General features: G+C 44.6%; 2 protein-coding genes and 2 pseudogenes across 2 annotated transcripts; 3 read left to right on the forward strand and 1 right to left on the reverse strand.

Annotated features, from left to right (window-relative positions):
• Positions 1 to 22710: 22710 nt before the first annotated feature.
• Positions 22711 to 25656, forward strand: LOC136538648 (uncharacterized). Its single transcript, XM_066530616.1, has 3 exons — positions 22711 to 23206; positions 23889 to 24236; positions 24333 to 25656. Exons 1-3 carry the CDS (start codon positions 22781 to 22783, stop codon positions 24963 to 24965), a joined length of 1407 nt encoding a protein of 468 aa, XP_066386713.1. The 5' UTR covers positions 22711 to 22780; the 3' UTR covers positions 24966 to 25656.
• A 5801-nt stretch (positions 25657 to 31457) lies between these two features.
• Positions 31458 to 32402, forward strand: LOC136536435 (uncharacterized). Its single transcript, XM_066528737.1, has one exon. The coding sequence runs from the start codon at positions 31458 to 31460 to the stop codon at positions 32400 to 32402; it is 945 nt and encodes a 314-aa protein (XP_066384834.1).
• Positions 32403 to 44812: 12410 nt separating this feature from the next.
• LOC136522947 (subtilisin-like protease SBT1.7) lies at positions 44813 to 47960 on the reverse strand (annotated as a pseudogene).
• Positions 47961 to 70164: 22204 nt separating this feature from the next.
• The window catches only part of LOC136536436 (uncharacterized), a 4138-nt pseudogene continuing 2213 nt past the window's right edge, over positions 70165 to 72089 (forward strand).

Consider the following 72089-nt stretch of genomic DNA (forward strand, 5'->3'; position numbering starts at 1 on the left):
GATGATCAAGTGCAAGTGCTCTCTAACTCAAATGTGCAAGATGATACAAATCAAGCTAGTACAAGTGGATCTCATGATAATGAACAAGATCAAGTGGCTAGTGCATCATCTCAACCCAATGATCAAGCAAGTGCAAGCAATCAAGTTTCAATCCTCCAACCAACCAATGTTGCAAGGGATCATCCATTTGATACTATCATTAGTGATATTTCTAGAGGTGTACAAACAAGATCAAGATTGGCATCATTTTATGAACACTTCTCATTTGTGTCATCCATTGAACCAAAGAAGATAGATGAAGCATTGAAGGATGTTGATTGGGTGAATGCTATGCATGAAGAATTGAATAACTTCATAAGAAATCAAGTATGAGAATTAGTAGAGAGACCAAAGGGAAACAATGTGATTGGAACTAAATGGGTCTTTAGAAACAAGCAAGATCAAGATAGGATAGTAGTAAGGAACAAAGCAAGATTGGTAGCACAAGGCTATACACAAGTTGAAGGTCTTGACTTTGGAGAAACATATGCCCCGGTTGCTAGATTAGAAGCAATTAGAATCTTGCTAGCCTATGCTTGTGCCCACAACATCAAGCTCTATCAAATGGATGTTAAGAGTGCATTTCTCAATGGCTACATCAATAAAGAAGTATATGTTGAGCAACCTCCTAGTTTTGAAGATGACAAGAAGCCCAACCATGTGTACAAGTTGAAGAAGGCTTTGTATGGTTTGAAGCAAGCACCTAGAGCATGGTACGAGAGATTGAGGGATTTCCTACTCTCTAAAGGGTTCACAATGGGCAAGGTTGACACCACTCTTTTCATCAAGAAGATTGGAAAAGATCTATTTGTATTGCAAATCTATGTTGATGATATCATATTTGGATCAACAAATCAAGAATTTTGTGATGAGTTTGGAAAGATGATGGCTAATGAGTTTGAGATGTCCATGATTGGAGAATTGAGTTACTTCCTTGGTCTTTAAATCAAGCAATTGAAGAATGGTACTTTTGTGAGTCAAGGCAAGTACATCAAGGACATGATCAAGAAGTTTGGTATGATTGATAGCAAAGTCATTAGCACACCAATGGGAACCAATGGCAACTTGGATAGTGATGCAAGTGGAATATGGTGGATCAAAAATTGTATCGGTCTATGATTGGAAGCCTACTCTATATGACCGCATCAAGGCCGGATGTCATGTTTAGTGTATGCATGTGTGCAAGATTTCAAGCATCACCAAGAGAAAGTCATTTGAAGGCTACAAAGAGGATATTGAGGTACTTGAAGCATACACCAAATGTTAGTTTGTGGTATCCCAAAGGAGCAAAGTTTGAGCTAGTTGGTTACTCCGACTCGGATTATGCAGGATGCAAGGTTGAAAGCAAGAGCACCTCGGGCACATGTCAATTGTTGGGAAGATCACTTGTTTCATGGTCATCAAAGAAGCAAAATAGTGTTGCATTATCAACCGCCGAAGCTGAATACATATCCGCCGGTAGTTGTTGTGCACAAGTACTTTGGATGAAGGCCACTTTGAGTGACTTTGGAATGAAGTTCAAGAAAGTGCCATTGCTATGTGACAATGAGAGTGCAATCAAGTTGACCAATAATCCGATTCAACATGCAAGAACAACGCACATTGATGTCCGTCACCATTTCATAAGAGATCACCAACAAAAAGGGGACATTTGCATTGAAAGTGTAGGCACCGAAGATCAACTTGCTGACATATTCACCAAGCCATTGGATGAGAAAAGGTTTTGCAAGCTAAGGAATGAGTTGAACATATTGGATTTCTCAAATATGTGTTGATGCACCCCCCACTCATATGACATGCCTCTCCTTCGAGCAATCCAAGGTAAAAATTGATTGGCATGACATACATCTTTGCTAAGGACATGATTAGTGCATCTAGTCATATTTTCAATTTTATTAGGACCTTTCAAGTGGTTCTACTTTATTAGGCTCATTCATGAAAATCAAATGATTTTGATGTTTATATGATATCACTATTGCTTCTATGCTTGATTTGATCTAGTGATAGCATATGACATGTTTATGGGCTTGTAAACCTAGTGTTTGATCTAGAAAATGAGCTTTAAGTATTTAACTCAACATAGTACAAGATAACCCTTATTTGGAGGTGTGAAGAAGCTTGTCCTTGGATCAAACCGAGTTAAAAATCTTTGGCAAATGATCTAGACTAGACCAAATTTGGGAAAATGATCCTCACCCCATTGATTGACATTGATAATCTTGACCCTACAAGTAATACTATCTATATTTAGAACCTTTGTGGTCATTGATGACAAAGGGGGAGAGAAACAAAGATAGTAGCAAAGATAGTGAAAAAGGGGAAGAAATATCATAAAGGGAGAGAAACATAATGATATCTTGATATATGACATAGGGGGAGAGATATGACAAAGGAAAGGGATCAACTAAAATTTTGAGCACACAAGTAGGGGGAGCAAGCTCATGAACTTGTATGGTGCATTTGAGCATTTCATATGTTTGCTTGCATAGCATAAGTTCCAAATTTAAAATATCCATGCTTGTGTGATGTATGCTAGTTGTTAGATTGAATGATGATATGAAATCACTAGATAACTTTCATTTCCAAGTGTTTCCAAGTGGTATTGAGCTAACCATGGTGCTAAGGATGGTATATTGGTGCACTCCGATTGGTATCACGCTTCAAAGGTCCATCTTTTATACCTTAGCATCATTTGGTAGACATTGTCTCCTATATTTCCTATCTAAGCATATGTGCAAGCTACAATCCAAACTCTTAGCACATATGTAGGGGGAGCAATTGCTACCATTTGGAGTTCATGAAACTTGTCCATAGCCTTTTACACATGGTAAATATGCTTGGGCAAGCAACATGGATTCAATTGAATTTTATTTCATATCTTTGTATAAGGGTTGTCATCAATTACCAAAAAGGGGGAGATTGAAAGCTCTAGTTTGGTTTTGGTGAATTGATGAAACCCTAAGTGCTAACCTAGTTTATCAAGTGATCATGAGATAGGTAGCACACTCCAAGTGATGAAGCAAATGAAGATCATAGCATGATGATGATGATACCATGATGATGATCAAGTGCTTGGACCTGGAAAGAAGAAAGAGAAAAACAAAAAGCTCAAGGCAAAGGTATAAACCATATGAGCTATTTTGTTTTGGTGATCAAGACACTTAGAGAGTGTGATCACATTTAGGTTTGATAGCCGTACTATTAAGAGTGGTGAATCTCATATCGAAATGCGGTTATCAAAGTGCCACTAGATGCTCTAACTCATTGCATATGCATTTAGGATCTAGTGGAGTGCTAACACCCTTGAAAATGTTTATGAAAATATGCTAACACATGTGCACAAGGTGATACACTTGGTGGTTGGCATATTTGATCAAGGGCGGTGAAGTTTGGGTGCAAGGGTAAGTAACTCCACCGGCGGAGTGTCCGCCCGTAGAGTGCGGACAGTCCGATGGTGCCACCAGCGCCCTAGATAGAAAAGAAGGAGGTCACTGGAAGTGACCGGACGTTGGCCTCGGTTGGACCGGCGCGTCTGGTCAGGTGTAGCAGCGAAGACGCTGGCATCGATCAAACGACCGGACGCTGGGTCGCTTTGCGACCGAACGCTGAAGGGCTGCGTCCGGTCGTGTTGTCGGTCAGTACAGTAAGAAGTCATAGTGTGACCAGATGCTGGCAGGGTCCGGTCAAGCATGACCGGACGCATCCGGTCGGCAAAAATCGGTTTTGGAACCTTACTGTAAATGACCGGACGCTGGGTGTTCAGCGTCCAATCAACTCAGGAGCAGTGTCCGATCAAGGCAGATGACCGTTGAAGTCAGGACATGTGGCTGACTACGAGCGACCGGACGCTGGTGGCTCAGCGTCCGGTCAACTGACCGGAGCATCCGGTCAGCCCGCGTTATGCCTAGTGTAGGGGTATAACGGCTCTATTTCATGGGTGCTTCTATTTAAGCCCCATAGCCGGCTCAAGCTCAGAACCTTTGGCTATTTTCATTGACATAGCAACCTTGTGAGCTTAGCCAAAGCCCTCCTACTCATCTCCATCATTGATTCATCATCATAGTGAGATTGGGAGTGAATCCAAGTGCATTGCTTGAGTGATTGCATCTAGAGGCACTTGGTGTTCGTGTTTTGCTGTGGATTTCGCTTGTTACTCTTGGTGGTTGCTGCCACCTAGATGGCTTGGAGGAGCGAGGATCGTTGAGCGGAGGTTGGTGATTGTCTCCGGCTCCGATCGTGGTGATTGTGAGGGGTTCTTGATCTTTCCCCGGCGGAGCGCCAAAAGGTACTCTAGTGGATTGCTCGTGGCTTGTGTGATCCTCATCTTGTGTTGGTTGTGCGGCACCCTATTGAGGGTTTGGCATGTGAAGCCAATTAGCGCGTGAACCTCCAAGTGAGTGAATCACCACAACGAGGAGTAGCTTGCCGGCAAGCAAGTGAACCTCGTTAAAAAAATCATTGTGTTCATCCTTTGATTCTGAGGTGATGGGTCTTCATTGATATTGATCCTTGTCATTGATTGGTTCCTTCATCTACACAGCGGTATAATCTTCTCTATCACTCTCTTTACATTACCGCAAACTAGTTGTCAAGCTCTTTAGTGTAGCTAGTTGTGAGAGCTTGCTTGGTTGGTTGGTGTGGCTCTTTAGTTAGCCTTTGAGAGCACACTAACATAGAGTAGTATCATAGCTATTGTGTGAATAGATACTATCTAAACTAGAATTGTGGTAGGCGGTGTAACACCTCGGGTGTTTAAAATATTAAAACCTGACATGTCATCATCTGCATTGCAACTCATTTGGCATTTGATGAAAACTTTGAGATGCATACACTAAAACAAGTTTATATTCATGTGGTATGTGTTGAATTGTATTGTTTGACTCAAATTCAAAGTTTGTTGGATTTTGAATTATTTTTCGAGAAAACCCCGCTTTTCAGCATTTAAATCTTACCCTGAAAATCCATTTCAAAATCTAAGCATAATTTGGGGTTGATCCCAAAAGCAAAAGTGTAGAGCTTGGCAAGTTATACAAAGTTTGTTTTTGGAGTTTTCAAAGTTGTTTAGAAAAATTTGAAGTAATTTGAAAAGGCGTGATTCTTTAAATGTCCACTATTTGAATTCAAAGTTGCATTTCAAAATGTAGAAAGAATTTGGGTATGGTTATAAAAGCAAAGTTGTAGAACTTTTGATTTTGAACAACTTTTATTTTTGGAGAATTTTGAGTTGTTATACAAATTTGGGAGTAATTTGTGAATTTTGGCGAATGGCATTTCTGTAATTTGGATGAACAGTGTCCACCGCCGAAGCTACATGGCCGGCGACCGTCTTCGACGTTCCAGGCGCGCGCGTGGCGGCCTTGGCTTCGCACTGGCACGGGAAAGGCGTCGCCGTGGCTTCTCCTTGCTTCCTTGGCCGCCCTATAAAGCTCCGACGCCGCCGTCGTCGTCGTTTCTCTTCCTTCTCTGTTTTTCCCGTCACCACCGCCGCAGCTCCGTCGAGCTCTCGCCGTCGATTTAGCGCCGTTGCCGCCTCGGCAAAGCGTGCTCCAGCTCCGCCGTAACCTTGCGCATCCAGCTAACCCACCAATTCAGCTAGTCTAAGTCGGGAACTCGAGTTGCATCGTCTTCTTCCTCGCGGCCGGCAACTCCTCCGCCGAGCGCGATTCGCCGCGGCCAGAGCTCCACGGTGCATCTCCGTCCCTGGTTTTGGCTGATTCTGTTTCGTCTCGATGATGTAGTACTTAATCCATAGCTGGTTGCTCATTTTGACCACTGCAGTCGCTGGTACACCATCACCGACGACGTTTTGCTCCGCCGTGATCACCGCGATCGTCGTCACGCCTCTCCGTTGCTTCTCAGGCCCGGCCAGTGACTCCAGTGTGTTCGGGGTGAGCTCCTGGTTCTACCCAAGTTGTTTGTTTCATCGTTACCGAGCTCCTATCGCCGGCGTAGCGCAGCCGCGCTGCCGTGTCCGCCATGGCCGTCGTCATGCTCATGCGCCGCTGTAATTGGTCCCGATTGTGCCACCAATCGACGCGTAGGGGTGTAGGGATCATTTCAGTACCTTAGTCGTCGCCGTTGAGCTCGCCGTCGGCGAGTTTTCGCCGGTCAGCGCGCGTGTCGCCGTGGTCAACGACGGAGGTTGAAGATGACATGTGGGGTCCGATGTCAGTGACTCAGCGTTCTGAATGGATTTTTCTATTTTCAGATTTGAATGAATAGTGCTGTAATTTGTTATTTTTGTGTAGAATTATTTAGAGCTCCAAAAATTATGAAAAGTTTTGTGTGAATTCTCTATGATGTTTATTATATGACAAAAATTTGAAATATTGATTTTCAATATTTTTGGGGTATGATAAAAATTGCTCAATTAATTAATAAATGACTTTCCATGATTTTTCTAGGCTTATTTACTTGTCCAAAAATTATGAAATTTGTTTTGCCACTTAGTTATCATGTAATGATCATTTACTAAAATTTTGAGCTCAATTAGAATAAGTTGATTTATTTCATAATTTTAATTAAATAATTAATTCATAAAAACAAATAGTAACCTTTAATGATTTAGGTTTTTGTTTGGACTTTTGGATTGAGTGATGACCTTGGGTCATTTGTTGATAATGATCCTTGGCAGTTGATGTATGTGTTACGAAAAAGATTTAGTTTGTTTGACTTGCAACTGTACCGCGAAGGAAAGTTGTATTCAAATTGGTAATTTTTGTATCCATCATCGAGCATCATATTTCGTATTCCGCATCATGTTAAACATGGCATTGTTATTACGTGTAGTAAACGAAGGTGAACACGTGGTAGTTAATCAAGCTGTTGAGGAGGTTAATCCGTCTGTTGAGATCGGATCGAATATTTGTGTGACATCGCAGGAATCAGACTTTTCCATCAACGAAGGCAAGCCCCGGATGCATACAACCCTACCTTGTGTTTTACAAATTAATTTCGCTTTTGCTTTCCGTTACTGCATTAAGTGATTAGGAGTTAAGTAAAAGCCTAATTGGTGCATTACCATCCTTGTTATTCCATATTTACCATATTACCAGTTTTAAACTCGTATATGACTAGTTTTGCTTAGCTATGCGTAGAACGATGAATGTCGGGTGATTACCTGCCACCTGCAAGTTTTAAATAGAACATTGGTTACTTATGTTATCATATGATATGGGAATTTGGAGTAATAAATCTAGACAGGGCGGACTCGGTGTGTGTGAGCCACAAGACCTGGTAATGTCTTGTGAGCGGGTTCTTTCCGCCTGTGTCGATTAAGGCCCGTACCGTTGTTGAATTGCATGAGGTGAGAATTTGTAGTACTAACCACATACTCCGGTAAGCCTTAACTTGGCGATTCTATTACGAGAATGGCTACTCGCGCACTGGGAGTGGAGAGATGGCGGGAATAGCGTGTACCCTCGTGGCTGGAATGTGGCCGGATTTGAGGTGTGCTGTATTCTCGGGTGGCGCGGACCCGTTCTTGTTTTAGAGGATCCGAGGGTAGGTTGGTATATGTAGGTCAGGGACCTGCATATGTCGTGTGGTCTGGAATTCCCAGCTGGGTTTTTAATCGGTTCGAATCGTCGTTGCTCCTCGGTTATGGAGACTCAACTCACTGTTCATCATCGTAGTATTAATAACTGGAACTTGAGAATGGTTGATGAAGGTGTTGGATATGAAGTTTCATGATCTCATTACGGATCGTGTCATCTTTGTATATGATTTTATGAAGTTTAAATTGTTGAAATAAAGAATTTTGTTAAAGAGCTTTTACGCAAAATAACTTTGATTATTGTTAAAGCCATACCTTGAATCCCTGAGCCTGCATTCCTGAGTTCTATCAGTTTTATTTCGGTTAAGTCTTGTTGAGTACTTTTGTACTCAGGGTTCGTTGACCCTTGTTGCAGGTGAGCCTCATGAGCAGATCTGTTTTGGATCGTGCTGCATGACTATCGTTCGTTCTGACGATGAGAAGTAAATATGTGGCCCTTGGGCAGGGCAATCTCCTTGTGTGTTTTGTATTATATTATAATGCCACTCCACTATTTCGTTTTGTAATAAACATCGAACTTAGTTTGTAAGGTTTGAAACAACAGGTTTGTAAACTATGTTATCGTAAGACTTCCGCTGTTTTTACTCTGGTTTTGATATTTGAATAAATGTTGTAATACTGCAATGACTCTGTAACGTGATCCTGCTCGGAAATCGTGGATGATTCGGGGTTCCCCGAGGACACCCGACAGTCTTTTTAAGTTCATGGAAACATATGCATAGATGTCAAAGGTCGTCGGACAGTGACAGGTGCATGTGGGCCCTATAACTTAGGAGGTTCTGCCACAGGCGGCTTGCATTTTGAGTAGGCTAGCGCAACACTTGCTTCGCCTCATAATTGTCTAACTATTTTGTTAAGTGTTGTTGTAGAAATTTTTATTAGGCTATTCACCCCCCCTCTAGCCATTAGGACCTTTCATCGGTGCTCGGATGTCGCCGCCTACGCCGGGGACTCCTCGGTGCTCAGACCTCACCGCCTACGTCGGGGACTCCTCGCTCCTCGGTGCTCGGACATCGCCAGCGATGCTGGGGACTCCTCGCTCCTCAGTGCTCGGTCATCGCCAGCGACGCCGGGGACTCCTCGCTCCTCGGTGCTCAGACATCACCAGCGACGCCGGGGACTCCTTGCTCCTCGGTGCTCGGTCATCGCTAGTGACATCGAGGACTCCTCGCTCCTCGGTGCTCGGACATCGCCAGTGACGCCGGGGACTCCTCGGTCCTCGGTGCTCAGTCATTGCCAGCGACATCGGGGACTCCTCGTTCCTCGGTGCTCGGACATCGCCAGCGACGTCGGGGACTCCTCGCTCCTCGGTGCTCGGTCATCACCAGCGACGTCGGGGACTCCTCGCTCCTCGATGCTCGGACATCCCCAACGACGTCGGAGACTCCTCGCTCCTCGGTGCTTGGTCATCACCAGCGACGCCGGGGACTCCTCGCTCCTTGGTGCTTGGACATCACCAGCAATGCCGGGAACTCCTCACTCCTCGGTGCTCGGTCATTGCCAGCGACGCCGGGGACTCCTCGCTTCTCGGTGCTCGGATATCGCCAGCGATGCCAGGGACTCCTCGCTCCTTAGTGCTCGGTCATCGCCAACGATGCCAGGGACTCCCTTGCTGCTCGGATCTTGCTACGTCTCATCGGTGTGCTATCAAGCTGCTCCATGCTATTTGTATCAGGGTGCTGATCTTGGGCAGCACGTCTAGGGTCTTGATACGCGCATGTCGGACGACGTCGGCAAAGCTTTCAGACTTCTTTTTCTTTGACCCTGCTACTAGATTCATTCTTCATCTTCCAGCAGGCTTAGGGACTAAGTGGGCACACTTCACCTTGCGGTGAATGTGCTTGTTCTCATCTCGAGGCTACGCCCGGGGACTGGCTGCCTGCTCGGTTGGTCTTCTACTTTCTAACCTTGGCACCACACGACTACGTCACCTACTGTCAGGCTAGGGGACTAGCTGTGGGGGTATGGCCCTCGGTATCTATAAGATGAGACATGGGCCGCACCATCAGAGGTGGCTCGGCCCACAAGATCAAGGCGTGCACGGAACTGCTCGGCGTGCATGGTAGGCTATTGTATAGTACCAAATATGATACTTACCTTATAACCCTACCTCCTCTAGAGTATATAAGGAGAGGTAGGGGTCCCCTAGTAGGGAGAATCCATCAAGATCTATCACATCTCATTGACATACAGCAATACAATCAGACGTAGGACGTAGGTATTACGCCTTCATGGCGGCCAAACCTAGATAAAACCTCGTGTCTGTCTTGCATCACCATCTCATTCATAGCTTGCGCACCTATCTGCCGATAATCTACTACCTTGGGCATACCCCTAGGTAGACTGCCGATCGTATTTCGTCGACACCGTGCTATTACAAAGAAAGCAAATAAAGCTCTCAAGAAAAAATATTGTGACTTGGATGAAAAGCACAAAGAACTTGAGATGCAATATGGTATTCTTTGGGATAGCAACTCACATCTCCCTAAGGCAAAGGAAACCTCTACTCCCTCCACTAGTCAAGGTTGTGGAAAATGTTTTAATCTTGATTTGAATGCCTATTCCACTAACCTTGCAAATATGTAGGCTATGAGAAAGGAAATTGCTAGGCTCAATGAAGTCATTGGAAAAGGGTGGATAGGTAAGACCCAATCCAATGACAAGAAGAATGATGAATCAAAAGAGCCATAATTCAAGCAAGGAAGGCATCCTTCAATCAAGCATGGGCTTGGACACACAAAAGGAGCCAAGACAAATGGAAGAAGGATAGTGAATGGCTATGAGTGTGTGCAGTTTGAAAGGAAGGGCAAAATTGGTACAGATCAGCCTACACAGACCGCGGCAGTGCAGCGTCCCCGAGCGGCAGTGCCACAGTGAAGGATGATAGTGTCGTGCCCTGCAAAATAGGAAAGGCTACCAATTCTGATCCTAATCAAACTAAGCCCAAGAAGAAGGTGTACTAGGAGAAACAAATTTTTTAGAAGCCTATGGAATCAGTGTGGGCCACCAAAAATAAGTATGCCTATCAACCGAAGACCTATGCACCTCGACAAAGCTTGACATCATGCTTTGTTTTGAGGAACAACAATAGTGGGATAGTGATTGCAAAATATGTTGGAAAGGAAACCAATATATATAGGAATACTTCTATTTGGGTTCCTAAGATTTTTGTGACTAACATGCAAGGCCCCAAGTCAAATTGGGGACCTAAATCTAGCAACTAAACTTGTTTTGTAGGCATACTCCTCTGGTGGATCAAGTTGGGTGCTTGATAGTGGATGTACAAATCATATGACTAGTGAAAGGAGTATGTTCTCATCATATTCCCCGATGACGCACTCAAATGAAAATATTGTCTTTAGAGACAATTCAAAAGGGGATGTGATTGGTCTCGGTAAAGTTGCTATAACCCTTGAGCATTCAATTACAAATGTATTACATGTTGATTCGTTGAGTTATAATTTGTTGTCCTTTTCTCAATTGTGTGAGATGGGCTACAGTTGTCTCTTTTTGGATAAGGGTGTGGAAGTCTTTAGAAGGGAGGATTCCTCTATTGTTTTTATGGGTCAATTAAAGAACAAGCTTTACTTAGTTGATTTCAACAAAAGTAAAACTAAGCTTGAGACTTGTTTAGTGGCAAAATCTAGCATGGGTTGGCTTTGGCATCGCCGACTAGCCCATGTTGGGATGAGGAACTTGGCCAAACTTCTAAAAGATGAACACATTCTTAGACTAACAAATGTTCACTTTGAGAAAGATAGGATTTGTAGCGCTTGTCAAGCCAGAAAGCAAGTTGAAGCACCTCACTCACCAAAGAACATCATGACCATCAAGCAACCATTGGAGCTAATACATATGGGTCTCTTTAGACCGGTCACCTATCCAAGTATCGGGGGTAACAAATATGGTCTTGTTATTGTTGATGACTATTTCCGTTTCACTTGGGTATTTTTCTTGCATGACAAGTGCCAAGTTCAAGAGAAGGTGAAGATATTTGTTAGAAGAGCTCAAAAGGAGTTCGGTCTTCCCATCAAGAAAGTAAGAAGTGACAATTGGACTAAATTTAAGAATACTCTAGTTGAGGAGTTTCTTGATGAAGAGGGCATCAAGCATGAGTTTTCAACTCCATACACCCCTCAACAAAATGGTGTAGTGGAGAGGAAGAACCATACACTCATTGATATGGCAAGGACAATGCTAGATGAGTACAAGATGTCAGACATCTTTTGGTGTGACACCGTCAAAACCGTGTGCCATGCCATCAACCGTCTCTACCTACACAAGAAGTTGAAGAAAACTTATTATGAGCTTCTAACCGGTAACAAGCCTAAGGTGTCTTACTTTATAGTGTTTGGGTGCAAGTGTTTCATACTTAATAAGAAACCCAAAATCTCTAAGTTTGCACCTAAAGTCGATGAAGGTTTTCTTCTTGGTTATAGATCAAATGAGCATGCCTACCGTGTTTGCAACAAAACCTTCAGGAGAGTTGAGGTTGCCGTAGATGTGACATTTGATGAATCTAACGGCTTTCAAGTGGAGCAAGTTGATTCAAGTGTTGTAGGAAAGGAGGATCCACCATGTGAAGCAATCAAGCAATTGGCTATTGGTGATATTAGACCATAAGAAGAAGAAGTCACTAAAGTGGAGGTTCCTCAAGTTGCTGCTGCACCTATTTTTGTTGATGTACCTAATGCTACACTGCAGCAAGCATCTGTTGCAACTCTAGAGTGTAGTAGTGCCACACTTGAGGGCGGCAGTGCCGCACCTACACAGTCAGCAGCAGCTGATTCGACTCTAGCTCAAGGACAAAACCTACAACCCATATTTGAGCAAGATGATGATGAAGATCTAGAAGATGAACAAGAGGCCATTAAGCATCCAAGGCTAAGGCAAACAATTCAATGAGATCATCTCGTTGACAACATCCTTGGGAGTCTTCGAAAGGGGGTAACAACTCATTCATATTTAGCAAACTTTTGCCAATTTTACTCGTTTGTTTTCTCTTTGGAGCCTCTTAAGGTAGAACAAGCACTTGGAAACCCGGATTGGGTGATGGCCATGCAATAAGAGCTAAACAACTTCGAAAGAAACCAAGTGTGGACTTTGGTGGAACAACCCAATACCAATGTCATTAGCACCAAGTGGGTCTTCCATAACAAGCAAGATGAGAATGGAGTTGTGACAAGGAACAAGGCAAGGTTGGTTGCTCAAGGTTTCACTCAAGTAGAGGGCTTAGACTTTGAAGAAACATATGCACCAGTGGCAAGACTTGAAGCAATTCAAATGCTTCTAGCATATGCCGCTCATCACAACTTCAAGCTACATCAAATGAATGTAAAGAGTGCATTCTCAACGACCCTATTCAAGAACTTGTCTATGTTGAGCAACCACCGGGCTTTGAAGATCATAAGTTTCCCAACCATGTCTACAAACTCCAATAGGCGCTCTATGGGCTTAAGCAAGCACCAAGAGCATGGTATGAATGCCTTAAGGAATTCTTGCTTAAACAAGGCTTTGAAATAGGCAAAGCCGATCCTACCCTTTTCACTGACAAAGTTGGCAAAGATATATTTGTGTGCCAAATATATGTCGATGACATAATATTTGGTAGTACTAATCATTATTTTTGTGTGGAATTTAGTAGGATCATGACCAAGAGATTTGAGATGTCCATGATAGGTGAATTGAAGTTCTTCCTTGGATTTCAAATCAAGCAAGGAAGGATGGAACTTTTATTAGCCAAATGAAGTACACCCATGCTATGCTCAAGAAGTTTGACATGGTAAATGCCAAGCCTATCAAAACTCCCATACCAACCAATGGACATCTTGATCTCAATGATGAAGGGAAAGCCATGGATACTAAGGTATATCGCTCCATGATCGGCACTCTACTTTATTTGTGCGCTTATATGCCCGATATTATGCTTAATGTGTGCATGTGTGCTAGATTTCAAGCTAATCCAAAAGAGTATCACTTAGTGTCCATTAAGAGAATCTTGAGATATTTAGTACACACTCCTAACCTTGGCTTATGGTATCCTAAGGGCTCTAGGTTTGATCTACTTGGGTATTCGAATTCCGATTACGCCAGTTGCAAAGTAGATCGAAAAAGCACTTTGGGAACATGTTAATTCCTTGGATGGTCCCTAGTATCTTGGAGTTCTAAAAAGCAAAATTGTGTATCCCTTTCCACCGCTAAGGCCGAGTATGTTGCAGGCAGTGAATGTTGTGCTCAACTACTTTGGATAAGGCAAACCCATCAAGATTTCGAATGTCACTTCACAAAAATTCCACTCTTGTGTGATAACGAAAGTGCCATAAAGTTAGCCAACAATCCCATAAGCCACTCAAGAACTAAGCACATAGACATCCGACATCATTTCTTGAGAGACCGTGAAGCCAAAGGAGATATCGAAATTCGCTATGTGAGCACCAAAAAGCAACTAGCCGATATCTTAACTAAGCCTCTTGACGAATCAAGGTTTTGTGCTTTGCGTAGTGAGCTAAATATACTTGATTCTTGTAACATGGTTTGAAATTTAGCATGCCTCTGATTGATCAACTAGTATCTAGACAAAAGAGTTGCGAAATTTTATATTGTGCTTCAAAATGGTTTAGAAAATGCAACCTATATATCATGATCATGGTCTGTATTGTTTATCTATTGCTGGTCATGATATATAAGTGATATGTGTCCATATCCTATGTAGAGTGAGTCTCTTAGATAGTAGCTAACTCCCACTATTTTGGAGAGTGTGGCAGTGCCGTGCCTTGCGTGCGGCAGTGCCTATCTGCGGCAGTGTCACACTTTGAATCTTGATTAAGATTCAGCCCACAATGGTTTTACTATGGGGCCCATATACCTTATCTTTTTACCCAGGCCCACAGTAACTCCCTCTCTCCCTCATTCTCACCTGACACCGACGCCCGCACCTTCTCTTCCTCTTGTGCCCGTGCGTCGTCGTCGCTTGGCAGCGTGCTACTGGTCTCCGGCAGTGCCGTGGTGGTTGCCGGCCATCTTCCAATGCCGTCGGTGACTGCTGCTGCTCTTGGCCTGAGCAGTTGTTCTTTTTCCCTCCCCAATCCTCGTTTGAGAAGGTATAACCCTAATCCAACCCGATCTATGCAATATGAGGTTATTTGTGATGGATTTAGGTTCTTAGTGGTAGTATGAACGAGTCGGAGGGAGATTTGATGGACAAATTGAATCAATATGGCGATTCATTGGTGGGGGGCACACATCACATGTGGTAGTGCCACACCCTGCAGCTTGAATCTACACCTAGCTGTGACTTTCCACAAGATGACTCGATGTATTGATTGGATTTGCTCACCACATGCTCTCTCCCACTCAAATTGCTGCTACTCCCATTCATTGCATGACCTCATGTGTTTTATCTTGAACTGTGAGCTATGATATCGTGTGGTGATGTGGGAAAACATTTGAAGAATGGATTTGGTAAGAAAGAAGGAGGTCATGAGCTTGTGGAGATGCTGAGTGCGGCAGTGCCGCTCTCAGGGTGCAGCAGTGCCGCACTACCTGAGCAGCGCTACCCAAGTGGTCTCCTAAGTTCATGATCTAAATCCTTTTTCTTATCAAGACTGTTCTACATGTGTTTTTCTACCTCCCATTCATACAGTTTCTTATCTAGTTTCATTACAATGCATAGATGGAGCACGAAGATGATGACCATAGAGGAAAGAGGAAGATGGTTGAGTCAAGAGACAAGGATCCCCCTCGCCGTGGTCAAGGAAGATCAACAGCAGCTAGCAGTGGTGCAGCTCTGAGGGGTCGTGGTGACAGGGGAGGCGTGAGCAGTACATCAAAGATGAGGAAAGGTTGGAGATGACTGGCCACACCATGGATGCCTGTCCAAACACTCCCCTTCAATTGACTAAGTTCGACAGATCCTACATCAGAGAGGTTGATGGGGAGATGCTTATGAGAGTACCAGATGACTCTCATCAGCATCCAGTCATCGACTATTCCAAGAGTTGGAAGTTGGTCAAAGAGGCGAGACAGATAAATCCCTATGCAGTGCGCAAGGATTTAGGCATAGACTGCATGTTTTGGAATGAGTTTCATTCCAACTTCTATGCCACTGCTATCCTTGGTGCGAGGAAGACCAAGATAAGGACGATGCAGTATATTGACTGGCATGAGATACAGAAAAAGGAGGAGCCTGAGTTTGACAAGGTGATCAAGGTCTGTGACCGCTTTGAGCTCTCCGATATCATGGGTTTCTAGTATAACTGGAATGAAGAGGTACTTGCATAGTTCCACGCCACCTACTTCTATGATCTGTTAGAAAAAGGAGGAGCCTGAGTTTGACAAGGTGATCAAGGTCTATGACCGCTTTGAGCTCTCCGATATCATGGGTTTCTAGTATAACTAGAATGAAGAGGTACTTGCACAGTTCCACGCCACCTACTTCTATGATCTATCCACTAATGAGATACATTGGATGATGGATGGTCAACACTACCATGTTGATTTTATCACCTTTAGTCGGATTCTAGGTTTTGGGGAAGAGCATCAGACTTACACTCACATTCATGATGAGCCCAGAGCATAGATCTATAACATCAGATACATGTGGAGAGACAGTAGGGATGCTGATGGCAAAAGGAGTGGGCTGCATAGTTACTATTACATCCTAAACAACCTCATTAGGAACACTATCGATCCTAAGGATGGAGCAGCCTTAGACATAAATGGATATGTGAGGAACGTGTTAGCTCGCTTTGCTCTAGGAGGGGATAAATTCAATATCCCTTAGTTTATTTGGCATGAGCTGAGGCTTGTTATGGAGGATGGGAGGAAGGGGCTACCCTATGCTCCTTACCTCATGTTCTTGATTGAGAGGGTCACAGGGATTAGCTTTCCAAAAGATAGGATGCACACCGTCTACAAGATTGAGAAGACCCAGCGTACAACAGCTAGCCAGGCAGCGGGAGGCTCCCATGCTCATGAGGACATTCCTGAGTCATCTTGCTCTAGGTCTCGCAACGACAACAAGATGAAGAAATTTGGAAAGTGGCTCAAGGCAATATTTAGCAAGTGCACCTATGCAGCTGAGTGAGCCTATGAGGCACAGCTAGAGCAGCGAAAGCAGCGTGGAGATCACCTTCCACCACCTCCTCCACAATACGACCTTCCTAGTCTTTCAGACACAGACTCAGATGATGACAATGATGATGAGGAGCAATAGGGACGTGACGCGGGCTGACAGGAGACCCTTGCTGAGTACTCTCAGAGACAGGGGGTGAGACATTCTAGCCACTTCACCGCCACCACTCACCGATAGGGTCGTGCATGTATTGACTTTGACGACGAGGATGATGATGATGGCAATGTCGGGACTGCTGCAGGAGGTAGTAGGGCTGCTGGAGGTGATGATGTTGATTGGGAGGGCATCCAAGAAGAGGAGTGAGTTTGTTGGTCTTTCTTCTCTTTTTGGTGCTTTATGCCAAAGGGGGAGAAAATTAGAGGGATCAACAACTTTTTGATGCCATGTGTTCACAGCTGGAGCTTCATGTCATATCCGTTGAGAGTAGTCTTCGTTAGGTGGAGAGTTTGAGAGTCGCTCAAAACTCTAATTTGTGTAATAATGCTATCTATTTGACTCTATTTGTATCAGATATGGACATGTATCTTTTGTGTGCTTAGCTGCCATCATAATTGTGCTAGGTTGTTTATCTTTTCAATCATTATCTGTTGTGTGGTGCTTTGTTAACTTGTGCTGTTGTAGTAAGTGTGGCAGTGCCGCACTCCCATTGCGATAGTGCCGCACCTTGCTGCTGTAGCAAACTTTGCTATGCATGAAATATCATTTGCATCACGATTATATCTGTGACACAGTGTGTAGCACCCCACAGGTGGTATGGAAGTAGGGGGAGCCCCCAACACCTTAACTAAAAATGTGAATTTTGGCCTCTAAATGCCAAAATGGGAATTCAAATCCTCATTCACATATTTAGAGGGAGGCTCTACACCTATGGCTCAAAAATCTCAGTATTTATTTTATATCTTTTGTAAGCTCTAATTGGGTTATCATCAATCACCAAAAAGGAGAGATTGAAAGTGCATTCAAGCCCTAATTATGGGTTTTGGTGATAATGAACAAGCAATTAGAGAACTAATGAGATTTATTAAGATGACAAGAAGGGAATTCATATTCGATGATGCTATATGAAACGGAGGAGCCCCCAATTACAAATGTAGATGACTTTAAACTCAAAGGATGTTTAAATTCTTTTATATTTTGAATTTGAGTATAGAAAAAACTATACCATAAAGGAGAACACAATGCTTAAGCTAATATGTGCTACCAAGTGCTCAAACATACACATGCATCCTCAGATTCATAGCCAAGACAGTCTACACTTCACTCTTACCCTTGCTGTCTTGTGTGGTGCAGCACTGCCGCACTTGAAGAGAGGCATTGTCGCAGTGCGGCACTACCGCGACTTAAGTGACCGTTGGAGCTGAGGGGTATTTATACCCATCATCTTCCTCCCCAACGTCTCTCTTCTGCCTCGTGCTCATTGCAGCTCGTCCAAAACAGAAAAGGAGCTCTCTCTCCATTCATTGTTGACCTCAAGCCTTGGTGGCGAGCCGAACCACGCGATAAATCATTGTGTCACTTGGAATTTCTTTTTTGTTTTTCTTTAGATTAGTGAATCTTTTTTGTGTTTGATTTACATTACTTGCATGACATATTGTGGTTGAGGTGATTTCTAGGGTTTCTAGTTGATCTACTTGTGTCTAGTGTTCCTATTATTTCTAGTTCTTGATTTGTGATTATCATACCTACAGTAAGCTAGGAATTTTCTCTGATCTAAGTTTTCGTTCATGGATTTTGAACTGTGACTCGAAATTGTATGCAGGTGCGGCAGTGCCGTTGTTCTGGCCCGGCAGTGCCGCCCTCTAGAGCGACAGTGCCGCAGGGTGAATTTGATAAAAGTTTGAGTGTTTGTTTTGACAGGCCTATTCACCCCCCCTTTAGACCAACCAGAGATCCTACACCTATTAATATTTTCGAGATCCAAACAATCACTAAAATTTTGATCTTATTGGTTACTACCATTTTTTTTTATCTCTATGTTATATTAGAACTCTTGTTTTTATTATAACTTTTATTAGAAACACTCCATACATTTTATTAAAACCAAGAGTTTAAGGTCAATATGTCATAGACTACTCCTTTAATAATTACTAAGATGGCACAAAGGGTCATTTAATTTAATAAACATACACCGCCATGCTATACTTAAGATTTGCAGTGGAGCTTGAAGTGAGCTATAGGACTGGCCAACGATGCTAACTTAAAAGAAATAACAACATTTTAGCACCAAAAACACTGTTTGCTGCAAATGAATTACAAAAACCTGGTGCATAGCCACTTTTGGTCTGCACTAATATAATATCCTCCACTACCCAAGATATTGAATTTTCTACATCAAAGAATTATATGTATTGTATTTATTTTTTTTAAATGAACCTAACAATTATAAAGAAAAAGGAAAGAAGGATGGGCCATGGCCTACAGACAAACAGAGAAGAGCACGATGGACCGATTAAACATTTGGGCCACAGGCAGGTTTTCAACTGGCGTGGTCCTCTTATAAAACGAAAAACAAAACTGGCATTGTGTCCCCGGCGGAGTGGCGGAGTGGCACGCAGCCTACACGCTACACTGCACGAGCTGCGATCGGCACAGGTCCTGTGCGCACAACTTGCCTTTTGATGATTGACTCACAAGGAAGCCCCAAAGAGACCTATAACAACAACTGCATCCTTATTAAAAGAAAACAGCAACCGAATCGTTATCGGCAATGGATGAGGTTCAGTAAAATTATTTGGCTAACAGCGACCGATGGCAAATAAAGGAAACATACAATTTTCGATAGTTAATTATCCATTTTTTACCACTAAAAAATATGCGCGTGCGACACGCACGTGTTTACTGTTTCAAATACCATGAGAATATTCATTATTGAATTCTCGGTATGTCGTCGATTCATATATATCATCACAATTTATTTAAATATAAAAATAGGACAATGAATTGTTGATTGGAATTATAAAATGTTAAAAAAATCTACAAAATTATATGAATGAGTGCCACCAACCTAGTGGAGTTGGATGTCGCTTGTTCACATGTGCAAAAAAAAATCTAAAGTGGGGATTACGGACCGGGCGCCGCTCTACATGGTGATTTTTTTTTACCTTAAAAAACCCATGGTGATTTTTTTTACCTTAAAAAAAACCCTGACGACTAGGCAATGATGTAGACGTGACGGAATATGATTTCAATGATGTAAGATTGTACAAACAACGTGAGAGGTTAGGACTATATTGATGATGTACAAATAATGTGAGGGATTAGGACTATTAATCATGAGATGTTAAATAATGTGACTTAAACAAACAAAAATCAATAGATGTAAACTAACGTGACTTGAAAAAACAAAAAGGTAACTTCCCGAGTGTCAAAATCTTACATCCTCCGGACGATGAAAGGCTTAGATATGAAGATGTCTAGATCGAATAGTATTACAGAGGAGAGCCTTATTGAAAATTTCGCTCTTTACCACTAAAATAATACTTCGTGTAGCAGGACCATATAGTCCAAAGCAACAGTAGTCATCTGCTACGACCACTTGCTTGTAGCCTTCTACTCTCTACCACTACGTACACTGACTAGGCATGCAACATGCCTGTGCAAGAGACGTACTCCCTCTTTTCTCTTTTACAAGGTTCATGTACAAATCAAGAGGTCAAACTTTAAAATCTTTGACCAATAATTTAGCTAATTAGTCTATACTGTAAACTTGATATGCGCGCGCGCAGCTCGCCACGTCGTAGTCGATCGTGCCAAGGCTCGTCACTGGACACTGGAGCCGGTGCTGTCGCGCGAGCACGCCTGTCGTGTCCGGGGGCCTTTGTCCATAGAGATAGCGGTAGCAGCAGCTCTTGGGTCAGCGCGCTAGCCGTAGCGATAAATGTGAGTCGGGGCCAACCCACGCAACGGAGGGTCTCGGGCTGCCGTCGGGCCGGCCGAGGCAGCACGTTCCGCCGTGCCCGAACCTTCGCTTCAGGGCGCCGTTTTCGGGGCTCGTGAGACCAGGGGTGTGGGCTGGGCGGTTTACGCTCACCACCCCGGTGATGGATGGTGGATTCAGTCTGTATAATATATCTGTGGGTACCCTGTGATTCACCGCCTATGATTTTCTTACCGTCACAAAATAGCTAAGATATAAACAGAAAAATAGCCTAGTGAAGCCCAAAACCAATAACAGATCAAATCCATCTTCTTCCTCCACGGGCATGGCGCGACATGTCTACTTTGATGGGAAGGGTACGGCCTACATTTCTCATCTCATATCGGCCGCTATAGAGGCTGGCGGCCATGGTTGTCAACTATTCACCAGCTGGCTCGAAGGTGAAGGGCCAGGGGCTTGACCGTGACTCCAAGGCACAGAGAGCCCTCCAAGCATTGCTACGCACCCGACATGTCATATCCGCACACGCGATATGTGTGGCATGAAATGAAACTAGTAGTGCACTGCCAACTTTTTAGGTTCATCGTCATGTTGTATGGATACTATTTCAATACACAAATCATTTCTCAATGTACTGGTTGTCAATAGCTGTTTCATTTGTCTGCGTGAATACTATATATTATGCAGCTAATAGCATCGTAACTCTCAGATTTGTCATGGAGCATAGATGTCGATTTTACCCACCAATCATCTTCTCTACACATTAACTGTCGATGTAAGTTACTTTTGTGGCATCTGAATCAGCAACCTTGGATACTCACACGCATTGAAAGCGTTGTGTTGCTGCCTTTGATAGAAACGCCATGCAACAAGTAACGCATTGCCAGCTTTTTTTCAATGTATCCTGGTTGTATGGGTACCGTTTCTATCCAACAATAATCATTGCCATGCATACAATAACGCATTGCAAGGTTTTTCAGTTTATCCTAGATGTATGGATACCGTTTCTGTCCAACAATCATCATCTTACGCATCCATTGGCATTGTGGCTTTCAAGTTTTATTGTGGAGCGTAGATGTTGATTATGTCCACCAATTCATCCTCTCAATACATTGTTTAGTTGAGAAAGCAATGTCATCGTGCAGCCTTTGAATAGCTCACCTTGGATATGTGCACCATTCAAAGTGTTGTCACCTTAGATAGACACGCTATGAGACTCGTAGGGCATCGCCGACTTCTTGGGTCCATTGTGATGTATGGAGACCGTTTCCAACCTTGAATCATCGTCTCATTGCATTTGTTTTCAGGAGTTGTTCATCCATTAACCATCTATCTTATGCAACCAATGTGATCTTGGATTCCAGCCTTCCTCGCGGAGCATGGACGCTGATTTTCTATCCACCGGTCACCCCCCTGTTCGCTTGAGCTTATTCAGAACTACTTTTCAGCCATGGAACAGTGTTTTTCTCTCACAACATTTCAGCATAAGCCAAATTTCAGCATTAGCGACGCACTGCTCGGCGACAATTGTTATCCTTGTCGTGTTCGTAAAATCCATCGATGACACACCATCCAACTAATAGCACCGTCGGTTTCCGTGTTTACAATCCATCAATTATCGTCTCACACCAAAGGCGCACTAAACTTTCCACCTGAACTTTTGTTGTTACGTACGTAAAGGCGTAAAGCTTTGTACTCCACATGTTGCTATAACATGACTATGGCTTCTCTCATTTTTTGAACTCTTACATATTTCTAACCAAGGGGTAAAAGATAAGTTATGGTAAATAACCATATTATTGGCCCAAAAGAAAAGGTAAATAAGTAACCATATCACAAGGAGAAAAGAAGAAACGTGCGCAGCCCAAGCCCCCAAAACCGGCGGCTACAGCAGCGACACTGACACCAAGGGAGCGGTGAGCACACCTGGGGATGGTGACGGGAATCCGCAGCCGACTTGCGGCCGTATACTTCCCAGCCTGCAAACCCCGCGTCCAGCTCGCCTTCCAGCGCCTGCCCCACCTTTTTCTCCTCTGCAGCCCACGCCTCCGTATAAATTCGCAACCAGTCCCCCCCCCCATCCCCGTCGCTGTCATTCCTCGGCCACAGCGCGGTCACCAGACGCCCACCAAAGTTTCCGCTATTCGCCAAAAGGTCCCCGCTGCCCGCCCTGTCCATGACCATGGAAAGGCGGCACGGCTTCTTCGCGGCGCTGCGGGAGGAGGTGGCGCGCGGGCTGTCGCCGGCGCGGGCGCGCCGCAAGTCGGAGGCCGCGGACCTGGCCACCGCCGCGCTCAGGTTCGCCGGAGTGGTCGGCGGCGGCGAGATGCTGGCGCCGCTCATGGAGGGGCCCGATCCGGAGCCCAGCGACGGGGACAGCGGCGGTTGCCGAGGCGCCGCGCGCGGGAGGAAGGAAGGCTGGGGCCACTGGGTGCGCGGCCAGTTCGCGCGGGCCCCGTCCTCCGCCGTCGCCGGCGCCGGCGCCGGCGCGCTGCGCAACGACCTCAGGATGCTCCTCGGCGTCCTGGGAGCGCCGCTCGCGCCGGTCCACGTCTGCGCCTCCGAGCCGCTCCCGCACCTCAGCGTCAAGGACACTCCCATCGTAAGCGCTTCTCTTGTCACGCTGCTCCTCCGTATTTTTTTCCCTGTTTCTGCGGTTCTGCCCCCTTGTTTGCTTGCTCCACGTTCCGTTCCAATCTGTTCGACGAAATGCTGGTGTCAAGATTTTCATGGATGTCTGTATCCGAGTTTGCTTGAATTCATGGTCCTGTAGACTGTAAAAAGTTCGTTACCACTTAGCAGTGATTACAGTGATGTAAAAGAGTTGCTTTTGACTCTTAATGCCTGCATGTTTGGTCTTGGGATCTTTGACCGCTCTTTAGGACTGATGTGTATGACTGATTGTGTTTTTTTTTCACCGCTGTTGCCTGTTATGTGTTTAATAATTCAGAGATGTTTCTATTTACTGTTATATGCCTGATCTTTAACTAAATTGCGAGTTTCCTTGAATACATGGTCCTGTAGACTGTAAAAAGTTCGTTACCACTTAGCAGTGATTACAGTGCTGTAAAAGAGTTTCTTTTGATTCTTAATGTCTGCATGTTTGGTCTTGGGATCTTTGACTGCTCTTTAGGACTGGTATACATGACTCTTTTTTTTTTCACCGCTGTTGCCTGTTATGTGTTTAATTCAGAGATGTTTCTGTTTACTGTTATATGCCTGATCTTTAACAAAATTGCGATTTTATTTTTATTTATTTATTTATTTATTTTGCTTCTCCACAGGAGACCTCATCGGCGCAGTACATCCTGCAGCAATACCTTGCGGCCTCCGGAGGGCACAAGCTTTTGGCCTCCCTGCGCAACTCCTACGCCATGGGTAAGGTGCGCATGGTGGCCACTGAGTTCGAGACCGCCGGCCGCCTCACCAAGAACCGCAATGCTGGACGCGGCGGCGAGCCTGGCCGCTTCGTGCTGTGGCAGATGGCCCCTGAGATGTGGTACATCGAGCTGGTTGTCGGTGGGAGCAAGGTGCACGCAGGGTGCAATGGCAAGCTCGTGTGGCGCCACACACCATGGCTTGGTGCCCATTCTGCCAAGGGCCCTGTTCGCCCGCTTCGCCGTTCCCTTCAGGTATGTCTGTTGCTGCCCATGTCCCTGTTTGTGGTTTTCACTGCTAATTCAGCCAAGTCCCATAGAAGATGGTTCCTGAGTTATGTTCTTTTGCAGGGCTTGGATCCATTGATGACGGCAAGCATGTTTGCTCGTGCGCGGTGCATTGGTGAGAGGAAGGTGAATGGGGAGGATTGCTTCATCCTGAAGCTGAGCACAGACACTGAGACCCTCAAGGCACGCAGCGAGGGCCATGCAGAGATTATCAGGCATGTCACGTTTGGGTACTTCAGCCAGAGGACTGGTCTTCTTGTCCACATTGAGGATTCACATCTGACCCGAATTCAGTCAGCCGCCGGAGGGGACGCGGTCTACTGGGAGACTACCATCAGCTCGTTCATGGAGGACTACCGTCCAGTGGATGGTGTAATGATCGCGCATTCTGGGCGCTCAGCTGTGACCCTGTTCAGGTTTGGTGAGGTAGCCATGAGCCACACCAAGACTCGGATGGAGGAGGTGTGGAGCATTGAAGAGGTTGCATTCAACGTTCCTGGGCTGTCCATGGACTGCTTCATCCCGCCCACTGATATCAAGTCAGGATCTGTTGGTGAGACCATGGAGCTTACTCATGGCGAGAGGAGCCGGGCCGGTCCTCCCCCAGGCTACCGCGCTAAAGTTGCTGCGCTGGAGAAAGCAGAAGAAGATAAAGTGGCATGGGGCGGTGGAACCATACTCGAGAGTCACAACTGATCTGCAGTCTGTTCATACTTGGTTCTCACAGTGCAGCTGCTGACCCTGTTGAATCTAGTGTAGGAGAGAAACAAGTGAAACTGAGAGGATTTGGAGGTTTGGTAAATCCAAATGCCTCCTCTGTATAGGAAGAAGCATGAGGCATTCACATGGTCTTGCATATGATTGAAGCGGATCTGTGTGAATCATCCTTTCTGATCCCATCCAGAGACATGGTAGTAGGTAGCCTTGTTTCCTGCTTCAGGCTTTTCTTTTTTTGTCTGTTCCTAGTGAAAGGACTGCTTAGGGTATGTTCTCCATTCCAACCGCATGTGAAGGCCATTTTGGTTGGTTCTCTTTTAGCTTATACTAATTGGTCGCTGCCATCAATGGGGAAGAAAGGTTTCCTCGCCAGCAACCGGCAGTGTTTTGGCCGTCATGGCATCCGATTGGCGGTGGTTCAGTGTGTTTTGCTTGCCGATGGATTGAGCTGAAGCTAACCTCTCAGGGAAAAAAAAAGAGAGAGTAGAACATCTGAATGGTTTTTACTTGTGTTTTAGTACTGGGTAGAACCAGTTAGATGTTTGTTACTTAGCAGTGTTTTATTTAGTAAGTTATTTTGTTCCTGAACCTCCCCCCTTTGCATCTCTCTATATTTAATCATGAGATGAAAGATGTACTAGTGTTATCCCAAACATCTTTTTGAGTGTCATGGATTGAACTGTGTTTGTGATTGCTCTTGTAAGGAAGAAATGGAATGATTCCAGGCTTTTTTCCAGCGTTGATGTGCAAACAGTGTGGCACTGGCACCATCAATGTGGTTCTCTCCAGGCCTGCTTGCGTTTTACTACTACCTTGTTCTGCAGTATGCTGGGGGGAAGTAATGATCCCATCCCAGCCCATCACTGCGATGGCACGGCTCCCATGTGGCGCTTCCATTGCAGTCGTTTGAGCTTGTTTGGCTTATAAGCCATGGTTGAAAGTACTGTTGACTGGTTTGGTGTGAGAGAAAAATATTGTTCGTTGGCTGATAAACCATGACTTATAAGTCAAATACGACCAAGTGAACAGGCTGTAGAGTGACACTGAGATACATCACCTGTTTATTGTAATCTGTAATAATGAGTAATGGCCCTTGCTTTGCAACCATGATGGTGTGCAGTGAGCTCCATTCCCTGTTCCCTCACTGAGGGAATTGTTTGAAAGGAAGCCATGGCATGGCGCTGGCGCTGGCGCTGGCACCTTGCCCATTGGCATTGATGGTGTTGCACGCCCAGCCTTGGTGCCAGGAGTAGTTTTATTCGTAGGGCCGCGTGTTCTTCCTGGGAAGAAGGGACCAATGTCTACGCTACGCAGGAGAAATTGGGCTGTAAAATGATCGTGGATTATTTACTGCTGGCTGGTTTGGTGTGAGAGAAAAATATTGTTTCAGCTTATAATCCACGATCGTATACGAGCAAGCGAACATGAGTGCAGTAGAGTAGTGCTTCCTTCCTAATATATTGGGGCACTCCTACTTGGGAACTCACAAACCAATCCTCTGCAAGGTCAAAATGCTTGTCTGAAGCTTTGCTTAGCAGCTGCTGCAGCAGCACGCACTAGTGTTACTGTCCAAGAGTAGTAAAAGCTGATTTCATCCATGGATGCGTTTCTCTGCTTGTTTTTTCATCCCATCTTTCATGAGCATCCGTCCACAGCTAGCATCTCAGTAGTAGTAATGGACTACTCCCAGTGGTTAATTTAATCCTGGAGCTGTATTGTATTGTAGTATTTGTATTTTGAAGGTGTCCCCCCAGGCCTATCTATGTTCAGCTGGCACTGCCTTACCGATACGGCTATACTATAGTGGCCACAGATCGCGTGACTGAGAAAAAAATGCTTTCTGGAAATCCAAGAATCCGCTAAACATTAAAGTTTTCCTATGGTACTTGAAAAAAAAGAGTAATCTTAACAAAGGATGACCTAGAAAAAAGATATTGGAATGGAAATATTGGTGGTTGTTTCTGTCACTCTAATGAGAACATTCATCTTTTTTTTTCGAGTGCCATGTGGCTAGGTCAGTTTTGAATTCGGTTTCTATTTGTTTTGGTATGCAACCACATACGAGTGTTTCCAACATGTTTGGTTCTTGGCTCAAAAGCTTTTCTTGGAGGCTTAGAAAGCAAATTAATTCTAGTTGGGATAGTGGCTCTTTGCTGGGCTATCCAAAATGATAGTTTTCAACAGAACCAAACTATGCTCATTTTTACAGGTTCTTTTTAAGGGGACTTCTTGGATCAAGCTCTGGTCTGAGCTATCTGAAGAGGAAGAGGAAGGAATATTGAAGGATGCATGCCGGAAGATGGAGAAAAGTAATGTTGGAATTGTTCAACAAGTTTGGATGGAAGATAGTATTCAGGATTGAGAATTAAGCCTCTCTCTATTTTTATTGTAATTTTCAATCTTTGTAAGACCTTGAGGTACTATTGGTCACTTTTAAAATAGGCTATATTCATTCAATTGCGAATGGTGGAGGCCGGAATTATGTAGTTCCGTTATCTAAAAAAGAAAAAATGTGAGCCGCATGCAGATCAGAATTCAGAACAGAACATGCACATACGGTACGGACGGACCAAGTTCAGTGCTGAGAGTTTCAGGTTATTATGCAGGCTCAACAAGTTGTGCCTGGTTCCACGGATGGCAACGGGATGGAGGTAGCGAAATGACGCCTGAATCCTCATGCAGTGCTATGCTACCGCAGCTGAGGTGGTTTGACATGACAGTGCAATATTAATGCAGCCTGAGATAGCTAGGCTGCACCAAATTAAAGGCTAACAGGATTACAGCACGCAAAGCTACAAAGGGGGTTGGTGATATCCATTAAGATACTATCTACTCCTACTTAAGCATCAGCCGTCAGGAGGGGAGGTCGCCATGCTCCTATGTTCAAATCCAAATCATTGCTGTACGCCTCGTCGCCTCCACACGGCCACGGTCTAACAGCAATCTGCAGCTTTCTGACGTGTTCCTGAGGCTGAGGATCACACACACAGCCCATGATGGTGTGCGGGCGTGTTGTGCAGTCACGCGTCGTGTCGTATCATGTTGGAGCCGCGCTTACAAGGAAGCTAAACCAGCGTACATTTCCATTTCCGGAAGCCGGCCCTGGCTGGCCGGCCGGCTGGTGTGTCAACGTGTCATGTGTGAAAGTGAAGCTGAAAATCCATGCTATGGAGAAAAGAAGGTTGAACCCTGGAATGTGGAACCGAAAACTCTCTGGCAGCACGTGCAATACAGAACAAGGTTGGAGTCGAAGCTAAGGAGCTCTCAATGCAAGGAGGAAGGAGAAGGATCCTGGAAGCAGAAGCCAGCCTTGGCCCGGCCGTGTGTCTGTAGCTGCAACTGGCAAGAGGCAAGGGCCAAGGGAAACACAGCTGCTGCTGACTCGCTTCGTGCCTTGTCTGCCAAGCAGAGGCAGTGGCCGGCCGGCGCAGTGAGCTACAGAGTACTAGCTGAAAGCCTGGAGAATTGTGTTGGTTTTCAGGGCCGTACTACGTGCGTGCGTTTGACAGTGTTGAGTGCTGTCTGCCGCTCCAGGCGCTCATGGAAGATGGAAGAACGGAGGGGGTGATGTAATGGACTGGACTGATGGTTATCTCACGCTTGTTTGTAACTTGTTCGCCGAACAAGTTAGAAAAGGAAATCGGCCCAACACTCATTTGAACAACGTAGGCTTTACTGAGGTGTCCGATAGTTTTTTTCAGTCCATCGGAATAATGTTGAGCAAAACGCAACTCAAGAACAAATGAGACAAGTTGAGAAGGGATTTCACTGCATGGCGAAAATTAATGAGGAAGCAAACGGGAGTTGGTTTCAATTGGGACACAGGAACGATCAACATGGACAACGAATGGTGGAAGAAGATAGTGAAGGTGAGTTTTTTATTATAATGTTGTTTACATTTGTTGATTTGGAGTTTAGAAAGAAATTCTTATTTCCATTCTTGTCACATGTTTTAGGAAATTCCCAATGTTGGCAAGTTCAAGAAGAAGTCTCTCAAAAATGAAGATGACTTGAAGGTGATGTTTGGCAACATCGTTAATGAGGAACAAGATCATTGGAATCCTATGAGTTCCAACCCCATCAAACCCCTTGATGATGAGACTCCAGTTGATGGCATAGAGGCTGAGGAGCAACCCAGTGAGTATCCCACGGGTGACAACAATTATGTTGATGGAGATGAGGTTAAGAAGGTGGCCCCAACTCCTATCACAAACAATGCTAAGAGAAGGAACCCGTCTCAGAAACCCCATGTGATTCTTGACAAGCCCACAAAGAAACCTAAGTCAAGCACAACACTTGTTATTCAAGAACACATCTCAAAGATTTCTGAGACGGCTTCCTCTTTTGTGTCTAGTCGGCATGGTGGGATCACCATCGATCATGTCATGGAACATGTTGTGGCATGTGGTGCTCGACCAAAGACCGATGAGCACTTTGTGGCAGCCGAGTTGTTTATCAAGAATGAGCAAAGAGAAATGTTCATGACCACCCGCCCCCGATGACAGGTTTGATTGGCTTATGAGGAAGTACAATGTGATGTATGGAGGAAAGTGAAGGATGAGTCATATAGAGATGTTTGTTACTAGCATGTAATGGAAGAGTAGCCTTTATTTAATCTTTAGTTATTTTTATGTATGGACAATTGTAATATTGTCGAGACGTTGTCATGGACATGTATTAATTAATTATCTATCTTGTGTGTTAACGTTGAATGCTCTTTGTGTCAAGATATTTTATTGGGGAAATTGTGTTTGTGCCCGCGTTTTCACCTTCAACTGCACGGTTGCCCCTCTTTTCTTTAGTTTGCAGATTTACCCTCCTTCTGTTACATGCAGCCTTTTGTTTGGCCCGCTCGTCACACGGACCAGTTGTGGGCTAATATTACTCTAGTATCCCTTCCTTATCTCTTCCCATCTCTTCGTTTATCCACCGTACCAGCTGCACAAAAGCCACACAGACGCATCCTTCGTGCGGGCGGAAGAGCAGGGCGACCGCGCAGGCGGATGACCTGGGCCGGCGGCGCGAGGGCCTGCGCGTGTGGCCGGCCAGCACAAGGGCGAGCAGGGCTGCCGCGCGGGGGCGTCGCGGGTGGACTGCCGGCACGGGCGGATGGGCGGCACGGGGAACAAAGCAGACGGGCGGCTGGCGGTCTACTCCAGCGATGGTGGAATTGCTTCCTCGAGAGATTGTGTAAGCTCTTCAGCCTCTGCAGTTACCTGGCTGTGCAATTTCGCTTTCTTTGTAATTTAGGGTTTTCAGCTTACTATAATCATACGATGTGATGTGTAGGCGTTCGTTAGAGGATGCTTCTATTGAGACTAGAACTGATGACGAGCTTTTAGAATGGTTTGGAAATTACCAAGAGAACGGAACAATGCACATTGATGCGCAGATCAATGAGTTTGGCGGTACACTGCAGTTCTCACCCACGAAAGGGAAGAAGCCCAATAGGAAAGACACACATGTCGATGAAGAGGCAGTTGGAGTTGATGAGGAGGGAAAATACTCTGACACTGAATCACTTGTTGCACTTAGTGACAGTAGCTATGACAGTGGCTTGGCTGTATCTTCTGACTCTAATTTCTCTTATCTTGAGTTACCTGATGATGAAATAGTTGAAGAGGATGACGAAGATGATATTCCTGTCTTCTCTTTTGATGTTGATGCTCCATGTGTCGATATAGGTGTGGTATTTCCTGATGTGAATCAGTGCAAATTAGCGTTAACCCAGCATGCAATCTTGAATGATTATGCTTTTCATACTGTGAAGAAAGACAAGAAGCGATTTCGAGCCAAGTGCTTGAGAGCGCATAAGGGCTGCAAGTGGATTTTTTGCATCTACCAGCAAGAAATCCCCTGGATGCAAGGTACTAGCGGCTCAAGTGGATTATATTTTTTTTCTTTTCTAGGCATAAATGTCCAGTAGTGAATAAAACAGTCCATGTCTTTTTGTGCAGGTTAAGATGAATGGGCCAATTCACAAGTGTGGTTCAGTCAACACCTGTGGTGACACAATGGCCACAAGTAATTGGGTAGCTGAAAGGGTGGTTGACTGGTTGACGGATGACCCAACAATGGGACCAATGGATTTACAAAAAAAGTTGAATAAGAAGTACAAAATGGAAATTCCTTATGATATTTTTTTTCTTTTCTAGGCATTGATGGGTTTCTCCAAGAATGCAGACCATACATTTCCATTGATGCCACCCACCTAACAGGAAGGTCCAGAGGTCAGTTGGCGGCTGCTGTTGCATTAGATGGGCATAATGGGCTATTTCCAGTTGCTTATGGTGTTATTGAAGCTTGCTATTGGCATGCCTACTGGTTTGGTTATCAGCACAGATGCAGGTAAAGGACTTGGTGTAGCTGTAAAAGATGTATATCCAGGAGTGGAACATAGAGAATGTATGAGGCATTTGTGGAAAAATTTCAAGAAGCATTATATATTATGGTGATTTATTTAATTATAACATGTGGCCGGCCGCCAAGGCTTGCACCATTGAGAAGTTCAATTATCACATGGGCAGGATACAGGAGAAGTGCCCTGAAGCAATAGCATACTTAAATTTGAATCATCCCTACTTGTGGAGTAGAAGTAAATTTTCTGATCATTCCAAGGTAGACTACATCAACAATAACCTCTCAGAATCTTTCAACAATTGGGTGAAGAATGTCAAGGACCTGCAGATTGTTGAGATGCATGACAAGATAAGGCAAATGATAATAACCAAGTTTGAATTGAGAAAAAAGATAGCTATATCGATGAAGGGCACAATTATCCTAGCTGTTACCAAGGCTCTTACTGCTCAAAGCAAAGCTATCAAGGACTGCGAAGTTCTAAAATGTGCAAATGGCACTGCTGAAGTAACTGCACCTACTAAATCAGGAGCATCTTTTAGGTATGCAGTGAACTTGGTGCTAAAGACATGTAGCTGTAGGGCATGGCAAGTGAGTGGAAAGCCTTGTAGACATGCTTTAGCATTTATTGCAAAACTTACTAGAGAGGTACAAATGGAGGACTTTGTCGATGAATACTTCTCTGTTGACAAGTTTAGGAAGACATATTCAGGTGTGTTTAATCCAATGACTTTCAAACATTTCTGGCCACGTGTGAATCTAGGATACAAAATCAAGAAGCCAAAGTTGAGGAGAAAGCCTGGAAGGCCAAGGAAATCTAGGATCAAAGCATCAGATGAGCCTGGTGCTAACAATAGGAGGAGGTGTCCTGAATGTCATGAGCTAGGCCATACAACCAAAAAGTGTCAAGGAGGTCTAACTGCTAGAGAGAAAAAGAGGCTTTTATCTACTGAGAATGCATTTGGGGAAGGAAGTGATGAGCCGAGGACTGCACGTGCATCACAAACAAGGCGCAGGGGTACAACTAGGACTGCACATGCATCACAAACAAGGTGCTGATCTGTATTTATTCAGTTTGTAATATTTTTGGCAGTGCAAACATTCAGTTTATAGTTATCTCACTACTGGTGCAATTTTTCTCTCTTTTTGAAGTGCTACTGAAAGTCAGATGGTAGAAGAAACACCACCAACTAGGACAGGCAGAGGAAGAGGAAGAGGTGTTTCAAGGCTTGCTGCTTTCTTCAATGCTTAAACATGATCATTTGACTGGATATGTAATGACTCGTCACCTGGACATGACATCTTGGCAATTAGTGCCATTATTTTGATCTTAAGATGTGATCTAGACATGTCATATTGGCATATAACGCTGTTATTTTGGTCTTGATATGTGATCTGACATGTCATTTAGGCATATAGTGCCATTATTTTGGTCTGATGTGATCTGGACATGTAAACAATTTTAGATGTGATTTGGGCAAGTCAACCATTCAGAGTATATGGTGCTTAAATATGATCTGGACCTCTAGTCTATTGCTTACTATCTAATGCAAAATAGATGATGCTTACTAATGGATTGAAGTGCTTTTTATACCAAGTGCAAATATGTATTTATGTACTCATGCACACACCGTTAGTCCTGGTTAACAGAACAGGGGCAATGCAACCATTCAAACTCAAAAAATAGGGGCAAGCATGCAGTAAGAGGTCAAAAGGAGGGCAGATATGCAATTGCCCCTATTTTATTTGTGTGATATGAACAACACATGTCCTATATATATATATATATATATATACCCTAAGGGCAAAACAGGTCGTTCAAATAAAAATCTCAGTTTTGTGGATCTGGAGCTGCGGTTAGCCAAACAGTTCCCTGGTAGATCCATAGTGGATCCCAGATTCACTGGTGGAGTTGCTCTTGGTGAATCCTGGATCCAGATTCACTTTTTCAGTGAAAAAGTTGTCCCAAACAAGCCCTTAAACTTTGACTAGCAATAACTATAAAAATATATTATACTACTCGAAAACAATTACTACACCATTTTAAAGTTTAGAGACCTAGATGACACACCCGCCAAGTTTAGGGGCTGGTCTGGCATTGCTGGCTCCAGCGTGGACTGCCGTGTCAGCAAACGGGTCTAGTCTAGCCCCATTTGAACCTGTGACGTACCATCTGCCAAGTTCAAGGATGAGCATTTTTTAAGTTTAGGGACCTAGATAACACACTCTGTCAAGTTGAGTCTGCCAAGTTTAGTGGCAGGTTTGGCATCGCTTGTATCAACGTGGACCACCAATCTAGATGTGCATTTTAGGAGTTTGGGGACCTAGGTGACACACTCTGCCACGTTTAAGAGCCACCGGTGCATTTATAATCCCAGATATATATAGGTTTCATGCATATTTTGAAATGGATGTAGTGTATATATTACAAAAAGTCGTTTTCACCATGAATTTAATAATATTACTTTTGAATATATCAGCGGTTAAAGTTAATGATGAACCACGTGAGGAACTACTTGGGTATACATGCTGGTCTGTGGTCTTGAAATTCGAGAGTCGACAAGGGAGTACCGGGGCTACATCGGCCACAGAGAGGAGAGAGAGAGCACGGCTGCACGGGCTCCTAATAATGCTGTCAGGCCCACATTTGAGCGAAGACGAGCAAGGACGAGGGTGTGTTTAGTTGGGAGTGAATTTTTTTTTTTTGTCACATAGGATGTGTTGGAAGGATATTGGGAGGGTTTTTTTGATACTAATAAAAAAACAAATTACAGAACCTATTAGAAAACTACGAGACGAATTTAATGATACTAATTAATCGGTCATTGGCCCTGTTTGGATACTCTAGCACAGCTAGAGGCTAGAGTTAACTAACTCTAGCCTAAGAGATGTTTGGATACAAGGGTTAAAATGATAATAAATGTGCTTTCCAAATCATTGGTGCGGGTGAAAGTAGAGAGAAAACAGTGAACCCCACCTCAAATAGCCCTAACTAGCCCAAATAATCACCTCTTTGGGGGATAGTTTTTTAGGGTGGGCTAGTTGTAAATAACCCACTCTAACCATCCTGTTTGATTACTTTAGGGCTAGTTGAGCTCCAACTAGCCCAAACTAGCTCTAACCCATGGATCCAAACAGGGCCATTAGCACATGTGGGTTACTGTAGCACTTAAGGCTTTTCATGGACTAATTAGACTTAAAAGATTCGTCTCGCGATTTTGCTGAGAACTGTGCAATTAGTTTTTTTTCGTCTATATTTAGTACTCCATGCATGTGTCCAAACATGCTCTTTTACTGTAGGAGCAAAATTTTTTAAAAACTAAACCGGGCCTCAGTTTGGAGTGCGAGAGAGGCCCTACCCAACTAAGCCCAAAGATGCGCACGTAGAGGCCCATCTCCCTTGTCGTGGAACCCACGTCCACCTAGCCTTTGCTTACAAACAGCCCAAAGATGAGGATTCGAGTAGCCCAACCGAAACTAACGCGGGCTCCAATCCCGATCTTAGATTGGACGAGGGTACGAAATTAATCTGCTGTTTTGTGTGATAATGAAGACCACGAATTGACTGACCCCGGCCCCTAACTGATAGAGGCATCAAATGTCGTCTTCGTCTCCCGGTAGCAGCAGGTACGGCTGCTTCACTCAACCCTGTTCGGGTTTACACTAGGGCATTCCTAATGCAATAATGGCATGACCAGGATAGTTTCCATACTACTCTCGTCCTAAACATAATACAAATCTCGCTTTTTAAGAAATCAAATAATTTTAACTTTGAACAAATATATACAGAAAAATATTATGATACTGAATAAGTAATTATCCTCAGAAAAGTTAGTCGGCGTGCTCGATGCAGATTTTTGCAGCTACTGGCTACTGCAAACAACGAACAGATTTGTGTATTTTTTCTATAACAGCATGCAGCCGAAAAATCACAACCGATCAGGCTGAGTAATTGTTGGATTAGTTATAACTGTTTGTGATAATAAACTTATTCGAATATATAAATGTTTATACTATTTTTTTTTATAAATTTTGACAAACTTACGAAAGCCTGATATGTTTCAAATCTAAAATTGTATTCATTTTTTGGATGGAAGGAGTTTTTTAGTGCCATATAGGATATTTTGCTGATGTGGCAACAACATTAAAAAGGAGAGATGAAATCTACAGGAAACCGGGTCTTGTACAAGAAACTAGGTCTTGCCAAAACAAAGCTTAAGAAACTACATGAAATCTATTGTAATGTGCATCGCAAAAAATACCAACCTGGAATAAGGGATTCAGAAGGAAGCACTAACACACAACACACTATTATTGTAAGTTAGTGACAGTACAACTAGTAGTGATAGGTGGATCATCAATGGCGGTTCGTGGTTTGAACTTTGAACCGCTAGTACTGATAAACGGTTTTGAACAAAAAAAAATCATAACTTTTTCATATAGGTCAGATCAACATAAACTTTATATCAGAATTGTAGAGTTCAAAGAGTTCTAAAAGTTTATAGTTGACAACTTTTTAATTTGAGATGGTTTTATTCAAATATTCAATATAAGTTGGCGGATCGGACTTGAAATGGTTAACAATAGCGAACGGAGACAAAATCAAAATATACAATATAAGATTTGGAACTATGCAGTTAAAAGAATAGCATTAGTTGCATAGTCACAAGTCACGAAGCTTAGCTGGTATGGACGCTTGAGAGAAAATGAACATTGAGGTCTTGAGTTCGAATCTTGAAAACGCATAGTTTATTTTGTAGCCACTAATCTGTAGTAGTGAAGATGATCAGGGAGAGAGGAGAAAGATGATTGAAGGAGTTTGTTTTGTAGCCACAGTTAGACATTGTGCATTGTGAAAGTTTTTTAAGTGGTGCTTGTATAAAATAGCATGTCATACAAACTACTAAATAGTTTCTTCATCGGGACCACCCTAGTAATCTATATCTATATCTCTTATAATGATAAACCCCACTAGCAATTTATCTTGCCATGCAAAGTGTCCACATCAGCATCCACTAGAACATCCCACTAGCACATTCAACTATCTCGCCATGCAAAGTGTCTACATCAGCATCCACTAACACATCCAACTAACACATGTCATTATCTTCATTCAAGCTATTCAACATTAGCAAACCACATCATTTACTAACATATATTTAGTTGTCCACATCAGAATGCTGAAAATCATCCACTAACATGTATTATGATATTTATTCAATCATATTAGTAAATATAAGTAGTATAATTTCACCAGCGATTCCCGTAGCAACGCGCGGGGCGTTCTTCTAGTTCTTGCAATCACATATACATATAGTCCATCTAGATTTATCCTAAGTCAACATTTGAATTTTGACTAGCAACAACTATAAAAAATTACTATATTAATTGAGAACAATCACTACACCATTTCTATATATAGGATGTACTAGGATTTGGGAAGAAGTATATTTTTTTACCATGAATTACTCGTACAAGATCTTATCAATTGCTACGAAATCACTCTCTGTGTGGAATGTGAATCTATTGATACAACATTTATTTACTATAGTAAGCATGAATATATCTATGAAGTTTAAATTTGTCCGAATTATTTTCTCCTTTTTTGAAATAGGAAAGAGCTTTATATTCAATAAGTAGCAATGTTTATACCCAGAGTAAGTCTGCCGACACCTACATTCAGGGAACAAGAAGAAAACTCTCTTCTTCAGTTTTGCTTATCTTCCCTAGAACGAGGCACTACATTTGCACTCTTGTTATATTTGAGACTTTGAAGTCCTAGAATAAATCGAGTTCTTTCCAATGAACTCTTCTCCTCGGCTAGATTATAGATAGTGATGATGCAGGGTGTAACCCGATAGTGATGCACTTTTTTTGTGGTAGTGCTTATTGGTCAACAAAACCATCCATTTTACATGCTATCAACCTGTGTTAAAATAGCCATTATTTCACGTGGCATTACTTGTTGGTCTACAAAATCATTCATTTTACATGTTGTCATGCTAATTGATCTACAAAATCATTCGTTTTACATGTTGTCATGCTACTGGACAACCTGTGTAAAGTTTTATCAGCTCATTCAAGAAGAGACTATGAGTCGATGAGCATCAATAAGAATACCGGTGGTATGGCAGATAGTTCACGCTCTTTGGCAAGCGAATGCAAACACACCATATATATTTGCTTTAGGTGAGAGTTTGTGCAAAGTGCATGCTAGTAAAGTAGATGATTCATGTGTTAGTATGCACTTGGTTATGAGTAGGTTGATCATGCAAGGTTGTCTACACCACATAGGGGTTGTTATAAGTTGTGGTTGGCTCATATATAATAGGAGTGAAGCATAGTTATGCACAGGAATCCGTAGATGGTCATGTTCTTAGCTTCTTCCTCCAATTAATTATTAGTGTGTTTTATGTATTTTACTATCATTCGTTATCAGCAACTAGCGGTTTCGGATTAGATAGGAAGGTGTTGGAGGAATACAAAGGTTCCCTCTAGCAATATCTTTGAGGATCATCTTAAAAGGAAAATATAAACTATTATTGTCATGATTTGTGAGGCAGCACGTTTGAAGCCGATTAGAAATAGGATATTTAACATTTGGCACCCAGTCAAAGTTGATGTAAAATTTGCAAAATATATGGTGTTATGGTGTAGCCTTTCCATGTTTATACTGTGTAAATACCACCGTTGAAGAAGCAACTGGCACCGAACATTATCTTATGGTCATCGGTTTTCAAGACGAACAACCTGGCCCACTCTCGCACATTGGCATGCCCTTCGTGATAATGCGCATGAAGATTAATCCAATTAATTGTATGTTCTTCTTAGGGCCCCTTTGGATGGTAGAATTGGTAAAGGAATTTTGTAGGATTTGGATTCCTTTGGATTTTTTCCTACACTTGTCTTTGGTTCACAAGAAATACAAAGGAAATATTCCATAGGATTGGATTCCTATGGTTTAGTTTCACAGGAAAGTAAACAAGAGCTTGGACTTCATGGAAAGTTTCCTGGCGTGAAACGAAACCACTCACGCGCTCTTCCGCGTCTGTTCGTGCAATTTTTTTTGGCCTTGCGCTGCTTCTGGAGAACCAAAACAACAAGAACAGAGGGAGAGGGGTCCCTGCCATCCTCGCGGAGGGAGACAGGGTCACCCCCATCGCTAGCCAAGCGACGCCCTACCGCCGATCGCATGACATCCACCCACCGGTGAGACGACGCGAGCCTCCTCAATGTCGGCGACCCTCCCTACGCTGGCCACGCGACATCGGCTCCATCCCAGCGGCGGTACCCTCCCGAATCCACATCGTCAATCACGGATCCACATCTTGCAAGTTATCTGTAAGCTTCTTCTGTATCTTCCGCACACTTTCTTTTTCCCATCTGAGCCATGCAATTTCCTTTTTTTCCAATCTGAGAATGTATATTCTATCTTTGATTTGCGAAACGATGCCATGGTACTACTCAACTGCATATGCTTGATGATGCTGACGATGACTGAGCAGATTTGGGGAGGAGCTAGCTGTATGTCAAGAAGGTTTTGTTGCAATGCTTTGTGACTGAGCTGAGCAGATTTGGGGATGAGCTAGTTGTTGGTCTCTTCAGGATGCAAATGAGAAGGTTGTGTTTGTATGCTGCTGCATATATGTATAAGCACATGTAACGGCAAGTTTTCTGCTGTGAATGCAATGGCTAGCCAAAGAGCTTCTCAAACGTGTATAGTCTAGCTTCTCAAACCTATTCAGAATTCCAGAGTTTTTTCCTTTGGTGCTGCCAAAGAGCTCCTTATTTGCTTTCCTGTGTTTTTGAACCCTATAGGATTGGAGGAACCTAGCAAATCAATTCCTATGTTTTTCCTATCCCTGCATGTTTCCTATCCTATGATCCAAAGGGGGCCTTAGTTGTAAACGCGATCATGGATTAATCCAATTGTTGTGTACTTCTTAACTGTAATGTGATTATGTTCTTTCAGTAACTTATATTATTTATTACATTTATCTCATCAATTACTTCAGATGTCTTGCATTGAATTGTTCCATTATGTTAGGTTGCGATGCTAAACTAAACTATAAAGAATCTAAGTTTGTCCTAGACTAAAGCATGTAAAATTTGACTAAAGATCTAGATGGGTAGAGATCTGGATTCTAGAGAGATCTAGATTCTAGAATCTAGATTACAGAATCCCTTAGGATTCGAACACTACCTCAACCTTCCTACAATAATTTTGAAACCTTACAAAAAATGAAGTAGCATATGAGAGAATAATTGGCTTTGATTAAGACAGGTGTGCTACAGAAGCCATATAGTAAAGCTTTACAAAGGAAGTGGAAGATGAACCTAGGCTTTACAAATTGCATGAAACACTCGTCAACATAAGTTCACTTATGCTGAAAGTTCTCGCTACTTTATCCATCACAAGCAAAGTGAATGGCACGACACAAAGGAGAGTAGCACCTTGAACACAAACATACTCCCTGGAAGTGAAAGCACTACTTTAGGAAGCCATGTTAACACACTAAGTTGAGAACAAGGAGTACAAGGATCCTCCCATGGATTCCTACTAATCGGATCGCTTTAGTACAGTTCCTTGTTTGCATCATTGAACTATGGGTGCTCCAGTGCCTTCTTTGAAGAGATTCACTTCGCCAACTCATATGCAAGCATTTTATGGCAACCACAGCAAAAAACATGACCCCGGGGGGGGGGGGGGGGGGGGGGGATAGCCCCACCGGTTTTTCATTAAGAGGAAAGCCACAGCTTCCGGCCGCGGAAACCCCACCCGCAAGTCTTATTCAATAATGTGCTTACTAGCATCAGCGTATGAATCTATCGACTGCCCAATTTGTTTAGTTTTTGAGTTATGTGTGATGTGTGATGGTTATTTTTTGTAACATTGATGTGCACTCCCGATGCGATTGATGTCGCGCGCGCGCATACACACACCTTACAGTAACATTGGGGTACTGCATGCCTACCCAACTTCTTTCTTTCTTTGACAATAATTATATATATAATCACTTATGTATGTATGTGTTACATATAATTAATTTATTAATCGATTATTCTTGTTACTACTTAACACCTCGGGGTAGGCACAACAGAGGAAAAAAGGAAATAATAAAAAACTACAATGGTGAATATGCTTGAAGCGGCCCTGCACCACGATGGACAAAAAAGCATATTACAGGATAATCTGGAGGAACCATAGCACCATAGGGTCAACTGGTGTGAGATATATACAATCATTGCAAATTTTTACTCAAGTAGCTCTAGTACTAATAACTAGTTGCACATGATAGGTAGCATGAGTTCTAAACCTAAACTGACAAAATTGGCGAATGATATGGCAAAACAAAACTAATAATATATGATATGGATCATCACTAAAGAACAAAATGAAGATTGAGACCATACTCCTCCCACCAAACAGCCCGGCCGATAACTATTCTTGTGGGGCATAGGACTGGAAGCTCTGGTTCACGAACTAGAGCTTCTCCTATGGTTGTGCTGTAGCAGGTATTGGAGCCATGAGCTTTTTCTAGTGCCATTGTCAGTAGTTCTCCCCATCTTGTACACCCACATCACGAGATTAGACACCCAAACTAAACATTGAAACATTTAGATGACAGGAGGCGAATTATCCTCAGATGAACATAGTGTTGCTTTCTCTCCACTAAAAAGTTAAACATCTATTACACTAGGCCCAATCAAATGATATACAAGATGATAAAAGCATATATCAAATTATATTGGTTACTGGATATAATTTTAGTATTTTTATTTAATTCGCTGACAAACATAAAGTCCGCTACTATTACACTAACACTGCACAACGTGATTTCCTAATTGTTGTATATTGCAATTGAGCAGCCCATGATCGGACATAACAATACACACCAATTTGGCATTCTAAGCTACAGATGTAAAAATTTTGTTATTAAACTAAACCACATATATTAGGAAATCAAAATTATGGTAAGTATGTTTGTTTCCACAATGAACATGCAATTTTTCTAGGGGAGGTGGAATGAAGTAAGTGTATGAGAGAGTGAGAATAAAGTAAGTGTATGAAAGGCCAGGAGTCCATTTCACATATCCTTGCCTCCTTTTTATTGGGGAGGTGGAAGGTAGAGATTTTCATTTCATCCCTCGACGAGGATTTTAATTATAGACAAGTCCTAATAATTTAAAAATAGACCCCTAGATACTCACAATTACCCTGGACCTAGAAATTATACTTTTTCTACACTAAAGGGGTTGCACCACCAATAGTAGCCCCTCAACTATATGATTTTGGATGGAACAACAAGACCCTATAGTTATCATGACTATATGAGGTCAAATTAGAACTCAAACTTGGCTGTGAGCATTGCCTTCGCAACCTGACCCACCCACGTGTGCAACACTAAAAACTCCATCCAAAAAACCATATGGAAAAAGGATATTGATAAAAGAGCATGCATAAGACTTTTATCTATACAAAGATCAAATAGGGATGCTTTTGTCTTTGATTGATCTTTGGAGCAACCTTCGTTGGAGCTTCCATGGTTTCGCTTTTCGCAACTTGAACGCATATGCTGAGAAATTTCATGATAAAATACTACTTTCCGGGCTAAGAATTTAGATGATTTTTAGGACTTTTGGAAACCATTTGGTGCTAACAAGCTTAACCAAAAACGCAAATATAGCTTTCCGGAAAGAAGCTTGATTTCAAAACAAAAGCTATGATGTCACGTACAAGCAAAATTTATCGCGCTTGATTTTTAGCATCGCATCTACTTGAAATATTACAAGACGTCTTTTGTTTTGGACCGCTAATAAAAAATAGCTTAACAAAAAAACTCAAATATAGCATATCAGTTCTAAGCAAGATGGGTTGTCGTTGATTTTCTTATGTCTACACAAAAAATTACAAGATTTTTGTAGGTCTCTAGCTCATTCGTTTAATTTGGATCCATAAGAAAAGTTACACATAGTGAGTCATGCTAAACAGTATGGCGTGACTTAACTACAATGTATCATGCCAAAGGAGGATGGCGTAACTCTACTTCCACGCCGGCGGTTTACGTGAAAAATTTTGACCGTGACGCTAGCGTGTCAATGAGTCACGCCAGTGCACGTGGTGTGAACATGAGTAGCACCATCACATTTTTTTTGTGCTTGCCTCCTTATTGGCGGAGATGCAGCGCTACGAATAGATCCTGCTCAAGTAAGGTTCAAGTAAGGTCACGACAAAAAGAGCTAGTTTCTAAAAATTTAGTTTGGACGTGCTATTAATAAATATGAGTATTTTTGGGTTTAAATGAAAAAACTTGTCGAGGTCAGCCGACCTGATGGATTTTGAGAAAATCGGTAGAAAATTACAATTTTACATTGTTGGCAACACCATTAACTCCAGCCTGATGTTTACATGTTGAAGACCCTCTCCATTCTTTGGGTTTGGCTTTGCCACTGCAGACTGAAACCCCACTTTCTGTATCGTGGTTCGTGGAGCATTCTTTGGCCGATTTTGCTGATGGATCCCACTAGTGTCTGGCCGGTTATCTTCTTTGTCGCTGCTTAATTAGCTTTAACATGCATGTTCTCTGCATGCATCTACCTCAGGACTACTAGTACTAGGTGCAGGGAGGAAGGGTAAGGTTCCATGAGAGAATCAAGGCAACCTTTGCTGCTGCTGTCAAGAATAAGCTAGCTAGCTGCCACTGATCCAGTGCACAAACTAAATCAGCATCGCTTTAATCGTCATGAACTTTTTCCCCCCACTAACGCTGCTTTACTCAAGTGTTACTATGTCCATCCACATCAACACAAGTGTTAGTTTCTGAATTGCCTTCAGTATGCCTGCTCTGCCTGAATACAATGTTCACACAAGTGTCAATTTCTGAGAAAGGTGAGAGAGAGAGAGAGAGAGAGTTGCACTAGAGATATATATAATACATGGTTCCATGATCCAAAGTTTAGTTGGTTGCTAAATATCAGACCATTTTAGCATACTTATATGGTCTAATGATCTAATGGTATTTGTGTGAGGTTGATGATTGATTAAACTTTAGACCATATAACATACTGATAAAGTGGGGAAGAAGTGCTATGATGGATGTGGTTCGATTAGGATCTTTTAACCTCTCCTACACTACACTGTGAATCAATCAATTGCCGGGGTTTACAGGTAGCAGCAGCCTCCCAACCCACTCGGCGAATACACAACAAGAAAAACAAAAGGCAAAAGGCATGTCTCGGCATTGGGCCAGCGAGCCAGCTGGAAGATGAAAAGAGAGGCCCAGGCCGTGTCTGTTTTTTCTAAACTCACGGGCCCATACCGATCCGATGCCAAGCAACAACAACATTTTTCATTTCGTGCTGCTTTATTCGCGCTGTCCTCCTCTGTCCTGCCTGCCTGCCCATCTTTATTATTATTTTCGCCCCTTTAATTAATTCTCCCTCTCACTCTCTCATCCACAATGCATATCTTCCTTTTCCTTACCGGCGGCCTTTTTTTTCATTCTTCTTTTGCCTCTTTCTTCCGTGTCCTACACCTCTCTTGCCTCCCTTTACCTTACACACCCTTTTTTATTTCATGCATTCATCACCGTCGCTTTACAAAGAGATGATTCTTAACTTTGATCACAAAAAACTGCTTCTACCACTAGTCACTGAGTTTTATATTAGTCAATATTTGTTTCCTAGCCACCATTCAAAACAACAAATTTCGTGAATCCTGACCAGAGAATTTTGGCACGGATTTCATTTTCGTATTCCTGAGAAACAGTTGCATTTTTATTTAGCTTGTGCATGGATATTTCGCTTTCAATGGGGACCCAAAATTTACTATATTCTAGCATTTGTTGGACATAGTGCCACTTGTTTCCTTTTTCGTTTTTGTGATGCTGTGGTGGTGGCAAGTAGTACAAGTCTTTTGGCATCAGAGTTAAGAATAAAGGTAAGGAAATTGGCTGGAACATATATGCTTATCTAGGCTCAATTATATAAAAGATATGATACTATTATATTTTGTTACTCTCTCTCAGACCTGAAATATAAGACATATTTAAATATTTAAAATTCAAAATATGTCCCAAACCATAAGGGAAACGAGGTGAAGTAAGCAACAACTCAACTTTAAAAAGGCAACATGCATGTATACTATTAATGTCTAATCACCCACGCGAATATGATGATCATAATATTTTCTCACGATTAAGAGAGTGCTATATGCATCATTTACTTGTATTTCATAATATATGTGTTCTGGAATTCAATTCATAGGCTACCCTGAAGTGTTCTCTACTTTCTTTTTGACAATTGATTTCTCAACTGTGGTACTAATATACGGTTGAAGTGTTCTCTATTTTCTTTTTGAAAATTGATTTCTCAACCGTGATATTACTAAAAATCAAAGCATCATGACTCATGATGAGAAGATAATAAGCGTTATTACATTTATACAATTTCAGGTAAAGCCACAAAAAAGTAATAATTTAAGACTTTTCAAAAAAGGTAGAACGAAAAACATTTGTGGACAACATTTCGGATAGGCTATAGTCCCCCACAGAAGGTTCCAATCAGTCATTGTGAAGCTAGCTGCCCTTGGATGATTGGGGCAGTCCAGTCCAGTCCAGTCCAACTTGCAAGCCCCAATCATCCAAACCTACATCTTCTTCTCTCTAATAATTCCATTCCAATCAAAGCACCATCAATCTCCATCCAACCATCACCCAAATCCCATTTCCATCCAAAAATCACAATCTACAGACGCAGGTAGGATTAATCACCTTATTAGCAGTAATAACAACACAGAAGAAAAACCTCCAATTTTCACCTTCCCATCCTACACTCCAGCCCTTTTGACCGAGGTAGTGTAGTGTACGTGGCCATCACATGGATTATGGGCCTTTTTTGAGGTCGAGGCACCAAAAACCACCCACCGTCATGTGGTATCCATCCGTCCATCAGGTCCACGTGAACGCCATCGGGCTGGCCACGCTGTGCTTCCCGTCCGACCACACGAGCCGCCCGAAGCCGGTGGTGCCCGACGGCTGCGACTTGGACGTGAACCTCACCGTGTAGCTCTTCTTCTCCCCCACCGACGTGAACTCCAGCTCCGCCGGCTCCACGTCCACGGCCACGCCCTTGGCGGCGGCGAGCGACGTCGACACCTTGTACGTGCCCGCCCCGCCCACGTTGGTCAGCGTGCGCGTGTGCGTCACGGTGGTCGAGTCCCCGCCGCCGTCGCCGTTTGCCGTCGAGTAGGCCACCGAGAAGGACGGGTAGTTGAGGCTGCCCACGGAGTAGGTCTTGTTCTCGGCGCACGCGTACTCCCGGCTCCGCGCCACGGCGGCGATCATGGTGGAGCTGTACTTGAGCGCGCACAGGAAGTCCACGTAGTCACGGGTGCCCAGGTCGTATACCAGCCCAGGATCCACCGCCCGCGCCGGGTCCACGTGCCCGGCGCCGTAGTCGAACGGCGTGGCCGCCGCGCCCGTCGCCGCGTCCAGCAGGGGCGACGACGACGCGCCGCCGGAGTAGCTGGCGTAGGCCGTGGTCATCAGCGCTGAGCGCACGGCGGCGGGGCTCCACTCCGGGTGCGCGCTCCGGAGCAGCGCCGCCAGCCCGCTCACGTGCGGGCACGACATGGACGTGCCGGAGATGATGTTGAAGCCCACGCGGCGGGTGTCGGCTTCGAGGCCCGTCGGCCCGGCCTTGCCCGTCCACGCCGCCAGGATGTTCACCCCGGGCGCGATCATGTCCGGCTTCAGGATCTCCGGCGTCACCATGTTGGGCCCGCGCGACGAGAACGCCTGCCACCACGGGCGAGGGGCGCACCCCCACCTGCGTCCCGGCGACCACGATCGTCGCCGTGGGGTTCGGGTCGGAGGCCACGTACGACTTGATCGCCGCGCCTTCCCTCTCGCCGACGCCCGCGGCGGGCAGGAGGTGCGCGTCGGCGACGAGCTCCTGGCCGTTGGCGGCCGTGTTGGACAGCACCATGCCGGCGCCGCCGGCGTCTCGCACGACGAGGCCCTTCTGGACGCGCGCGCTGACGCCGCGCTCGCACACGACGATCTTGCCGGCCACCTTCTCCGGCGTGAGCGTCCCGGGCATGCACAGCTTCCCCGCGGTGGAGTTGGAGGCGTTGGCCGCGTACACGATGGGGATCGGGGCGCTGGGGAGCGGCTTATTCCCGGAGTAGAGCGAGACGCCAGTGTAGTTCTTTCCGTCGCCGAGCACGACGTACGCCGGGAAGTCGCGGTCGAGCGTTCCCGCGCCGACGGTGGTGATCCACGGCGCCACGTTGGAGAGCGTGGAGCTCCCGGGGCCAGCGTTGCCCGCCGAGCAGGAGACGAGGACGTTCTGCTCCGTGGCCGCGAACGCGCCGATGGCGACGCTGTCGCGGGAGTAGTCTGCCGCGCCCCCACCCAGCGAGAGCGAGAGCACGCTGCACCCGTCGGCGACGGCGGCGTCCATGCCCGCGAGGATGTCGGAGCTGAAGCACCCAGCCGAGCCAGCACACCTTGTACACCGCGACGCGCGCCCGGGGCGCCATGCCGCGCGCCGTGCCGGCCGCGAAGCCGAAGAGGCTGGCGCCGGGAACGGCGGCTCCCGCGGCCGTGGAGCTGGTGTGCGTGCCGTGCCCGTCGTCGTCGCGCGGGGACCGGGACTCCCGGTCCGTGTCGATGGGCCCCATCGCGGCCTCGTAGCCCTTGCTGAAGAACCGGGCGCCGACGAGCTTGCGGTTAGCAGGCGGCGAAGCCGCTGGCGCCGGCCTCGCACGCGCCCTTCCACCACGCGGGCACCTCTGCGAGGCCCGCGTCGTCGTAGCTCTTGCTCTCGGGCCAGGCGCCCGTGTCGAGCACCCCGACGACGACGTCGGCCGCGGTTCCGGACTGCGGGAACAGGCCCTGGCCGGCGTCCCCGCCGGCAATGCCCAGGAACTCGGGCGTCCGCGTGGTGTGCAGCTCGTACAGCGTCTCCGGGTTGACGGCCAGCACCCCGTCCGCGGACGCCAGGTCGCTCGCCTCCTGCGGCGTCAGGCGCGCGGAGAAGCCGTGCAGGACGGTGTCGTACGCGTACAGCATCTTGGCGGCGGGGGTGGGCGGACACGGAGCGCAGCGACGCGCCGTACCACTCGGCGTGGTCGTCCGCGTACTCGGCCGGCATCGCCGACTTGGCCATGTGGACGATGTACGTCTTCCTCTTCTCGGCGGCGGCGACGGCGACGGCGGCGGCCACCGCGAGCGCCAGGAGCAGCCCCCGCAGCATGGCGATGCTACGCATCTTTGCGCAGGTAGATAGATAGATTCGCGCCTTATATATATTATGATGAATGAATGAATATGGGGTGGAGCTAGTTTGAGGCTACAAGAACGTGTGCTGATATATACACACGCACGCCCTGCGCACGTATGTATATGTACACAGTGAGCGGAGGTGGAAGAGTGTGAGCAAAAGATGAACGGTTGGTGGTGTACAAAAGACTGAAAAGCTAGCCTAGGATGTATAGAAAAGAGGTGAAGGTGTTGTGTGGTTAAGCGATTGCTTAATCAGGGGTACGTCAAGCGCGGTCGAGGAGATGAATGATGAATCCATCAAAAGGAGTAAAACCAGTTGATGATAAAGATGATATCGATATCATCCGCCACTACTACATATGCCATGGGAAAAGGAGCTGAGACGACGAAAGGGTGGCGGTCACATGCATTTGATTTATTTCTCGGCAAACTTTGGGACTTTTGGGGGTCATCAGTTGGATTCACTGGCGGGCGGCGGATCGATCGGCGACGGGGACAACTGTTGTTGCCTCCCAAGTACCCGTGGCTTATTAGCCTTTTTGGTGAGGGTGATGAGGCTTTATTTCAGGGTGTGCCTGCGGTCCGGCCGCCGGGGTGTCGTCGACGACATTTTGGGGGCCGGGCGACCATGAGCTGAGCTGGGCTTGTCGGCCGCCGGCCGCCGCCGATAAAGTCCGGTCGACTCACCTCTCATGGATTTGTGGAGCTAACAGGTCGCGTGTGCAGAGGTAATTTGGTGTCCACATGCCGACATGCATGTGTCATATGTGCCGTACGTCTGCGCGTAGCCTGGCGTCCAATGAGACGACCAAATATATACCGGATGAAAATGAAATTTCACCAGCGGCGTTGGAGCACCACCGTGGAGTGACCAAATTTCCTGATCCTTGAGAACGGACGACGCGGTTTGCGTCAGGCAATGCAAAGGTCTTCTAATCTCGTCTGAGCTCTCAAGTCATCAATATAAATCCAATAATTGAAACAGAAGAAGAATATCATGTCACATATACAAATAAGGTTTGCTGTGAGCAGGACATTTTTTTTAATTTTGACTATAAATAAATCTTACTACTACTGATCCAATATTTGCTTTAAATCCTCCTTATTAATTGCCACAAGACACGCTAGCAAAAAAAAAAAAGATAAATTCTATAAATTGTTATAAAAATCGTAATTTTTAACCATCAATTTGATATAATCTATTTTTCATTGGCCATATTATCCATTGTATCTACTACAGTTCTTAAAATTACACAGCGCCTATATTTATGGAAATACTTTAAAATCAACCTCTATATTATTAAAGAAGTACTTACTTGTACTATAATGACAAATAACGTAAAGTAACCACCCCCTAATCTTCATCTAAATTACCCAATTATCCCATCTAAACTAACTCAATAAGTCAACCTAGATTAACTATCTCTATGATTATTAAAAAATAACCTAAATTAACCCTATATATGTCATCATGAAAAAAAAATGTGAAGTAACCCCTAAAATTTGCATCTAAATTAGCCACCTCCACCATTATGAAAAATATCTTCAAGTAATCTTCACCTATGTCATTATAAAAAACCCTAAAGCAACACCTTAAATTTACATATAAATTACCAACCTCTACCATTTAAAAAATAACCTAAAGTAAATCCACATATAGAACTACCTACATGTGTCATTACCTCATTATAAAAAAAAATCCAAAAGTTCCTCCACATATGCTTCGAAATTACCCACTTTTGTTATTGTCATTATAATAACTCAACGTATGCATACATGTTCTCCTTTTACAATTCACACGCCATGTATCCTTGTACGTAGAAAAAATAATCACATTTATTTACAAGCAAATACATATCTTAAGCGAAGTTTTCAAATAAACATATGACAAAAAGACATTAAAGTGAGATGCAAAGGTGAAATATATGAATATAAATATAGATGGAAAAGTGCATAGATTATTTGGTAACTAAGAGTCTATTACAACTAGAAAAGGTTAGAAAGTATACATACGAATGTTGCATTACGATATAGAAAATATGAGCAATTTCAATTAGCTATAGGCCCTAAATTTATCCATCTTACTACTACTAATTAGAGGCCTTAAACCGAGCCTTCATGTCAATTCTCACATGACGCAATAGAAAAAAAAACGAAAATTTCATAATAATGAGAAAGATCTTTTCAACAATTCGGTAGAAATTTTGAAATAGTTTTAGGTACTAATTAATAAACACGGACGATCAATACACTTATGTCTTCTAAAAATTTTAGCTCGTGTAGGAACATTGGTTGATGGTCTAATATATTTCTAACGCAAATATAAGTCTATATGTTCCAAACTTCTACTATATGGCTCAATTGGATCAAGAATCGGCTTCACATCGTCAGCTGCAAGCCTGCAGCAGCAAATGGAGCTCATCGTCTTCAGTCAAATAGGCAAATAGTAGTCAAACTTGACCCCAAAACTTGAAAGCTGATGGCCGGCCAGGATCGATGGTAACAATTGTTAGCCCAAAACTTTTTTTTTAGATCTTGTTCAGGGGAACGCGCACTTGCTTCATCATTGGGCGCTGTTACAAAGACAACAAGGAGGGAATCTTTCAAAGTAATGTTATAATTGAGTTTTGAGTTGGACACCTCTAATTTTGATATAACTTAATGAATAAGTGGCTTGATTCTCGTGCTCACAATGGTTAAAAGCTGGATGTTTATTGCTTTATCTAAACAAATGTTTTCTCTATTGCTTATAAACGCAATGTGTCGTAGTATTTGTTATGTAGTCAACTCAAGAGTACTCCTATATAGGCATGCCTCGGTACGGCGGTGGTGCGTGACGTGATTGGATTTGCTTGAGGATGACCAATAACTTGAGCGTACGTGCGTGATTAAGATGAAGTGTAAACAATGGTGAGCCATCAAAGTACTCAACCCATTGCATCTCCCAACTTGCATGCCAATGAATTGCAGTATATGTAATTCTCTGTCATCTCTGTGCCTGGCGTGATGATGTAACCAACCTGTGGACCTAGATAGCCCATAGGAGTAGCTGCCAATATCAAATCGGATAGCGAGGGAGAGGATAAAGAGAGGAGCGAGGGAGAAGAAGAATCTAACAGGCAACAATCACTACACGGAATCATGATTACAAAATTTTAATTAGACAACTGACAAAGACATACATTCAGCTTGCTATTCACACATGTCACGACGCCCTGAATAAACTAGACTAGCTCCTTTACCCTAGACCCGACCTATCCATCATCCAGCGCATAATAGAATCCACTGATTTGTGATTTGTACGTTAAGCTCATGTCACATTACACAAACAGAATGGAGAAGCCTGCAAAGAAGTTACCTACGGAGTAGCGATTAAAACCGCAACACTGCATGCTGCACTCTCTCATCAGTGCTTGTACTAGAGGCAGCAGCTTATTAGCTAGATGGAGCTGGTTTTGTGTACGGCTTCTGTACCATAGATGAACACACACGGTCAGTCACAGAGAAAAAGAGCGAGGAAGGCAGGTGATCGATGGCGACGTCGTGCTTGCTATGCTAGCAGAGGCGTCGTTGGAGCCAGCAGAGGCCCCCGGTACTACAGAAAATGTTAGCAACAGCGACGGCACATATATGGTGGACCGATGATCGTTAGCCAAGCACGGCGGAATCGGTCGACAGCACATATATGCCCCGGCCCTCCAACAAGTTCTCCAGTGTGGTCCTGGAATTTTTTTTTTTTGAGGAATCATCCTGGAATAATATAATATATAGAGCATCCATATCACGGGCTCATATATATCTCTGCGCGCGCGTGCAGTGTGGTGTGGCAGCAGTAGTACACTGGTACTGGATTGTGTCGTGTGAAGGATAAGACATCTAGGGCGCGGGTGCGGCGGCTCAATAAGGATGGGCATGTGGAGGAGAGAACATACAAGAGCAAGTAGTACGGTGATGATATCGACAGTGCCGGCCGCCCGGAGAGAAAGGAATTCCATGGATCTTGCATGCTTGCACTTGTTTGCTTTGTTTTGTGTGTGTGTATATATGCTCATGCAAATAGCTACTAGCCACCGACGACTATCGATCTGTAGTATAATATATTGTTTTTTTAGAAAGCTGGAGGGGCTTCCGCCCCTACAGATAATTTTATTAAAAGGGGAAAAAACAACAAGTTTACAAATAGAGAAAAAAACAGCCACCTAGGGGGTAGGGGCATCAGGGGACATCAACAGATACAAAGAAGTCGTTACGAGATACGTGTATGTTAAATTTTCTCAACTTTAACTAAGTTAGTAGAAAATACGTGCAATATTTATATCTCCATATAAGTCTATTATGAAAAATATATTCAACAATGAATCTAATGATACTAATTATATATTATAAATATTAATATTCTTTTATATATAATTAATAAAATTTTAAAAAAAGACTCACTTTTCGAGAAGGGAGATCGACTTACGATTTGCTTGTGGTCACCGTACATGTGGCAGCAAGTTGTAGACTAGGGCTCTATTCACTGGCTAGAAAAACGATTTAGGTTGATGTTGATTTGTTGTGAGAGAAAAATACTATTATTTCATTAAAATTGTATGACTGATAACAGGGACTAGACTCGTAGTAACAGCAGGAGTCCACACACACAGTTGCTTGCGTGTCCTTGAGCCGGAGATGGTGGCCGAGCGCTTCGTTCGTACTACGTGTTCAATCAACGTAACCGGCCATATATCACGGGCCAGTGTCCACCGTTTGCGACCACTGTCGTCCGTGTCTGTCCGTGTAGGCGCAAAGCTCCAAGCGGGAGCAGCTAATACCTCCAGGCAAGTGTGGGACACAGACATGAGTCGTGTCGTCTCCGCCTGCTGGCTAATAAGCTGATGGATGCCCCTGCCCAGTCCAGGTCCAGCCACGGCAACGAACGAATTCCCTGTTCGCTTATGCTGAAATACTCTAGGAAGAAAATACTATTGTATGCCTAAAAAGTAGTGCTAAATAAGCTTAAATCAACATGCCAGGGCCACCACGGCACCGCCCGTCGTCCTTCGTCTTCCATTCCATCCATGAGCTACTAGCGCCGGGACCTCGAGGTGGCGACGGCGTTCTTGGACACAGCCGACGCGATCTCTCCGTGGTAGGAAGCTTGACAAACGCATTGCGTGCGTGCATGCAGTCGCCGCCCTCGGCTCGCTGCCGCCATGCTGCATGCGGCATGCCAGCTTTGCCCTCTTGGCTTCTCTCTCTGGATCTTGCATGTATCAGTATCATCAGTCAACTGTCGGCTGCGTGTACACATACAGTACACGTACATCTCCAGAATTAATCCCAGCAAACCCATGACTCCATCCTCGATCTAGTTTTTATTTGTTGCTTTGGTAATGCAATATATATATATATATATATATATATATATATATATATATATATATATATATATATATATATATATATATATATATATATATATATATATAGAACTACTACCCTGTAGCTGGCTATAAAATAACTTATTCTGTAGCCACTTTGAGTTACGATAATTATTATGTTAATTTACGAGATTATAGTAACTCCTTACTAAGTGATTTACTATAACGTTACGGTAAATATCCCCATGTGTTATAGTAATCCAACTGTCGTAAATATGTATTGACATTATTATAAATTAGTATATAAAATTATCGTAAATGGAGGTGGCTACAGAATAATTTATTTTGTAGCTGGCTACTGAATATACTCTCCCTATATAATATGTATTGACATTATCGTAAATTAGTATATAAAATTATCGTAAATGGAGGTGGCTACAGAATATATATAGGGAGAGTATATTCAGTAGCCTATAGGGAGAGTATATTCAGTAGCTAGCTACAAAATAAATTATTCTGTAGCCACCTCCATTTACGATAATTTTATATACTAATTTACGATAATGTTAATACATATTTACGACAGTTGGGTTACTATAACACATGGCAATATTTACTGTAACATTATAGTAAACCACTTAGTAATAAGTTACTATAGTTTCGTAAATTAACATAGTAATTATCGTAACTCAAAGTGGCTACAGAATAAGTTATTCTATAGCCAGCTGCAAAATAGTAGTTATATATATATATATATATATATATATATATATATATATATATATATATATATATATATATATATATATATAGACACACACACAGAGAGCAGTTGTTTGAGGCCGGATTGTTATTCATTTATCTAAAAAACACTGCAGTTGCTTGCATCGCCTAAAACAGAACTACTACTGTCTACTCCTTTTCATTCAAAATTATAAGTCGTTTTGACTTTCCAGAATTCAATTGGAGGGAGCAGTAGCTTAGAGGTTCTCTCATTTCTTATGCTGAGTTGCTGATAGAGTATTTATACAGGGCATTATATATAGCAGCCGATGGCAACCGAAATTCCCTGTGCCCGTGTCCATGAAAGAGATGCAGCTGTAGTGTGTATGAAGTGACCATATGCAGAGAGCATGCATGATTAAAAGCGACGAAGCGACGCGCCTGTACCTAGCTATAATCCTAAGTAAGCACTTGTTCAGTTTCACCCCAAAATCCCAAAAAGTGCTACAGTACCTATCACATCGAATGTTTGCGGCCCGTGCATGGAGCATTAAATATAGACGAAAAAAAACTAATTGCACAGTTTGGTGGGAAATTGCAAGACGAACGTTTTGAGCCTAATTAGTCCATGTTTGAACACTAATTGTAAAATAAAAACGAAAGTGCTACAGTAGCCAAAAATTCCAAACTTCCTCGGACTAAACACGCTCTAAAAAATTCTTGCCTCAATGATGGTCCGATCGAGATCGATGTATATGGCGCGCCGCCGTGGATGAGACAGCCGACTTGGAAGTAATCATCGACACGTCCTCGCGTAGCCGCATTGCTTGTGTCGCTACTCGCTACTTGCTAGTGTGTGGGTGGCCACTTAGCCAGTTAGCCATCAGAGTTGCCTGCCACTAGCAGCGCAGCCTGTAGCTGCAGATAACATAGCACCAGGCCTAGTTTAAATTGGAGTTAGAAATCAGTATTTGGCACTGTAGCACTTTCATTTGTATTTGACAATTATTATCTAATTATGGCCTAACTAGGCTCAAAAGATTCGTCTCGTAATTTACAATCAAACTGTGTAATTAGTTATTTTTTTATCTATATTTAATACTCTATGCATGTGTCCAAAGATTTGATGTGATAGAGAGAGAGTGAAAAAACTTGCAATCTAAACAAGGCCCCAGTATATATTCACGCGCGCCAGGCCGGACTGCACGCGATGACGCGATGCGTCAGCGCCACGGGTTCTAGTTCCATCTTCGCCCTGTGACGGATTTTGATTTGAAAGTTCAGCGAGTTGAAAGCTCATCTTCAACCTACCATCCCCACGCCGTCGCCGCCAGCGTCCGCCACCGATAGCTCAAGATCCGAGAGCACTAAGCTGACAAAGATGGAAATGGCAACCATGGTAGTAGCAGTTCTGTCGATGCAAAAAGTGATCAATAAGTAAATATTTATAGTTTTGTCGTGCGTTGTTATCGAATGTGGCCTAACACTCAATGATATAGGATTTATACTGGTTCAGGTAAAGTGTCATACATCTAGTTTCAGTCGGTCGGTGACTTTATTCCTGAGCCCAGGTGCTCGAAGTTTGCTGTGGGGTTACAAACGAGTAGAAATAAGAAAGGGGTGTTAAAGGCCCGGTCGGAGTCTGAACCGAATGGCCGAGAGTGACGGTGCTCTAACGTGCACTAAGTATTGGAGCGTATGCTCTGTGTAGCTGTCGAGTTCTAGGGCTACTGAGCTGTTCGAGTCCCAGGTCATCGAGTCGTCTAACATTTTTCTCTTTAGAAGGAGAGCCAGCCTCTTTTAGGAGAGAGCTCATCCCCTTTTATAGTTGAAGGGGATAACCTTACAAGTCAGAGAAAGAGAATGTCTATGTGTGCTACCTAGTCTTGTTGCCCACGCTATCAGGTACGAGACGGTCATGGACGCCCACAATACTGTTTATGTTCAGACGCATCTGGCAGGCTCTACTGTGTTCGCCTGGTACGGCAAACGTTGGCGCCTACAATACTGTTTATGCTCTGACACGTCTGGAAGGTTGCATAGTGCCCGTCTGGCATGGCCTGGTGGCACCGTCCTGCAAGTACGCAGGGCATGGTAGGGTACAGTCCTCGGTATTGTGGTTGACTTGAGCGCCTTACCTTATCTGCTCCTGCATGATCCCAGGGCTCTCACCAAGCGGGCGTCCCCGGTCGGTCGTTCTCAGTCGGCCCCGACTGTGTCGTTCGGGAAAGGACATCAAGCAGAGGTTCGACGTATCCTCGGTCGGAGAAAGAGGTTGGAGTCAGACCGTGGTTCCACCTTAGCCAGGACCTCCGGTCGGGGACCGGATTGTAGTCCCGACCTATCATTATGTATCTGGGCCAGCCCAGGCGGGCGTTGTTGCTGTGCCGCCTGCTGGGCCAAGTTTTACAGGGAAGCATGTCCATTCGGGACCTCGGGTTTATGAACCCGATAGGAGTCACCGAGCCCCTTTGGGACTTCTGTGAAGTCGTGAAGGGGCTGTTTACACTCGTTTAGTGAGCACACCCGGTGGGTGTAAGGTTGTGGGTCACCGTCGGATGAGATGAAGCACGAACAAAGGCGTCGGGAGAGACAGAGCGCGAACCCAAGGGTCAGCTCACGGCCGAGGGGTCGGGCAAGACGGAGCATGAACCCAAGGGTCGAGCGAGATGGAGCCTCCCGTGTCCGCGGGGTCGGGCTAGATGGACCGCGAACCCAAGGGTCAGGCGAGACAGAGCATGAACCTAAGGGTTAGGTGAGGCGGAGCCTGCGGCCGAGGGGTCGGGTGAGACAGAGCCTGCGACCGAGGGGTCGGGCGAGAAGGAGCATGAACCCAAGGGTCTGGTGAGGTGGAGCCTACGGCCGAGGGGTCGGGCGAAATAGAGCGCAACCCCAAGGGTCAGACGAGGTGGAGCCAACAGCTGAGGGGTCGAGTGAGACAGAGTGCGAACCAAGGGTCAGCCCATGGCTGAGGGGTCGAGCGAGACGGAGCACGAACCCAAGGGTCAGCCCACGACCGAGGTGTCAAGCGAGACGGAGGTGAGCGTAGCCTCCGAGCCTGTAGCCAACTAGAGAGTCGGTCGGAGGCTGAGCACCATGGTACTCTTTTCTGGGGCTACGGACTCTTGTGTTCCTTCCAGTCGAGGTGTTCGCCCGTGTCCGTTCCAACCACAACCTGTGCGGTAGGTCAGGTTCCTAAGTAGGGACCTGTCAGCTCGAGCCCCCGAGCCCCGTTAGGCTCGGTAGGGGTCGGCCGAGTTTTATGCATCACCCCGTCCATAGTTTTCACAACCAGAGAGGTTGAGCTAACGACACTTGTCTCGATGGCTCGAGTGTCGCGTTCGACGAGCTTGCTAACCCTCCTCCCGACGTTCATGATGGGGTCGGCATAGCCCTCATGTGGCATTCCACTGCTCCTTAACCCGCCTCCCGACAGATGACCGAGTTGTTTCAGAGATCGACTCAGGTGGCCCGCTGGCCTCCCTTCCATGGAGATTCTGTGGGCTTAGCTCGAGGTTAGGATCGAATGAGAAGGTCGAGATGGCTCTGTCCGCTTCTGAGCGGATCAGGCATGGGCCGTTGGGGCTCATCTGTGTTTCTCCCCAGGCTCTGTTTGACGTGAGGTGGCCTCGAGCCCTTTGCGGGCCAGCCTTTGAACCCCGATCAGTCATCGCTCATATCGAATAAGACGACTACCGCTTCGTGACGCGATGCGAAGCGTTGTGATGCAACAATTGCACATGCAATACTTGGATGTATGGGATGAATGTATGCATGTATGTATGAGAATGGATGCATGAATGATCATGCACTAAAAAATAAAAGGGGGTTTGGTAAAGTTACCTTGATGGCTCGAGTGACGAGTCTGGGGAGCTCCTATCGGATATGTCTGAATGGGATCCGTGTCTGTCGTTCGTGACGAGGTCGGTATAACCCGCATGGGGCATCCCATTGCTCCTTATCTGTCTCTTGGCAGCCGCCTGAGTCATCCGATCGACTCGGGTGACCTGTTGGCCTCGCCTCGATGGAGATTCTATTGGTGGGCTCTCCTAAACCCTGCATGGGAAGGCAGAGGGTCGTTTGCATGTGGTTGCGTCTTATTTCCTATGCCTGGGTTATGGTAGTGGTGGGCCCCGACTAGGCCACGTCTCGTTAGCCACGCGACATTTCGTTGAGCAGACCGCGTCCCGTTAGCCAGGGCCACGTCCCCCCGCACACCTTTCCGCATTAAATAGGGGGAAGGGAGAAGATTTTCCTCCCATTCTTTCACCTTTCTTCAACCGCTACCATTCCTCGTTCCTCCTATTCGCCAAGTCTGTTCATGTACCGCGGCGGTTTCTAGGAGAGAGGAGGGCAGAGCAAGGGAGAGAAAAACTCAGAGATTCAATCGCAAATCCGAGGTGCGATGTTGAACTGGAGGCCTTCCAACATGGACGAGGAGGTGCTGGCCGCCTTCGCCGAGAAGGGGCTACTCCTATCGAAGGAGGTGGCACATTGGAGGGCTCCTGCACCGGGGGAGGTTGTTCCGCAACCCTAGGCCGACAAGGTCGTCTTCTTCCTTGCCTTCCACGAGCGTAGGCTTGGGTACCCTATGCACTGGTTCCTGCACGGGCTCCTCAATGAGTGGGGCCTAGAGTTACAGCACCTCAACCCGACTAGGGTACTGCACATCGCCGGCTTCATCACCATCTATGAGGCCATCCTCGGGATGGAGCCACACGTGGACCTCTTTCGATGGATTTTCAGTGGGCGAGCCCTGTCTGAGGGGAAGGCACCTAGAATTGCACCGGTTGGAGGGTTTGCCCTGTAGAAGAGGCTGAAGACGTCGGTCCCCTACCCCATGTACTCCCCCTATGACTCCAACCGTGGGTGGCATGGTGAGTGGTTCTATATTAGGAACCTGACGGAGGCGCCATTCCTGATGTTCACCGGGGAGAGGCCGGAGAGGAGGGAAAGCTGGTCGTGGGGTCCCACCGGTCGGCAGAACAAGTTGGAGATTATCGAGATAGAGCTTTGGAGGCTTGTGTGGCATGGCCTCGATGGGTTGTGGGTCTTCCATACCTTCTTCCACCTTCAAGTCGCCCTGTTGGCGGAGAGAACGCGACCGATGTGGGAGTACTTTGGCCCGATGGATCCTGACCGCGCGTCGTCGAAGGAGTTGAGGGATGAAGTCTGGTGTCATCTCAATCAAGTGCTGCAATTGAGGGATGAAGACTCCCTCAAAAGGAAGCCCGATCCCCTTCATGCTACGAAGCTGTCTAATTTGGTATGCTCTTTTCCTGTGACCTTTTCCTTCTTGTTTTGATTGATTTAGAGTTGCCCATTTCGAAGGGACTCATGGGCTATAAATCCCAGCTGCATCTTCTGAGAGGGCCAGAAGGCATAGCTCGGCAAGCTGCCCAGAGGGAGGCCACGCTTGCCAAGAAGAAGAAGAAAACCGAGAAGGCCAGGAGGAGGTTTGATAAGGAGAAGGAGATCAACCGGTGGGTCCGAGGGGCGAGAGCCGGTACGACATGGAGGTAGAGCTTGAGTTAGAGGAGCCCATGGAGATGGGTGATGACGCAAGTGCCTCGAAAGATGAAGGAGACAGGGGCACTACAATGACCTCAGTGGAGCACCGTGAGCCCACGGTCGCATCCATTGGCAGCAAGTGTGATATGGAGACGCGCGGCGACGTTCCTGAGTCGAGGAAGCACACCACGAATGAAGACACCACCCTTGAATGAGAGGCAAAGAGGGCACGGTCGTCGCACCCTTTGGAAGCATTGTTGGCTTCTCTCCCCCATGCTCCAAGTGTGGTAGAGCATGTCGGTCGGTCGGGGGGACATGATCGTTCCCCTACATCTTCGGGGTCGACGCGTGTGTGTGACCCCCAATGGGGAGATGCCCTGCCGGTTGCTCTAGTGGTTTCACCATGAGCTGGGGGTTGCGGCCGTCTGTGGGGTGATCAGGGACCGACCGGGTTGGCTCCTCCCTCGGCTGATGCGAAGGGGGCGGGTTGCGACCCACGAGCGATCCTCGTCCGGTTGGCTTGTCGTCAGCCGGTCAAGGCTTCAGGGCTCTGCCTCTTTCATCTAGGTATGCATTTATGCTCCCTTTTGTTCTCATAGTTGAGTTTTTGAGTGTGACTAACCTGCGCTTGTTTGACAGCGACCAGGGGCTGGCGGGACTAGGAATCTCCACACCTCCCATGCGAGAAGAGTGGAGACCCATCCTATAGTGGGTCATGACGAGCAGCGAAGGAAGCAGGTTGGCGGTGGTGCGGCCTTCCTTAATGGGTGTTGTGTCCTCCTGATCGATCGTGAGCACGGTGGCAGTGGTGATGGCGGTGATCCCCATGGTGACTACAGACGTCGGGTTGGAGGTGACCCTTGCGGTCCCTCCACCTATGGTTGTGAAAGAGGAGAGAAGGGAAACTAGGCTCCCTATCTCGCCCGGTGGAGGAGCGCATGGTTCGCCTGCCTTGTCAGAGCTGGAGGGGTCTAGAGGAACCACAACTAGGCCAGAGGTAGAGCAGCCACCAACGAGCCATGGAGTCCTAGCGGTGGACATCCCCTTCTCCGGCAAGGAAGACACTGGGGTGGAGCCGTCAGCCATCCCGCCATCCGGGGAGTTGGTGATGATCCGGTCATCGCATGATACTACGATGGCTAGATCTTCCAGCGGGTTGGGGGCGACCTGCGAGCTAGTATGGCCTTGCCCCAGCGAGATGGGAAAGGCCTGGTTCATTCTTTGTGACAAGGAGGAGGTGAAGCTCTGGCACCTGCTTGGGGAGAGAGGACTATCGATGGAGTCTGATCTCGCCCTTACCAAGGCGAGGCTCAAGGAGGCCATGGAGAGGGTTGGGCTCATCCATCAAGCCATGACAGTCGACCTGCCATGCATTGCAGAGATAAGTTTTCTGCATTCTTGTTGTTGTATTTGATTCCTGGGCTTTTAAATGGTTGTCTAAGCACGCCTGCTTCTTGTCTTGCAAGACCTAGAGATGATGTTGATCCATAAGTCCCAATTTCTTCGTAAGGAGCATGGTTGGATGGAGCAAGAAGCGGTGGTGTCATGGTGGTTTGACGAGCTCAGGCATCTGCTGGAGTCCATTCACCGCGAGTCTCAAGACCGAGCGGGCGAGATGATGGGAGCATGGGCGGCAAAGCTACGTGCGGTCGACCGGGTGGCTACTGCCGACCGGAACTTGACGCGACGAGGGCCCACTTAGCGGAGACTGATGCAGCGCTCCAGAAGTCCTTGGAGGCTCTAGAGGTAGAGCGGAAGGCCTAGTCGGACATCGAGCAAGAAGTGGTCGCGCTCCGAGGGCAGATGCTCGGGGTAGAGGAGTCGAATGCTCGACTACTCGAGAGGGTGACCTGGCAAGAGTAAGGGCTCTCTATTATCAAAAGTGCTCGCCTTGGTACGTATCTATTCCACCCTTGGTTGATGCCTTGATTTTTCCTTTCCTTTGCTTCGGAGTTTGTCGTCTGTTCCCAGAACTGGGTGGAAAGATCAGCTCTCTAGGGAAAGACCTGGAGATGTCAAAGCGACGGTCGGTCGGGGCACGGAGGGGCTAGTCCAGTCCCTTGAGGAGCAATGTGCTCTCGAGGGAGAGCTCGACTAGATTCGCAACATTACGTAGGTGGTCGTCTCCGAGGTGTTCGGGTCCGGACCGAGCACCAGTACGCCCGCTGTCCAGCTGGCAGAGGTCCCAAATGAAGTTCGTGCGCTCATCTCCGATGGCATGTTCTACGGGATGTCGAGGGTGCTAACCTCGGTGGTGACCCATCACCCTGATCTAGACTTCACGACCATCTACAGAGGATACACCGATGGGTGGAGCATAGATGAAATCCATGCACCGAGGGAGAGTTTAGTGCCACATGCACAGATGGCCACTGAGCAGGCCACTGCGTAGTGGGTGATGGAGGCTCGCCGTTTGACTGTGGCCAAAGACATGCGCTAGGAAGATGTCATCTAGCCTCTAGAGGGAGCGAAGACCGGGTCAGAGGCGAGCATTGTCCCGACTGAAAGCGAGCTACCTTCGTCCTCGTCAACTGTACCATCAGCCGATGCTGCCAGGGGGCCATAATAGAGTTAGAGTAGAAATAGTCAGTTCATGTAAAAGATGAGTTCATGGGAGAGCCCCCGTGTGAACAGTTTTATATTCATGAATATTATAAGTTCGTTTTGTGATGAAATCACTCATGAGAGGAAGCTTGTCCCATTCGCCCTTGTTTTTATCCTTGCGTAATTTTGTCTTTTGTCCTTTCTTTTTTGCACCTGCCCGTTGACCCATAGGCTGCAACCTTAAGAACCCGGGCGTGGCCCGTGAGGCTTAGCTGCTCATAACCATAAGTCATGGAGGGTGTGATCGGTTGGGAGGTTAAAGTGCAAGTTACGTAGGATAATCAAAGGAATGGAATGCCCTTTCATTTGGGCGATGCCCTTTCGTTTGGGCGAAAGGTATTACTACATGATAGTAAAAAAGGAGGGTGGTATCGCACCCCTGTGGAGCCCCTAAGTGACCTAGGCCAAGAGTGCTCGGGCTGGGGTGCTGTAGGAGCAAACGTTGAATGGAAATAAGCGGAAAGACTGAGGTTTAGGGAAAGAAACGACGTAACAGTTCGATGTTCCATGTGTTGATGAGAACATTGCCATTGTCATCCTTCAGCCAGTAGGCGCCTGGTCAGATCACTTCGGTCACCATGTAGGGTTCTTCCCATGGTGGAGACACTGCTAACTTCTGACCCTTATACCACACTTTTTTGTCGCAACGACATGGTTTCATTGCAACAAGCGTTGTTATCACAACGATTTTCACTTTTGGTTGCGATAGATTGGTTTTTTGCCATGAAGATTGTTTTGTGGCCATAAGTGTGGAGATAGTTGCAAAAAGTAAGTGTTATCGCAACAAATTATTGAACGGTTGCAATAAGTGATTAATGTTGCCACGATTTGATTTGCGTTGCGGGCAAGTTTATTTTTGTTGCAATACTAAGGTGATATTGCAACTCTTTATTTTATGGTTGCAATAGCCCATCTATGTCGCCACGAATATGTTCCATTGTATATAATAGTCGCTTGTGTTGCAAAAAAATTGGTACATATAGCAACGAAAAAAATAGTTCATTGCAATCACTAAGGTTGCAACGATTATGGTTTCATTGTATGTAGCAGTTTCGTTCATTGCAAAAAGGTTATAATATAGCAACAAAAAATTACATTGTTGCAATACCTAAGCCTTTCCACTTTAATGGTTGCATAATTTTTTTTAAAAAAATGACAACAATATGGGTTTCGAACCTGAGACCTCTTGGTCTTGAAAGTAAGCTCCTACCACTAGGCTACGTCTATGTTTGTGTTAGTAATAGCGAAAGTACCCTATATTAATTAATGTTGACTAGTTATATTGGAAAAAGGATCTAATCTAATTTTACATATCACGTAGAGGTCGCGGCCTGTAGCTCCTGTCGTGGCTCCTTCTCTCCCGCGGCCTCTCTTCTTCCCCCACACGCTGTCTCCTTGTGAAGAACGTGGTGGAGGCCCCCCTGATCCCTACAGCCAGCACCAGCAGCTAGCATGGTCAAGGCCTCCCTGAAGCCTTTGTCGTCGTGGCGCCCCTTCCCTACGGCCGTAGTCGTCATGGCCCTTGAATTCCCTGCAGCGACTACGACATATTGGTGCCCTAGTTCCTTCCTGATCATCGACGAGATAAGGCGAGCGAGCACCGTCCAGTCCTTCCTCGGCATGCAAGAGGGGACGGAACGTTGAACTAGTTTCACCTCGCACCCTTCATCATCCACGAGAGAGACGATCAGCGGCCGGCCAGCGATCATCGACGTGAAAAAGAGAATCACGTACGCTTGCATTATTGCTCAGTTTTTTCTCTACATATTACTGTTAAGTTTGGTACTTGACTAGATTAAATTACTCACTGTTGTTGATAATCCAGACAAATTTTTGCAAGATTCTTATTCAGATGCATCGGCTAATCCACACATTTTTTTAATTTGTCTGGTTTAGTGCAAAAACATTCCATTCTTAGCCAATGGTACTCTATTTATGCTGAGGTCTAGCTGTTTCATTTTTGGCTTGGTCTAGCAGTGTTGATTAGTTATTGTGACTTAATGTGTAATACTCCAATCTGAGTTTTGGTTCATCACATTTATTTTAAGGAGATAATCATTTGTTTCCATTAACTGCTGTTCTGAGCATGGATGGAGAAAATAGCAAAACACGCTGGGTAGCTGTTGTCACAATGGACAGTGCTAAGCTTCTGAATATTGCTCTAGATATACTAGTATATAAAGGTTGATAAAAATGCCCTTTGGATGCATTAAAGTTTATTAAATTATAGTTAAAGTAAAGGGCCCTTTTTAAGCTTGGCTCAGAAAATTGCCCTCTTCTTTATAATAATGTCATGATCCCTTCAATTTAATGTGCTATAGGAAATCATTGTGATATTTTGAAGATATAATTAATGGCACATGATGATGATCGGAGTTGGATGCTGTTGCCTCGGTCATCAGTTGAGTGGCAAGCAGGTCTGGACAAATTTATTGATACTATTTTCGAAGGCACCTATGCATCAGAAACTGCACCATGTCCATGTTCAAGGTGTTGTGGAGTCGTGTACAAAAGAAAATCCGAGGTTCAAATGGACTTTCTAACTAAAGGGTTTGATGAGAACTTTGTCAAAGAGAAAGGTAACGCTGGCATATTTTTGAATGATGATAGGGATCTAAATGTAGGCCCACCAGATGATGCATCATCCACCAACAATCTGTTGTCTGCATTAATTAGGGGTGCGACCAGTGGCAATACCAATGAAGAGCCTTGTGAGAGTGCAAAGAAATTCTTTGATTTGTTGAAAGATGCGCAACAAGAGTTGTGGCCAGGCTCACAGCTTACCAAGGTATCATTCTTGGTCAAGCTCTTTCAGCTTAAGTGCATGGGTGGATGGAGTAAGGAGAACGCAGAGCAAACACTTAGCCTATGGAGAGATACGCTCCCCCAGGACATTGTATCCCAGACACTATCAAGAAAGCACAGAAGATTATCCGCGACCTTGGCCTCACATACATTAAGATCGATGCTTGTGTGAATGACTGCGTGTTATTTCGTGGGCCGTTAGCTGATATGGACACGTGTCCAACATGTGGTGAGAGTAGGTGGAAGAAAGACGACACAAATTCTGATGAGATTGGCGAGTCTAGCGAAAGTGGTGGAGCAAAGAAGCACACTCCTTGCAAAGTTCTAAGGTATTTTCCACTTACTCCTCGATTGCAAAGATTATATATGTCAAAGGAAACATCATCATTGATGCGGTGGCACAAGGAAGAATTGGTTAGTGATGGGAAAATGTGGCATCCAGCAGACTCATTGGCGTGGAAGCACGTGAATGATAGGTATAAGTGGTTTGATTCTGATCCACGTAATGTTAGACTAGGACTTGCATCTGATGGCTTCAATCCGTTTGGGATGTTGAATGTTAATTACACTTGTTGGCCCGTGATACTGATTCCTTATAACCTGCCTCCTTGGTTGTGTTTGAAACAACCTTATTGGATAATGTCGATGTTGATATCTGGGCCTAAATCTCCTGGAGTGAACATTGATGTATATTTGCAACCTCTGATCGATGAGCTACATGATCTATGGGTTAATGGAGTTTTAACATGGGATGAGAAGGAGAAGAAGAATTTTACTCTACATGCAATTCTGCTGTGGACAATTAATGATTTCCCCGCATATGCGATGTTATCTGGTTGGAGCACAAAAGGTAAGTTTGCTTGTCCTTATTGTCACAAGCATACTGATTACTTGTGGTTAAAACATGGCTCAAAGCATTGCTACTTGGGACATCGTTGATTTTTGCCCATGAACCATAAGTGGCGAAGGAACAAGACGAGCTTCAATAACAAGGCTGAAACTAGGGAAGCTCCAGTGCCGCTCAGTGGTGAGCAGGTGCTGCGGGACTATGAAAGTTTCCAGCAAGTGACTTTTGGAAAGGATACAAGGAAAAGGAAGCAACATGACGAAGAAAATAGGTGGCACAACTGGAGGAAGAAGAGTATTTTCTTTCAGCTTCCTTACTGGAAATCATTGCTAGTATGACATAATTTGGATGTCATGCATATAGAGAAGAACATATGTGAGAGCTTACTAGGGACTTTGTTGGAGTTACAAGGTAAATGCAAGGACAGTGAGAAGGCTCGACTTGATATGCAACATTTGGGTATAAGGCCAGATCAACATCCAGTGCTCGAAAAGGGTAAGTACACCTTGCCACCAGCGATGTACTCTCTAGGTAAGGATGACAAGGAAATTCTGTGCAAATTTTTACATGGCGTCAAGTTCCCTGATGGTTATGCCGCAAATATTCGGAGATGTATGGACGTCAATGGTTGCAAGCTTTCTGGACTTAAAACTCATGACCTACACGTAATCTTGCAAAAACTTTTGCCTTTAGTGGTGCGCAACATATTGCCTGAAGATGTGGTGACCCCATTGATGGAGCTAAGTAGGTTCTTTAACTCACTGTGTTCAAAGGAGTTGGAGTTTTCAGAAATTGAAAAACTAGGCACTTCGATTAGGGAGACCCTTTATCGGCTGGAGATGATTTTTCCACCAGCTTTTTTTTGATATTATGATGCACTTACCGGTTCATCTTGCTGACGAAGCTAGACTTGGAGGCCCGGTTTGTTATAGATGGATGCATCCAGTTGAGAGGTACCTTCGTACTCTTAAAGGCTATGTGAAGAACAAAGCGCACCCTGAAGGTTCAATTGCAGAGGGGTATATATCTGAGGAGTGCCTCACATTTTGCTCTCATTTTTTTGAAAATATTAGTACCAAGCTTAATCGTCCAGAGCGTCATGAAAGCGCCGCTGCTAGTGAACCACCATCTAGGCTAATTATATTTGGGAGCCTTGACTACAGTAGGAAAGGAAGTACTCTCGAGAATGTTTTTGATATTGAAATGCATAGGATGAGGCATTACATATTAACCAACTGTGACGAGGTCACTCCATGGATAAAGTAAGCTATATTTGAAATTGTTTTTTATGGTGGTCATGAATGTTTAAAATATATATGTAACTAATGAACGTATTTTCAATTGTTGTGGATAGTGAGCATATGGATGAGCTGAAGAAAATTAGCTCAAGGCATGTTGATAAAAGACACAAGGAGGAGTTTGTATCATGGTTTGAGCGTAAAGTGAGTTGTCCCTAATATATTTATCCATATTTTATTTCTATAGTTTCCACATGCTTCTTGTAAATTTATTAGTCCGTAATAATAGCTAGCCACTTTGTCGGTTTATTAGTCCCTAATATATTTTTAAAATGATTAAATGTAGATCAACACATTGCGTGCACAAGGGGAAATAGATGACATGATTTATTATCTATCTCGCGGTCCAGACCCTCGGGCTCATGTGTTCAACAGGTGTTTCATAAATGGCTTCCTTTTTTGGGTCTCTTCCATAGAGAACTGCTTAACTACTCAAAATAGTGGTGTATTCATGAAGGGCGATGCAAATACAGGAAACATGGGCTGGTATGGTGTGCTGAAGAAAATCATTTGCCTTGATTTTCATGGTGACAAGGAAGTCATGTTGTTCCACTGTGTATGGTTTGATGTCCCTGCAGCTAGTAGTAGCAGATCGAGAGGGTACAATAAGGATAAATATGGGGTCATCGATATTGATATCACTCAGTTTAGGTATTCAGATGAACCTTACATCCTGAGCACATAAGCCGAGCAAGTCTTTTATGCAAGAAACATAAAGAAACTAGATTGGTGCACTATCCTTAGAGTGTAGCCTAGAAATCTCTTTGCCATGCCTGAAGCAGAAGGAATTGACAATATGTGCGAGCTCGATCTGGACTCAGTTGTTGTAGGAATGGAAGATATGAATGTTCAACAACAAAATGAAGATGTCACCGCTTGGAATAGGTCTGGCCTTGATGGGGCTACTGTTGATGCTTCTGTTATTGAGCATGCTATTGCAACAGCCATGCCTGAACCTGAGCACGATGACCTATTTGATGAAGACGAAGACCCAGATGACACTTACATTAATGACGGAGTCCTCCCTCCATTTAGTACTCTGGGAGAAGATTCTAATGATGATTTTTTTGTCTAAATTTTTCTCAAGCAATAGAGGCATTGGGCTCCTGAGAGGCTTTCAAAAGATGTGATCGCGAGTTGAGATGCTGCTCATGAGCTTTGGAGCTCCTATACTCCTTCCCACAAAGAGCACAGCTGTAAAGCATTGGGATGCTTGCAGGCTTGCTCCCCTCCACCAAAGCAGCTTGCCTAGCCAGAAACAGAGCCTCTGTGACACTAGGAACTCTAGCCACCTGAAGAATTTAACACATATCAAGACAAAGCATGACTGAATTTCAACACACAAGCAGGCAAAATAATATAATCAAACCGACAAAAAGAAGTTGAACAGGTCTCCACACGTAATCTCCATCACAGACAGGCCAGAATTTACCAATATATGTTCGTTTTTCGGTCCACAACAAAAATATAAAAATATCCTGAATTTCTTAATTCTAATCAATTTTCACGACTGAAATGGAACTCTTAAGTATCTGGATAGACACAATTTTAGAAACTACCAATCCACAGGAGTATTTGTATATCTAAATATTCAAACAAAACTATGACAAAACCATAAAAATCGACAAAACTCAGGTGCAGAGGTTGGAGTTTTGCAAACATTCCAAGACCTTAGCTATTAAAAAACACAAATTCCGATACCGGGATGTCAAGAATCCTACGCTTAATTCTCAATTCCTGTCATTCTAGTCCCCAAAGCAAGCCGCACGAACCAATGAACCTAATACCTAGGGTTCTAGCGATAGAAGGTCGGCTGCGGCGGGGGAGCGATGTTACCTTGCGCTTGAGGTTGTAGCGGTGCCATTCGGAGCGGTAGTGGAGCCGCTGCTGCACCTCATCGTCGAACCCCGTGTTGCATGCGTTGTAGGTGACCGTCGGCATCCTCGCTCAACTCCCTCCTCTCCGCTCGCTACGGATTCGGCTTGCTCCGGCGGGCACGGGTGGGGAGGACTCTCTCTTCTCTCCTTCTCCTTCCGGTGCCTCTTCGCCTTGTATGCGGCGGCGCCTCGGTGGTGAAGAGTTGGGGGAAAGTGGCGGCGGGGCGGGGAAGAAGGGGGAGGAGGAGAAGTAGGAGAGGGCGAGGCGGCCACGTTTATTCCACTTCTAGGCCGGCCCGTTAACAAAGTGTGTTGATTATTCCACTTCTGTTGCCAAAGGTTGGTTCTTTAGTGCCACCTCGCCAATTCAGAGAGGCAAAACTCAGCTTAAAAGCTGAAGCTGCCAAACCACACTAAACTTCTCATATCAAGCGCTATTCCAAATTCGTTACCCTTCTGGGCTAGTTGAGGCCGGTAGCTTTGCTGGGCTCCCCGTAGCGGTTGAGCCTGGCGCAGCCGCTGGTCCTTGGCTGGCCCACTGAAGTGCCAACTTTTTTGTTTTCTAATTCTATGCTAATCGTTCCAACTAAATTTATTTTTTTTTAAAACATATTTCTATCGCGTCCAACTAGTAACTAAATATCATATTCCATTTTTCCCCTAATTCTATTATAATCATTCCTACTGACTTTATTTTAAAAAAAACCATATTTCTATCATGTCCAACTAGTAAATAAGTATCAAACTCCTTTTTTTCTAATTCTATGCTAATCATTGCAACTGAATTTATTTTTTTTAAACATATTTGTATCCTGTCCAACTAGTAACTATGAATCATATTCTATTTAGTGGCATATCGTTTTGCCTGTCTTCCTATGTCAGTGATGTCGTACCGAGCGTGCCACGTCGCCTAGATATGTGATATGCTCCTTTCGAGTGCTATATCTTATGCCATCGAGTGCCTAGCTCATCGTCTCCAACTAGTCACAATTTGTCCCATTTCATTCCATGTCTAACATTGTTGTGGTGTAGTACTCAGTGTGCCATGTCGACTAGATATGTGTTCTGGACCTTTCAAGTTCTATGTCTTATGCCATTGAGTGCCTACCTCATCGTGTCCAACGAGTGCCACATCTTTGACTATGTTAGGTAGATGTGGTGTCATATGTAGCTAGGATGCCACGTTGAACAACAACTTGATATGTAGTCTCATCCTCTCGAGTGCCATGTCATATGCTACCAAGTGTGATGTCGTATGCCACCGAGTGCCTCATCATGATCATAGGGGCATGTCATTGCCTATGTCTCATCCATTGAGTGGCACGTCATTGCCTATGTCTCGGTAGCTAGTATGTCCATATCGTGGTTTATACTTGTGACTTGTAATACAACGACGGAGCTGCCATAGGGGCGGGGTGGGGCGGCAGCCCCAGCTACCGGCGGAGTAGCCTCAGCCTCCGATTCGAGTCGCGCCGCAAGTCCGCATCGACGTCAAGGCCGCCCGATGCCCGCCGCCGCCTGCCGGCAGCCACTTGTATGACTCATGATCCTGATCAATAATATCTGTTGACCTAATTTGTAGAAATTAATAAATTTTCTATTAACTATGTCCAATTAATACTTATGTTATTTATTATTATTTACTCTAGATGGGCCCATGACGTAAAATTTAATAAATTTATTACTAGTATTTTTAAGTTTTTGTTGTTTGGTTATTTTAGAAATTAATTAAAAGCTAATAATAAATGTTTTCCTTTAGGAGCCTCCCCAAATTTGTCCATAAAAAATTTCCACCGTGTCAAACCCAGGTTCCACACCGTGCGCAGCAAAAAAATTTTTTAACACAACATCACCTAATTGACCGCGCGTTGGTCTAATAACCTCCCGTCTCCAGACCACGCGTATCCCTCCCCCTTCCCCAATTAGATCGCGATCCATCTCCTAGGACCGCATGAGGGCCATGACGCCGCCGCCTGCACCACCTCGGTCGAGGACACCCCCGACATCGCCTTCGTTGAGGACACCACTGGCAACGCCTTCAGGCAGGACGACGCTTTGTTCGTAGGGCATCAGCGCCAGCACAGACTCCACCGCCTTGGGTACCCATCGCCATTGATATACTGAGGCCACCCTCGAAGTAGAAGATGATCTTGGGTTCTCTTCTCCATATGTCCCCAGGTACAATGATTACTTAATCTAGGTTTTTTGATTCATATTTAATCTCGCGTCACAACAAATTCTACAAATTATGAGGGGTTTAGGGTTTTCAAGCATTTGCTGCTTGCATATTTTGGTCATGATAAAAGCATAATTTTTTTTCAATCTATGAGGATGGAATTGTCTGATTGTGTCATCAACTAGAACAAATTTTTTGGAACAAATTTTCTGATATTGAATGGATCTGGAACTCTGTCTTCAATGGGTTCACATAAAAGCAAGGCTGCAAAAATAATTGACAAAATAAAAGTATATTCAGTATATGTATGACAGGTTGACGTAATGTTGTCAAAATGATTAGAAACAAAGCCAATAGCTTCAGCATATGTATAACACTATACCTATGTCAAGATGTTATCAGTACTTTTTTTCATAGCTGCAACAGACACTGGCAAGCGTTAGGATGATTTCTTCAGGACTCGTAGTTATGTTCTTAATAAGCATATATATGGTGTTTATTGCATATTAGAAGGAGGCACATTTATTTAGTGAACAATTCAAGCAAAGATATGAGATTTGAACATAAATGTGAGAACTCTCACTGCATTTTTTAGCGCTATCAGGGATCTTGCTCTGCTTGCTAGCTCCATGTTGTTTATGTGATTTCATACTTATTTGTTTTTTAATATAAAGATATGTGTCTATCGCAGCCCTGAAATTGATTCTTGCAGAGGGTAGTTCCTAGCATGTCTATAGAATTGCTTCTGCTTTGATTTCTTATTTTCCTATCCTAGTTTTTCTCCTTTGATTTGTTTATTTCCACTACTAATTTATGTGCGCTGATAGGAAACCCTTTGTCTTTAGTATTATGCATCGCAAATTAAGACTTCAACTTTATCATCACTGCATCTACAGTTAAGTCAAATTCATTGAAGATCTAGCTATCCAATCATCCAACGTGTTAGAACACAAGTTTAAAATTTTCTTCATAAAAACAAATTTCTGACTTACTGGTTCTGTCTCTTCTGGATGGTCTACTATAACATTATTATTATATATTACTACTGCTGCCTCCAGTAAAAAAGATGTTTAAGAAAAGGCAATTACTTGCTCGGTATTTGTTTTGCTTGTCTAAAATTACAGAAAGTAAACCTGTCTATTTCGATTCAGGAATACAAAGTCTGAGATCGTTTTCTATGCTTAAATATCAATGTTTAACTACACAAAAATGTATGGATGTAGTTAACCTTTTTCTGCATCAGGCATTGAATT

This window comes from Miscanthus floridulus, chromosome 2, assembly GCF_019320115.1.
Source record: "Miscanthus floridulus cultivar M001 chromosome 2, ASM1932011v1, whole genome shotgun sequence".
Lineage (NCBI taxonomy): Eukaryota > Viridiplantae > Streptophyta > Magnoliopsida > Poales > Poaceae > Miscanthus > Miscanthus floridulus.

What these genes read in the sequence shown, in the direction of transcription:
- LOC136538648 (XM_066530616.1), top strand. Translation starts at nt 22,781, where the DNA reads ATGACCATGGAAAGGCGGCACGGCTTCTTCGCGGCGCTGCGGGAGGAG. An exon ending in GCGTCAAGGACACTCCCATC is followed by an intron (nt 23,207 to 23,888) that starts GTAAGCGCTTCT and finishes GCTTCTCCACAG; the next exon opens with GAGACCTCATCGGCGCAGTA. An exon ending in CGCTTCGCCGTTCCCTTCAG is followed by an intron (nt 24,237 to 24,332) that starts GTATGTCTGTTG and finishes GTTCTTTTGCAG; the next exon opens with GGCTTGGATCCATTGATGAC.
- LOC136536435 (XM_066528737.1), top strand. Translation starts at nt 31,458, where the DNA reads ATGTGGCCGGCCGCCAAGGCTTGCACCATTGAGAAGTTCAATTATCAC.